The 70,906-nt window shown below is 33.3% G+C and overlaps 9 protein-coding genes across 14 annotated transcripts in view; 4 read left to right on the top strand and 5 right to left on the bottom strand.

Moving 5' to 3' along the window:
- LOC140963009 (GDP-mannose 3,5-epimerase) overlaps positions 1-3,264 on the top strand; it is a 14,973-nt gene extending 11,709 nt beyond the window's left edge. For both annotated transcript variants that reach the window (XM_073422218.1, XM_073422211.1), the window contains exons 2-7: positions 1-375; positions 813-906; positions 989-1,118; positions 1,222-1,354; positions 1,760-1,967; positions 2,967-3,264. The exon at positions 1-375 is cut by the window's left edge and continues 36 nt beyond it. In XM_073422218.1, coding sequence (XP_073278319.1) covers positions 1-375; positions 813-906; positions 989-1,118; positions 1,222-1,354; positions 1,760-1,967; positions 2,967-3,122 — 1,096 coding nt within the window. In that variant the 3' untranslated portion in view covers positions 3,123-3,264. The remainder of the gene's footprint in view (positions 376-812; positions 907-988; positions 1,119-1,221; positions 1,355-1,759; positions 1,968-2,966) is intronic.
- A 9,268-nt stretch (positions 3,265-12,532) lies between these two features.
- On the bottom strand, positions 12,533-14,893 carry LOC140962999 (uncharacterized). The gene is made up of 3 exons (XM_073422186.1): positions 13,968-14,893; positions 13,685-13,874; positions 12,533-13,462 (listed from the first exon to the last, which is right to left on the bottom strand). Exons 1-3 carry the CDS (start codon positions 14,367-14,369, stop codon positions 12,750-12,752), a joined length of 1,305 nt encoding a protein of 434 aa, XP_073278287.1. The 5' UTR covers positions 14,370-14,893; the 3' UTR covers positions 12,533-12,749.
- A 14,879-nt stretch (positions 14,894-29,772) lies between these two features.
- Positions 29,773-30,951, bottom strand: LOC140971866 (uncharacterized). The gene has a single exon (XM_073434399.1). The coding sequence runs from the start codon at positions 30,949-30,951 to the stop codon at positions 29,773-29,775; it is 1,179 nt and encodes a 392-aa protein (XP_073290500.1).
- A 1,256-nt stretch (positions 30,952-32,207) lies between these two features.
- On the top strand, positions 32,208-41,182 carry LOC140971865 (auxin-responsive protein IAA9-like). Its single transcript, XM_073434398.1, has 8 exons — positions 32,208-32,387; positions 33,063-33,692; positions 33,787-33,904; positions 37,803-37,906; positions 39,212-39,396; positions 39,467-39,608; positions 40,342-40,403; positions 40,875-41,182. The coding sequence occupies exons 2-8, from the start codon at positions 33,088-33,090 to the stop codon at positions 40,910-40,912; spliced, it is 1,254 nt and encodes a 417-aa protein (XP_073290499.1). The 5' UTR covers positions 32,208-32,387; positions 33,063-33,087; the 3' UTR covers positions 40,913-41,182.
- On the top strand, positions 34,788-38,150 carry LOC140962987 (protein LIKE EARLY STARVATION, chloroplastic). Of its 2 annotated transcripts, none has more exons than XM_073422172.1 (4): positions 34,788-35,529; positions 36,018-36,646; positions 36,787-36,974; positions 37,152-37,354. In XM_073422172.1, the coding sequence occupies exons 1-4, from the start codon at positions 35,004-35,006 to the stop codon at positions 37,207-37,209; spliced, it is 1,401 nt and encodes a 466-aa protein (XP_073278273.1). In that variant the 5' UTR covers positions 34,788-35,003; the 3' UTR covers positions 37,210-37,354. The 2 variants fall into 2 exon arrangements, with proteins under 2 accessions (XP_073278273.1, XP_073278264.1); XM_073422163.1 differs by lacking the exon at positions 37,152-37,354 and adding an exon at positions 37,404-38,150 and having other exon boundaries at positions 34,790-35,529.
- Positions 41,183-50,278: 9,096 nt separating the features above from the next.
- LOC140971864 (uncharacterized) lies at positions 50,279-53,923 on the bottom strand. Its single transcript, XM_073434397.1, has 5 exons — positions 52,236-53,923; positions 51,928-51,992; positions 51,562-51,711; positions 51,101-51,194; positions 50,279-50,909 (listed from the first exon to the last, which is right to left on the bottom strand). Exons 1-5 carry the CDS (start codon positions 53,921-53,923, stop codon positions 50,279-50,281), a joined length of 2,628 nt encoding a protein of 875 aa, XP_073290498.1.
- A 2,314-nt stretch (positions 53,924-56,237) lies between these two features.
- On the top strand, positions 56,238-61,049 carry LOC140971863 (uncharacterized). The gene is made up of 8 exons (XM_073434396.1): positions 56,238-56,358; positions 56,599-56,756; positions 56,983-57,063; positions 57,180-57,315; positions 59,608-59,925; positions 60,118-60,275; positions 60,536-60,613; positions 60,766-61,049. The coding sequence occupies exons 1-8, from the start codon at positions 56,283-56,285 to the stop codon at positions 60,904-60,906; spliced, it is 1,146 nt and encodes a 381-aa protein (XP_073290497.1). The 5' UTR covers positions 56,238-56,282; the 3' UTR covers positions 60,907-61,049.
- A 2,631-nt stretch (positions 61,050-63,680) lies between these two features.
- Positions 63,681-67,307, bottom strand: LOC140958737 (uncharacterized). 4 transcript variants are annotated; one of them, XM_073416320.1, is made up of 5 exons: positions 67,208-67,307; positions 67,052-67,111; positions 66,601-66,753; positions 66,107-66,223; positions 63,681-65,924 (listed from the first exon to the last, which is right to left on the bottom strand). In XM_073416320.1, exons 2-5 carry the CDS (start codon positions 67,092-67,094, stop codon positions 63,943-63,945), a joined length of 2,295 nt encoding a protein of 764 aa, XP_073272421.1. In that variant the 5' UTR covers positions 67,095-67,111; positions 67,208-67,307; the 3' UTR covers positions 63,681-63,942. The 4 variants fall into 4 exon arrangements, with proteins under 4 accessions (XP_073272421.1, XP_073272402.1, XP_073272410.1 ...); XM_073416301.1 differs by lacking the exon at positions 67,208-67,307 and having other exon boundaries at positions 67,052-67,179; XM_073416309.1 differs by lacking the exon at positions 67,208-67,307 and having other exon boundaries at positions 66,107-66,217; positions 67,052-67,179.
- Positions 67,308-68,663: 1,356 nt separating this feature from the next.
- Positions 68,664-70,906, bottom strand: part of LOC140962978 (ATP sulfurylase 1, chloroplastic-like) — a 2,699-nt gene continuing 456 nt past the window's right edge. The window contains exons 1-5 of the mRNA XM_073422151.1: positions 70,648-70,906; positions 69,778-70,183; positions 69,278-69,538; positions 69,062-69,148; positions 68,664-68,983 (exon numbers count right to left, since the gene is read on the bottom strand). The exon at positions 70,648-70,906 is cut by the window's right edge and continues 456 nt beyond it. Coding sequence (XP_073278252.1) covers positions 68,846-68,983; positions 69,062-69,148; positions 69,278-69,538; positions 69,778-70,183; positions 70,648-70,906 — 1,151 coding nt within the window. The 3' untranslated portion in view covers positions 68,664-68,845. The remainder of the gene's footprint in view (positions 68,984-69,061; positions 69,149-69,277; positions 69,539-69,777; positions 70,184-70,647) is intronic.

The following is a 70,906-nucleotide window of genomic DNA, read 5'->3' as shown; positions in this document are numbered from 1 at the left end:
CACATATGAAAATCTTGAGAGGGAGCCTTATTGGCCTTCAGAAAGTCTCCGAATTTCCATCACCGGAGCTGGCGGGTTCATTGCTTCGCATATCGCAAGACGTTTGAAAAATGAGGGTCATTATATTATAGCTTCAGATTGGAAGAAAAACGAACACATGACTGAGGACATGTTCTGCGATGAATTCCATCTTGTCGATCTGAGGGTGATGGATAACTGTCTGAAAGTTACCAAAGGAGTTGATCATGTATTTAATCTTGCTGCTGATATGGGAGGAATGGGATTCATTCAGTCAAATCACTCGGTTATCATGTACAATAATACGATGATCAGCTTTAATATGATCGAGGCCGCAAGGATCAATGGAGTTAAGAGGTCATAATTTTATGTTATCCTGCTTTTAAAACTGTGGATTTGATTTGCACATTGAATCTTGAATTTAATGCTCGACAATTGTGTAGAATTCTTCTTCCACGCATGATGCACACGGTTCACACTTGCTTTTCATCTTTTATAATTTAATTTTTAAAAGATTACATATACAGTAGTAAGTGTCAAGCATATGTTGGTAACTCAAATGAGTTCATCACAATTGAAGAAACAAGGGACATTGAATCTTAGTTCTTTTTTCCTGTTTCGGAACTTTGGATGCCATCCAATATTTTTCTTGCGTGGTAGAGGACTACGAAACGGACAATAACAATTTTTCTCATTATACCCGTCCATTGTTGGAGTTAAGTTCATCATTGAAATGTGGAAATATGACACATGTAGACAACAAAATCTGATTTTGATTATCTTCTTCGATGTAGGTTTTTCTACGCCTCTAGTGCATGCATATATCCAGAATTTAAGCAGCTGGATACCAACGTGAGCTTGAAGGAATCTGATGCCTGGCCTGCCGAGGTTTCTTCTCGTTCAAGTTATTTTATGTTATTATAGAAAATTTCCGTTGTACCAATGAGTTGTGTTTTTGCTTCCTTTTCAGCCACAAGATGCTTATGGGCTAGAGAAGCTTGCATCGGAGGAAATTTGTAAACACTACAACAAGGACTTCGGAATTGAGTGCCGCATAGGAAGGTTTCATAACATTTATGGTCCTTTTGGAACATGGAAAGGTTAAACTCATATGATTTTGTGATCAAGGGATTTTGATTTTTTCCTTCATAAATAAATAAATAAATATTGGCGAGTTGGTTTAACTTTTCACTATCACCACAGGTGGGAGGGAGAAAGCACCTGCTGCTTTCTGTAGGAAGGCCATTACATCTACTGATAAATTTGAGATGTGGGGTGATGGGCTACAAACTCGATCTTTTACGTTCATTGACGAATGTGTTGAGGGTGTTTTGAGGTAAGTTACAAATAAATAATGCCTATAAATGCGATCTTTTAGTTGCTATAAGAGCTTATTTCCATCTGAAGTTATCTGAGTTCAATGCTAACTTGTAGTGTAAGCATTGTAGGGTTTTACGCGTATTATTGTACGTAAGAATGGTCCTGCCGTCACTGCTGATGTTTGAATGATGGCTCTAATATTAGGACCAAGTATTTGAAAATATTGACCATTGGTCTCAAAATAGCTATACTCAGCGTTGTTTAGCTGATATGGATACAAAAACACTTGTTTCTGAAACAAATTTCGTGAAGCTTGCCTTTTAAAATGCTTTTCTCAAACAGAAGCAGAGCTAGTTTTATGTTTGAGTATGATCTGATAAACGTACTTACAATTCTGGAATGAACTGCTATATAACTGTAGATTGACTAAGTCCGACTTCCGGGAGCCAGTAAACATAGGAAGCGATGAGATGGTGAGCATGAATGAGATGGCTGAGATGGTCCTAAGCTTTGACAACAAGAAGCTTCCCATCCATCATATTCCAGGACCGGAGGGCGTCCGTGGTCGAAACTCGGACAACACTCTAATAAAGGAGAAGCTTGGTTGGGCTCCTTCTATGAAACTGAAGGTCCGTCCTTCAATCTTTCTCTATTTGATTTTACGAGAACATATACATTCTATTACGGCACAATCCACACTCCAAGAAATAAAACAGCATCATAACGATTCTATGGAAAAAAAACTCAGCTGGGCAACTGTATTCAATAGAAATGGTAAGATGTTTACAAGGATAATGACCAATCCTTCACTCGAAGAATGGCCCCTAGAGTAGTACTCCTCCCGGAATAAGGTTCTTTCTCCCCTAGTGTCTACTCGTGGTAGGTTTGAGACCTCCCCTCTTGCCCCCTTTCCGGATCCTCCTAGCGTAGTGGGTGGCTTTATAACTATTAGTGCTGTTTTGTACCTCATCTGCTCAGCCCGATCCTCTAGAATCTCCCAGGCCTATACCCTTAACACAATCATATCCTCTGCTACATTTGTTTTTATCTTTCATGGTACATTAATATGCATTCAAGCTATGGTCACCGTAGATATAAAATGAGTGCTTTGATATTAAAAGGACGCATGAGACCGGCAGATCCTCTATTACATTTCTTGTTACATGTCGCCATACGTCAGACACAGTACATCCAACTAATGTGACATGGAATACCTAGAGATCATGATGGACATTCCGTTGTTTGTGCATCCTTTTTCCTCAGTAAATCAGCTTTGATTGTACAAGAGAACATAAACCCATCAAATCCCTCGTTACATTTCTCGGTACAGCTTCTTGTAAGTTGTACACTTCTCTTTTGTTCGAACTAATGTGACATCTCACATATAACATATAACATATAACGTACCAGATGATCAAACTGACTTGCAAGTCGTTGCTTATGTCCCTTTTCGTTTTGTAAATTCACTTTGATGTAGCTAGTACACAAAAGCCTACCACATCCTCATTCACATTCTTGCATCCGATGTTGAATTAGACGTGTGGCATGCATCCTAACTAATTTAACAGTTGTATTTGAAATTCATGAGTTGTATTTTATGTCCTTTTTTACTGCAAATGTATATGTAGGATGGACTGAGAATCACGTATACGTGGATCAAAGAACAAATCGAGAAAGAAAAAGCCAAGGGCGTCGATTTGTCCACCTACGGTTCATCAAAAGTCGTTGGAACACAGGCTCCGGTTCAACTTGGTTCGCTTCGTGCTGCTGATGGCAAAGAATGAAGCATATATTGATTTCCCTGTATTTGCTTCTATATCTTTTGCAAATTCTTTTCGGTTACGTATATCACGTTTTATTATTTAGTGCTTTATGATCGTTGTCATTTGGACGGTGAAAACATAATAAAGTTTTATATTTCCTAAAGCGATGTTAGATAATCGAGGGTTGAACCTACGAATTCATGGAGTTGTTTTGGGACGAAACTTGAAACTTTGAAACTTTTACATAAATTTCTTGTTGGAACAATGACCAAATCACTCACTGCTGGATCCACCCTGAAATCATGCTTGCTACAACCACGGAAAAATTAGAGTCGAGTACGTACAGAAATGTGGCTCGATGCCCCTAGAGACTAGGGAGCATATATTCATAAGTATTAAATTTCAAGCTGGATTCGTAAAAATATCGAATTACTCGAGTTCGTATTCGAAAAACGCAAAAATGTTTGAAACAGAATTTTAAGATATTTGGACGAAATACCTTTAAAGAAAAAATATTAATATAAAGTTACCAAGTAATTTGCGAGTTATTCCAGTAAAAATAATCAAAACTCGAACTCGACTCGAGATCCCACCAATCAAGTTCGAGTAAAGTTTTGACTAAGTTGTTTAGGAGTAGGTTGACTTGTTTGTACTCTTACTCAGGTCATCAAGACAAAAACGACCGATAGATTGGATTGTCATCATAAAAGTTTGAGGTCGATCCCTACAATTGACATATCTCATGTAGGCCATTGTTGCCATATTATTGGGGTGGCAAGAAATTTGGTTTTGAAAGTTGATTAATGGATAGCCATTGGATTTTGGGATATTTTATTATTTAACATTGGTCGATCATTATTTTTTTTAAAAAAACCTTCTAAAATATATTTCAAATTACTTAGAGATGTTATATTTTTAAAAAAATGATTGATCAGGTTCGTTTTCCTCTGGATTTTTAAGTTAATAAATTTTGTACAAGATTATTATTTCATTTTCCAGGCTGGAATTCAAGGCCCATAAGTAAATTGGCCAACAGAAGAATTTTTGTCCACATATAAATTGCAAGGGGCCCAAATTTGTTTAAATAATTGATGAACTCACATGGGTGTGTATATAATCAAGTTTATTGGTCCCCCACATGTTTTTGCTAGGCCTTGGAACGTTTTTAAAATTAAAATTAAAATAATTGAACCCTTTCAAAAGTTGTATAAAAAAATAATCTAGGAATAGAAATATGTATTTTATTTATTCCAGTTAAATCTATTTTTTGCAACATGTCATTTTACCCAAGTTATGAGAATTATTATGTCCTTTAATTTACATTAAAATGACTCTTTGATAACACAATTTGTTGTTTCGAAAGTTAGGATGTGATTTTTTTTACGGATTTAGAAAAAATTATCGAAAACTTGTTACAATTGTACATTACAAAACATGAAGTGTAAATAGCAATGCTCTTTTATGAATATCCATGCTTAATAATATATTTGTCGACATTGATTTTTATTTATTAATGAAAATTTGTTAGAAGTGTTTCATCATAATTAGATTACCTATTTTTAATATAAAATAGAGATTTAATAGTTGTAACAATGTCTCTAATCTAAGTTATTGATCAATTATTGCACATGACATGCATAAGATTTTTAATTAACAACTTTACCTTATTAAATTTGTGCAACTTTCTTGATGCAAAAAGTATACAAATAATTGTGATCAAGAGTGTCAAATTGGTACATCTAAATGTCTTAACTTCATTTTTTGTAAGTACAATATAATGTTCCCTATTTGTTGCCAAACATTGGTTTGGTAAGAAAATATAATCTCTATAGTTAATATTAATTAGGCTTAGAAATTTAGATAATACACAAATAAATCTTGATATGGTGTTATCGAAATTCGAATATAATATATAAAATCTTGCAAATTCGATTGAGAATTAGATTTTAAAGTTTGATTCTTTAATATCTATACATATTATTTATTTATAAAATGTGAGGAGTTTGAACCTATAATCGTTTTTTGGTTGGTTAAAAGTAGTTGAAATTAAATATATTAATTAATTTTATTAAAAATATGCTTTGTTTTAACTAATTTTCTCAACCACACAACATATTGTTAACTTGTCTAGCGATCATTTAATAGTCAAACCTAAACTCTTTCATGTGTTTCTTTTATGATACATTCTTGTAGGATCGAGTTGTTGTTTTATCAAAAATTATAGTTGGTGGTGACGATGTAACTCAAATCTTTTTGTTAGAGCATTTAATGTTTGCAATCTTGATTTTGATGTTAACAAAACTTGTTATTGTGTTTTTAACGTATTTACTCAAATGTGAAATTATTAACACAAGAAGCAAACTAAAACTGAATTCTGTACAAACTAAATTTCTGGCAAGTTTCGATATTTTGATGATATCTCTCAATTGGATGATTCAAATGACAATCCACCAACTTGACTGATCAGAAAACGCAATTTGGAACAAGTCATATTTCACGTTAGTTGCACAAATTCAGATGTTATCAAGGTCTAACTGATCGCTGAATTACCAAACTGATTGCACAAAAACAGCGATCAGTTAGACCTTGATAACATCTGAATTTGTCCAACTGACGTGAAATACGACTTGTTCCAAATTGCGTTTTCTGATCAGTCAAGTTGGCGGATTGTCATTTGAATCATCCAATTAAGAGATATCATCAAAATACCAAAACTTGACAAAAATTCAGTTTGTACAAAATTCAGTTTTAGTTTGCTTTTGTGTTAATAACTTCACATTTGAGTAAATATGTAAAAACATAATAACAAGTTTTGTTAACATCAAAATCAAGATTGCAAACATTAAATGCTCCAAAAAAAGATTGAATTACAGAACTGATTGCACAAAAACAGCAATCAGTTGGGTATGAGCAGTTGCGGTATTTTGGTCATATCTCTCAGCTCGATTATTGGAATGAAACGATTCAGTATGCGTTGGAAAGATAAAACGATGATCTACAAATAATATTCGGAAGTCAAAGTCTGAATCGAAGCTTAATATGCTGATAAATGACGATAAATCTACTGGTTCTGTACAAACTGAAATCAGTTATTTCAGCACACCAACTGAACTGAACTGAACTGAACTAGCAGCTGACCAACTGAACTGAACCAGCTGCTGACCAACTGAAACTGAACCAGATCAGTACCAGTTGAACTAAACCAGCTGAAACTGAACCAGACCAGTTGAATTGTACCAGTTGACCACTCGAGAAAATGTTCAGCAAGGCGAATTTGACCGTTACAATTTCAGAAACAGTACAAAAACTTTCCAAACGATCATATTCTTTTGTCTAACGTATATATCATTGTTGGGGCTTATAATACAACATCTTGAAGATAGCTTTTGAAGAGGATTCAAAGCATGAGCAGTTAGCATGAAGAAATCAGCTAGTTGATTGCACAAGCCTTTGTGTGATGATACATTTGAGATGTACACTATAAAAGATAAATTTCTTACACACAATCACTCACACATATACAAGAGAGTTGAACTTCAATTATTAGTTGATTGAGTATTCACACAAAGACATAAAACAATGTGTTTGTAGTCTTTGCATATGAGACATTAAATAATATGCTGATTGTGAGGTGCTGCCTGCAACCTTGAGTGATAGGAGTTCTAGTTGGTTGCTGCCCTTCCGGAATGAGTTTGTACAAAGAGTTGTATAAATCAAAGTTTTCTAGTGAATCCTTCCCAAAGTAGAAGAAAGGGTGACGTAGAAGCATTTGAAGTCTCCGAACATCCATAAACAAATTCGTGTCTATTTGGTTATTGTTTTTACTTATTCAACTTGCATATATTTTAAATACTTTACAAAATATTTAATCGGTTTCTACGAAGGATTATTTCGAGTGTCTTCCGCTTGGTTTGAACACGAAACTCGATTTAATTCATAGGTGTTCAATATTTTAAGAACTGAGCTATTGTAGGTTCTTGAAATTTTAAAAAAATTATTGCACCCAACAAATCTATACTAGATTAAATATTATTTGATAGATAATATTGTTATACAAAAATCTCTCGATCTAACATAATAATATAGTTTCTTGAAATTTTAAAAAAGTTGATGATGAGATTATCAAAATCATGAAAATTGTTGTGAAATAGGTAGAGTATCCCAATACTTGTCCATGCCTTGTGGCTTAATTTATTGAGACATCATCAACTTATTCCCTAATGTGATTACCTAAAGATTCTTGCTTGAAGTTTGAAATAATCTTGAATTAAACTATGATAGTGACCTAAAAAAATACCATTGTATTAATGTGATTTACTCTATGTTTGTCCATTATTTTCTTCTTTTTTATCTTCTTTATCGATATTTACCGACAACAGAGACATAAGATATACTTTTTTATTTGTAATATATTTAATATTTTAATTTTCTTAATTGGTACATAATTGTGGTCGATTTTTTAAGTAATATTAAGAAAGACATATGGATAATGAGATATTTATGAAACCAACATTACTTGTGTTCTCAAATATGAGGAAACTAAAATTTTGATCTTATCCATTTTTTATTTGTCCAAAATATGTTGAAGTTACAGTCTCAGTATACAGGAAAACATATATAAATTATAATCTTGAGACCATAAAATTTTATGAATTTAAAGAGATAATAATTGATCGATAATTTGATAAATTATTATTTTAAAAAGTATTTCTTAATTCAAAAAATATATATTTAATTACTTAAAAGTCATTATATTTCACCAATGTAGTATGATATTCATTGAATTGATATATAAAAAATCACCATACATATATATTTATAAAAATAAGTTAGTGATATTAATTGTTTTTTATAATTAAATAATATTTATTGTATCAAATAAAAGTAACTGAATAAACAAAAATAACAATAAAAGTAAATTTCAAGAAAAATAGAAAAAATATAATCATAATTTACTAAATTGTCATAGTTATGTATGTGATTTTAGATAATTATTAATTTATGATATTGACGAGATCATAGTTTTATATAAATGTCTTTGAAAAATTACTATCTTATTAATTTATCAAAATTATAAATCAAGCACATTAGCCCAAGTTGGGGTCGACATAAAATATTATCTTAAAGAGATATCAATTTATCAGATATCAATTTATAGATGTATTTTATTGTAATAAGTTGGTTATTGTTTTTATTTTTCACTCAGCCACAAGATTTTCAAACATTAAAGAATACAAATTTACATTTTAAAATATATATAAATATATATATAAAAATTCGGCGTTTGAAGGAAAAAAAATCAAGCAAACGAGCATATATTATCAGGTTTAGATTATTGTCTTAATTTTTGGGCAATAAAATATTATCCTACTTAAAATTATAGATGAGGTAGGACAAAACAATTGTCATTTTGCAAAAAATGATAGCTGATGATAACTGTAAAAATTAAATATTTTAAATCATATAACAATTTAAGTACTACATTTCGATTTATCTGCCCAACAAATGCAATTATTGTATCTGATATTCTATCTTCTAATGATTACATTTTTTGAAATCAATGCGAATCAAACCCGTGATTTTGAGTCTGATATCAATTGTAGAACCAAACGTTTGTCTCTTTACCAAAAGTTATAGCTTGTAATAATGGAGCAACTCAAATATTTTAAACCGTACAACAGCTCAAACACCACTTTTCGATTGTTCTACCCAGTAAAAACAATTATTGCATCTAACTATTCATATTAATTCTTTAGTTCAAATACCATATTTTATACAACAAAAATATTATAACCCGGATACCTGGATTATCTAAAAAAACCATTACCACTATGAGTATCTTCTAAATATATTGTGATTAATTTAAATAAATTAAGATATTTTTAAAAAAAAAGTTACAATAAAAAATAAGCTTTTTTAAGATACTAAATATGACTTGTTTTTAGAAAAAATAGAAATAAAGCATGTTGAGATGCAATAATTATCTATGTTTGATAAAATGATCGAACCATAGTATTTTAACTGTTGTGTAGTTTAACTACTTGAGTTGCACCATTACCAGTAACTATAACTTGTGGTAAAGCGACAAACGTTCGGTCCTATAACTGGTTTCAGAGCCAATGTCATGAGTTCGATTCACATTGATTGAAAATAATGCAATTATTGGGATGGAGATTGTTGATGTGCAATATTTGTCTTTACTGGGTGGGTAGAGCAATCGAATAATGGAGCTTGTACTGATGCGCTGTTTAAAATAAAATCAAGTTATACCATTACAATCAACTATATGTTTTGATAAAATGACAAGCGTTCGATCCTATGATATTATTAAATTTTTGCCTAGCGTGTTTGTTACATCTATAGTTGGCATTTTGTAACCAAAAGGCTTAAAGGTAAAAATCAAATTGGAATAAACCAAGGAGAAATGGCTGAAATTGACTTCTAAAGTCCTAAAGTAGAGAATGTTATGATCCAAAATTTAAGACAATACAACGGATAAATACAAATGCTTTTCGTGAATGAACATGTTACTTGTAAAATTCATCCAATTAATTGGATAAAGGTGCAATAGTTAATAACTTTTTTAAAAAACTTTGAAAATGTTTTCTTGACATAGGATTTGATTTTAATTCGAAATATAAAGAAATCGGATTGAGTTGAATTAAATCATGTCAAACATTAAATTTAAAAAAAAATTTTGTTTCAAGTAACAAAAATGTCAATATGATTCGAATTGGACTTGAAATATGTATTCAAACCAAGTTTGAACCGAGACGTCCGATTTGCATGGATAAAAGTATCCATACGTTACCCCAAAAAATTATATATTTATAATGTCACATCATTAGTTGAGCTCAATTTTACATTATCTATTCATCCAAAAAATAAAATCAAATATATATTACAATTCACAATCTCCGGTATATTCTTCAAAATAATATTTTATGAGACGGTCTAACGAATCTTTATCTGTGATACGTGTCAATCTTACCAATGTTCACAATAAAAAGTAATATTCTTAGCATAAAAAATAATATTTTTCATGGATGACCCACATAAGAGATCTGTCGCACAAAATACGATCTGTGAGACCGTCTCACACAAGTTTTTGCCTTATATTAGAAAACTAGTTCTTAAAAAATAAAAATAAAAATTAAACCAAATATCCTCTTATTATTTTAAAAAAATATTATAAATTAATTTATGTATTTTTATTTATAGTTAGCCACACCCTTTCATTTCACTAATAAATTTTAAATATTAAAAGCTCAAGAGGAAAAAAATGAGATAGTAAGTAGAGGATAGCTTTCGTCAAGGTATAATTATTGTCGAATTTTGTACCAATTGCTTATATTATATGTCTTGAACAAGAAAATAGGGCCCACTTCAATTATTATTTTTAAATTTTAATTATGAAATAAATAGAGAAATTGACCCCACAACTTATAATTTAATTCTCATAACTTTGAGAATTGACCCTACAACATTAGTGTATGATGTAATATTCACAAAATAATGGATTAGTAAGACCCCATCTCAATGATTGTGATATTTATTTTTATAAAAAAAATAAAAATAAAAATTTTAAAAAATATTATTTTACAATAATATAATATAAGACAAAAACTTGTGTAAGACGGTCTCACGGGTTGTATTTTATGAGACAGATCTCTTATTTGGATCATCCATGAAAAGATATTACTTTTTATGCTAATAGTATTACTTTTTACTGTGAATATTGGTAGGCTTGATCTGTCTCACAGATAAAGATTCGTGAGACCGTATCACAAGAGACTTACTCCTAATACAATATATTAATGAATTTCAGTAGTAATAGGGAAATAAGATGTCGCATAAGTATGTAATACACCAAATAGTTGTAAAAGTGATTATAGTTTAATTCAGTCATTATTCTTTTATCAATTGAATCCTATTTAAAATTATAGCAAGTTTTTTTTATAAGATGATTTCACATATGGATTTTCATTCTATTTTTAAAATGAAAATTAATATTTTAAACATAAAATTTAATATTTTCATGAATCGAGTCGATTTGAATATCCGTTTCTCACATAATTTTTTTTTGCCTTAAAAAAACTAATATGTTTTTGGTATTGTTCTTTTTAGTTGTCATTTTCAAAAAGTCAAGCCTTGTAATCCTACAATAAAATACCAATACGCTATAGATTAAATAAATGGTATTTGAATAAATCTTATAGTGCAATCTTCCCAAAAAAAATATATAACATTATAGTGTTGATGAAATTTTTTTAACCAATTAGNTTTTAATTTAATAGTAAAAATATTTTTGGTTTTATAACATTTCAAGACGATATTTTTGGTAAAAAAAAATTAGAAATATCATTCAATTATACATTGTGATCGAATTAAAATTAAAATTAACGATGGTACTAATTTCAAGATAATTTTTAAAATCTAGGTATAAAAAAATGTTGCATCATACCTATTAAAAAAATAAACTTCACTAATTGCATGATGTGTCTCGGTGTAATTGCATTGTTTCCACCATCATCACTTACTCTACATACACATGCACAAAGATATTAATATCAATCCTTGATCACATAGCCAAAACTACAAATATCTTGTGGAGGAATAAAATATTTTGTTTTATTTTATTAATATAAAACCTATCAAAATGATATATCACATTATCTTTATGCAAAAAGATGATATGATTGCCAAACGTTTGGTTCTACAATTATTATCAGAGCTATTGTAAAGAGTGTGATTATTGATACATTGATTGTCGACGTGCAATAATTGTTTTTGCTTAATAGATCAATCAAAAAGTGATGATTGAGTTGTTGTATAATTTAAAATATTTGACTTGCATTTTTATCACCAACTATAATGATAAATAGTTGATCTTACAAAATAATAATCATAAATTGAATAATAAGACTGTCGTAATTAGATCATAAAAAGTAACCACCGATCATATTTTATGTAGTAGGATATAATACAAACAATACAAGACTTTGGAAATTTCAAAGCTGATAGCTTTATATTCTACGGTACAATCTGATTAGTTACAACTAATTTGTAAAGCAAGAGTTTTGTTATAATTGAGAAGATATCTTGTTGCTTACCAAACAAGGCCTAAACCGTTTAGTATTCCAAAAAAATTAAAAGAGAGATGAAATTGGCACACACCCAGAAAAAAAGAGAATACATCACGTTATTTTAATGATACCCCAGACTCCGTTGCCTCCTCCGCACGGCGCCCCAGATTCCACGAGCCCATCTGCCATTATCCCCCAATTCCACACGCCTATGTACATTTTCAACAATAATTTTTAACATGGATCAAGAAATGTGTGTAAATGATAAATAATAAATGCCAACTCATGTTTCCTACCAAGCCAACAATTAGAGATATCTATGTTTTCATCTATTGAAGGCTATGAATTTTTAAATTAAATTTCACAAGGTTGGTTTGAAATTATTTTACAAAATTAAAGAGAGTTTTTAGACTTTTTTTTTTGTTGGATTGGATTTTTACAGAATCCCTTCTATGTAAAAAAGAAAGGGAACCAAGAAAAAGCCTAAAAAAGGAACAAAGATACAAAAAGAAATCGTCAAAATTTGGAAACAGGAACAAAATTTCTTCCTTTCCTTGGCCACTTATTTGAGAAGAGAAGCTAATCCGGTCACGACCACCCTGTTCCCCCTCTCTAAGCTCTTCGGCCTCACTGCCGGCAGCTGCCACGCCACCGGTGGAATCACCTGCTTCACCGGCGATTTGGGTTCTTCAAAATTGGATTCCCCAAAAATCAAATTCAACTCTCCAACTTCACTGTCCAAGACCTCCATAACTTCCGGGTTTCGTGGTTTGTTGCTTGGGGGGATGTTATCTGATTTCAGCTGCCATGCCACCGGCAGAATCACCTGCCTCACCGGCGACTTGGGTTCTTCAACATTGGACTCCCCAAAAATCAAATCCAATTCCCCAACTTCACTGTCCAAGACCTCCATAACTTCCGGGTTTCGTGGTCCGGTTCCGGGTCCACGTGGTTCGTTGCTTGAGGGGTTGTCATCTGATTTCATCCTCTGGGTGGTGCGAGTGTGAGGGCTAAGCCATTTGCATTTGACGTACTCGGCTTTGCGCCACGGAGCGATGTGCATACCTTTCTTCTTCAAGCTCTGACGCGCCGCTTCAGAGGCGAGTGAAATGATCGGAAGAAGCCGATCGGATTTTCCGACGAATATGTACGGCAGACACTGCAGAATCGCCTTGTAGCTGCTTGTGGATCGGGCGATTTCGAACTCCGATCGGAAATCTACATCGATCAGTATTCTCTCGCCTTCGATTATCACATCAATGTACTCGTATTCTCCTATAAACACAACAAAATTAAGCCCATAAATTTATTGAAGCTAACATCACTCTTAATATAATTCAAGAAAAGCCACAAAACATGGTATCTAATTCACTGGCAGAAGGAAATCAAACTTTTTTAATTCCAAGAAATCATAAGATAACAGTAACATAAAAAAAAAAAGTTCTACCAGACCATCGGTAATGGTACTTTTTGTAAAGTCGAGTAGAGAGGTTTTACCTGCTGGGATGGACGAAGCTTTTTCCCATTTGGATTTACAAACAGAGGCGTCGTAAGCAAGAGCTATCAGACCATCGGTAACGAGTTTCCTCAAATCGTCTTTGCTTTTACAACCTTTGTTCTTTTCAACGACTTTAGAAGTGTCTGCCAATAGATTTCTCTCCGCCATAGTCGCACAAGGAATCAAACTCTACGGTTAAACAGCACCGAGAGACCAAAATAAGATGAAATCCAATAATATTTGAACAGATAAATCGATAAAATACAGAAGGCCACACCATACCTTGAGAGAGTCGGAGGGATCGCTGAAAGATGAATTAGCCGTGGCCGAATCAGAGAAGAAATCAAATTCGTCGTCGGAGCTGTCGTTACTGTTACCATTAAAACAATTGCAGCGGTTACGGCCACATTTCACGGCAGAAGCAGCGGAAGTCAGGTGTTTTTCGTTGTTATCTTCCATGAAATTCTGAACCATTTTATCCAAACAAACCGAGCTCGGCTCAAACTCAGCAGCTGCCGTTCCGATTGCAGGCTTGTTATCAGCCGCCGAAATCTTCAAAACACCATTGAACGGTCGGTCAAAAAACCGCTTCAGCCGAGATTTCAACACCGGCGCCTTGACGACGCCATATCGGATCGGCGATTCTCCGCAATCCATAGGCTGGATTCTCATCGGAAAAGGCATTTTCCTGGAATCTAATTATACTCCTTGTTCTGTCAGTCGAGTTAAATTCTCTGAGCTCCTACAAATCTACAGTAATCGCTTCAGCAGTCACAATCAAAACTCTCTGAAAAAACTTGGCCAAAATTACTTGAAAAAATTCACAGCCAGTACTGAGAACTGCACCAGAAAGTACCTAAAAATTAATGTTTTCGAACTCCACCTCCCTATCCATCAATTCTACCCCCACATCAACAGTACCGCATCCGATAGCCATAATTTCCGCACAAATATCGACAAAAAACACACAAAAAATAATAATGCTAATAACAAAACCAAAAAAGGGAACAAATCCTCCGCCTTTTCGTTACGGTTTATCGTGGAACGCGTGACGGTGGTGAAACGAAACACGAACGAAGCAATCGTCGGGAGAAGCTTCGGAACATTCCGCCGGCATATTGATTCTCCGGCGAAATTTTTGGTTCTTATCTGTTTTTATTCAAATGGAAATGAATATTTCTCTTCCTCTGTGATTTTACTCTCTGAGCTGAATGAGTGGGGTTTCTATTTATACAAGAGCGGAGGCTTGCTGACTAAGATTGGACGCCACGTGGCATCATCTCCCGAAGCGAGGAGCACCCTGAAACTTGGGTTATTATCAGAAGCGGCAGCACTGTAAGTCCTCAATTTTTCAGTCGGTCTATTGTTATTTATATACTAGTTAATCTGTACACGCGATATGGGTATGTATAGTTTTTTTTATCATTATCGATGAACTAAATTGAAATTTAACAAATTATGAAAAGACTAAATTGATATTTGAATTGTTGAAATAAAAATAAAAGTGTGTGTTGAAATTTTAAAAAAATTAAAAAACAAAAGTATAATATTAGTATCATATAAAAGTAAAGTTAGAAGAAAAAGTTGATGTCTTTCTCAGGTGGTTATCATGATGTCCTCAATTTTAATTTTAATAAAATAGAATAGATAATAAGTATTATTTTTTTATTATAATTATATTTACTTGTTGATCAAACATATTGGGATATATATTTAATTTGATTCTAAATTAACTAACTTGGTAGTTCCAAATTGGTGATTTTATGTTTATTTTTCGATTAAAAAAAGTCAATGATCATTCCATATTAAGATATATCACAAACAAAATATTTAGTTGTGATGTCTCAAGAAAAATTAACAGTAAAATAGATTCACTAACAAGGTTTAGAGACTCTTCCACTCTATGTTCAAGTATTTTGGATCAGAGTAGCTTTCTTATGCAATAATCTTATGAACTCATATATATGAGACGAATCGATCTGACTTACACATACATTAAAAAATAATATTTTTAAAAAAAATAGTACGTTAACCCAAAACAATATGTTACACAATATTTATTCATAACATACCTGACAAAAAAGTGACACTTTTTACCGTGAAAAATAATATTTTAAAAATAAAAATAATAATTTTCTCGTCGATCAAATAATTTTCACTAATATCAGTATATATCACATGATATTTCATCGTAATAAACTAAAGATAAAGTGAGTTATTCAATAGGGGAGGGTAATAGAAATCTTGCAAACGAGATAAAATAGGGATTTTACAATAAAGTGCTATATGTTATCCATAATATTGGTATTCAAAATTACGAATGCTGCAACATTTAGGAACAATATTGTTTTTGACAAAAATATGTGTGAGATGGTTTCACATGTCGTATTTTGTAATACAGATCTCTTATTTGGGTATTCCATGAAAAAATATTATTTTTTATGTTAAGAGTATTACTTTTATGCTGAATATCGATAAAATTGACATGTTTTATAGTTAAAAATTCGTGAGACTGTCTCACAAAAAACCTAGTGAATTTTTTTTTATGGGTTAAGTAGGGATGGTCCACTTTCACTTTCTTGATTGCAAAAATGTCTCTCTCGCATCTTGCATACTTCCAATTCAATAAAAAATAAAGGGCCTCAACTACTTTCCTAGGCCGTGTTTGCATACACTATTTATTTTTCTTTCTTCTTTGTGGTTGAAATTTGATAGGGGTATATTAGTCATTGCATCAATATAATGTCACACTTTTTTCTTTTTTTGGTTTTTCCCCAAACGAAATTAGATTGATTTATAAATTTATAATATAATAAAAACAATACATCTGGAGAAACAATCATAAATTAGAGATGAATATTGTAAGTGAGAGTAAGTCTCTTGTGAGATGGTCTCACGAATCATTATCTGACGGATCAATCCTATCGATATTCACAATAAAAAGTAATACTCTTAGCATAGAAAGTAATATTTTTACTGGATGACCCAAATAAGATACCTGTCTCACAAAATACGATCCGTGAAACTGTCTCACACAAATTTTTGCCTGCAACTAAAAAGCAACATCAGTCGATTATTTTATGTTTATTTTGTCATATTATTTATCCATCTATTAATCATATATCTTACATCAATCAAATCATTGAATTTAAATTTCAACATTATCCTTAATAAATAGTATTACTAATATTTTGTAATATTAAAAAGACAAAATAATAATTTATCATCTTATATCAAATACTATGTTTATTTATTTATTTATTTATTATATTAATTATCTTATTTTTACTTTTTACAATAATATTTTTTAAGATTATTATAAATAAAAATTTAAGACTTTCATTATTATTATTATTATTATTATTATTATTATTATTATTATTATTATTTTGGAAGAGTGGGATGGTGGGGGGTAATCGTGGGCATATAGAATAGCGATTGGGCTTCGCCGCATATAGGCTTTAAAGTGGGTACAAACAAAAAGGAGTGGTCAATTTTCTGAAAAGCCCTGTCTAATCGTAGACTCGTTAGGGCAATTATTACCTAAATGGTCCTTTTCTTCTTTTAATTTACCACAATGCACACGCAAAATGATCAAGTTTTTATATTTAATCAACTTTTTTTTAAAATAAAATTTTTTTTATTTTCTGACCTATAAAAAGTTGATATATTATCTTAAATAAATCCACATCACGATATCAAACATTATCCACAATCTATTAATTGGTCTAATTTTGACTTTAGTTTTATATCTAAGTCTTCAAATTTAAGTAGTTCTCAAAGCACATAGAGTAGATTGGAGATCAAGCGCTTATCATTATGCTAAAAGTTATAGCTGTTAGCCAAAGTACAATTTTATTTCTTTAAATTTGTGGCAGCGCATACACCTACTTGGATGCTAATGGATCGGGCTGTTAGGCCTATGAGTTCGGGGAGGTGCGTGTCTATCTGTTGGTTCTGTCTCATATCCCTTAGAGATCAATGTTACTCTTTCTCTACCGTCGGTCCTGTCCCCAACAGAGACAGTATTACCCGTTAAGATCTTGTGTCATTCTTTTACGGTTCACTTAGCCAACCAGATCAAGTGACACAACGTCAGCAGCTTGACGCATGAGAACTTCCCAGGAGGTCACTCNTATATTGGTTTGGATCAAAGTATTGTTCGAGCTATTTAAACTCGATCCAATTCCGATCTCCTGTAAATTTGAATCGAGTTTTGATCGATTTACTAATCAGGTCGTACAATCGTTCGATAGAAGCAATCAATCGAGCATCTTATATAGGCTAGCATTAAAATTGCGAGCCCACCATGAACCTATGAGCAAAACGAGTTGATTTGTTCACAATTTCCACAGAGTACCTGAGTAGTATGTGATCTTTATTATCAATTAATGCACATACTTTATACAAAGTCATTAATGAAAAAATGAATGAAATAGCAAAAGTTTTAAGGGTGTGTTTCGATTTATATATTTGAAATAACAAAACTTACAAGGGTGTGTTTTGGTCTATATATTTGAAATCACACATTTCATATACATTTTACTTGTTCGCATTATTTAATTTTGGAAAATAGTTGATTTAGTCCTTAAGTTGTCGTATTTTTCAGTTTTTATCATCTCATTTGTCAAAATTTGGTTTTTGTTAGTTTTTATTCTTATTTCATCGAGGTGCTCACTTGATGTCAGATATGTCAACAATCAAATATTTTTTTGTGTTGTGTCAGTATTTTTCGGTGTCATGTCAGCTTTACAGCGAAACAAAGCTTGAATTCGATTAAAAAACAAAGTTATATAACTAAGACCCGACGTTGGTAAGTTAAATAGCAAAAACATAAAACATGACAACACATTTCACAATTTTCCTTTAATTTAAAGACAAAAATTTGTGTGAGACGGTCTCACAGATCGTATTTTGTGATACGGATATCTTATTTGGGGTCATTCATGAAAAAGTATTACTTTTTATGCTAAGAATATTATTTTTTATTGTGAATATCGGTAGGGTTGATCCGTCTCATAGTTAAAGATTCGTGAGACCGTCTCACAAGAGACTTACTCTAATTTAAATGTGTATTTGGTGTATTTGTATTGAGTTATTTAAAATCATGTATATCAAATTCATTCGATTTGTTTTGATAAATTGTATCACGTAAATATCAAATCGACCTTATATTAGTTTGAAAAAAATTGTAAAATCCATTTTTTAAAATCAAGTAGCCTTCCCTATATTAAATCCACAACCTAATTTTATTTGACCAAGTAATAATTAAATACATGACAAAGTAGTATATATGAGGTCCCAAGTTCATTGAAATACATATGGGATCTTTAGTATGTGATAAATTCATAATGGTCAATCAATTAATTATCTGATAAGAATTTGAAATTATGAATTTATTGACCAATTTTACAAACTCGACTTTGGTAATTTAATCACAATTTCCTTCAAACTTCATAATTTTGATTTTTAATCGGTATATGTTAATATTGGAATTTAGACGTAACTCAACCCTAAGAGTTAGCTCAAAAGAGGAGGATTGTCCAAGTCCATATATATGCAACTATCAGGGATTTTGTTTTTTGTTTTTATATAAAATATGGTCGAAATACAAATTTTGAATGTCAACATGATGTTTAATAAAATGCTTTTTTACACTAACGAGTTTTAAAAAGAAGATAAATATAATAATTATTTGAAGACACATATGTATATTTGAAATTTAAAAATTTTAATTACGATTTATTTTAAAATTTCAAAAAGAAAATATTCGGAGTGAAATTTTTGTAAATGTATTAGTATAATTATGAATTTCTGAATTGAATTAAGTTGAGCTGACCTCCAAACAAACTTCAGTGTTTTTACGCTTGATTTCAAGATTTTTCACAAAAACAATTATGAAATTGGTGTGATTAAATTGATTTCTTTTTAATATTTAATAAAAAATACTTGATTTAAATATTTTTCCCAATAAAATTATGTAATGATGTTATTTAATATTTTTTTAATTTTTATTTCTGATGGAATCCTAAATGTAATGTTGGTACCAAACAATATGTTAGAAGTGTGTTTGAATAATGCTATAGGTACAACCAATATATCGTTACAGCGATATTTTCAACCATTATATCGCGAGATTTTACTGTTATATCGCGAGATTTTGTATTCAATAAATAGTGAGATTTTGACAAATTGAATTTTTGCATTGAATTTTTTATGTTGTACAAATATAGATGTATATGTGCATGACTAAGTGTGTTTATGGCATTTTCTTTGAAATGATGTGTTCAAATGATTGAGTCTCCTCAGTATCCATTATTGTTTTATCTTTTTCTTTTAGGCTTTTTTGGGAACATGGCCTCTTTATTAGGCTTAATTAAGAATGCTTTCTCCTTTTTGTGACTTTGGTAAAGTTAATCAACAAGTACAATATTACAAATTCAATTTACACAACTTTCAAGTTCGTTTTGGGTTATTTTTTCCTTCTTCTTCTTCAATGGCTAACATTTTGTTGGAAGAATTATTGTTTTAAGGTTAGAAGTATTACAATGGATTTTCGGCTCGAGTTCGGGCCCGTACTTGCGAACAAGCTCGAAAGATCGAGCTCATTTCGATAAAATCGTCGAACTCGAGATTTGATAAAAAATTAGAATGTACCAACATATAGAAAATTAGAATATACTGATTTATGATATTGGAATCGACAACAAGGACCCCTTCCTCCAACTGTCGTACTTCATCCGAATGTACTAATATATGATATTTGAGTATCAACTGATTTAAATTTTATATAAAAGATAAGATTTTGAGTATAAAATTATAACTTTATTAATATCAACATTTGTTTCACATGTTTGGGTACTCGAAAATCATATATTAGTATCAGATCTGAAATAACTGGTATTCAAATATCATATATTAATATCATATTTTTCAATGTTTTGTATCAATTTTCATCAAAAAATACAAATGTGTCATTAATACAAATTTTTTTATATATGTTTGAGTACTAAAAAAATCATATATTAATACCATATTTTCAATGTTTTGTATCGATTTTCGTTTGAAAAAAGAAATGTGATCTCAAGAAATGCACATTTTACCGAAATACAAACAAATAATCTCGTTTATGTTCATTTCTTACTATAATAATTTTGGCAAAAACTTGTGTGAGACGGTCTCACATGAGATCCACTCTAATATTTTTCATCGTTTTCATATATTTAACAGTAGTTTTAATTTATTTATTTTTTCTATCACTTTCCACAAATACTTTATTGCCATATTATATTACACGATCAGATAGAGCATTTTTAAAACTTTAAACTGTTTAATTAAATAATTTATGATATGATTTGATTTGATCTCTATGATGACAGCTCGATTTTTCCCCAAAACAAAAATAGACATACTATTTCTTTCCTAAAAGATATTTCTCATAAACTATTCTCACAATAGTTAAAACTTCACAAAACAAATCCTGGCCCATCCCCGAGACTCAAATTTCATCCACTTTTTTTTTTATTTTTCTTTTTATGTGAGAAGATTTTGTCCATATTTATAATAATAAACAATATTTTTGATATAAAAAAATAATAATTTTTATACGTGAATAAAATAAGAGATCCGTTTCACAAAAAATTTAAAGTTAATTTTAAATCCATTCATCCTGAGCATATATTACATTTGAATTAAAACTCTCATATATTTTAATATAACTTATTCATCTAATAGATCTCATATATTTTTTATTTTGAATTCGGATAATCAATTCGATTTATTGTATTAAAATATAAGCGAAATGTTAGTTACTCCAGATATAGCATAAACGAACAAAACCGTCGTTCAATAAAATTTGAATTTCAAACCAAGAATAAATATGCAATTGCTATTAATAAATTCAACGTCAATTTTTGTGAAAATTCATTATTACAATTGAAGCAGTAGGTTTTGTTTATAAGGTTAGATGAAGCATCAAAATCCAACTTGACAATTTTTGTTTTTGAAAAATCCAACTTGACAATTTTGATGCAACTGTTATCTGCACATCTCATCATATTCATCAATCAAGGGGACCCTTTATATTATTAGGCACCAATAATTTTTATTTTTCATCACAAATTTAAGACTTATTCAAGAAAAATGAGATTATAGTTTTTTTATGATTTTTTTTTTTTGGGGTTCATGGCTAGCATAAATTCTAACACCATCTTATACAATAATACATGTAAATTTGACTTTTGATTGATAATCAAACTATAGAATTAAGACGAGTTGAGTTTAGAACAAGTTTTTATATTCAGAATTCGATAACTAAATTTATGTCAGCATCTATATACTTTGTGAATGAAACTGTTTGGTTAAATTTGTATGAGTGAGAGAAATACTGAGATGAGTGACCATATGAGAAGCTCTCGTGCGTCAAGCGGACGTTACGCTGTATGGTTGGTTGGTTGGGTGAGTCGTAAAAGAGAAACATTAAATCTTAATGGGTAAGGGCGATATTTGTACTTGAGAACATCATTATTGACAATGAAAAGATAAGACTGATTTTTATCTAAGATGATATGAGATAACACCAGCGAGGCTTACACCTCGACCCATTGGCATCAAGTAGGTTCAACCTCTACGGTCCAGCCGTCGCTTAGTATTAGATAACGTACTGTCACGAATAAAAAAAATAAAGTGCACATTGACTAACAAATATTATTTTAAACCGTAAATCAACTTAAACACTGTTATTTGATTGATCTCACAGTAGAGACAATTATAACACTCGATATAAATAATATTTTGTTGATTTTTTCTCCAAAAGGAAAAAACAATGCATCACAATTTGCAATTGATATGATGTCTGTATATTGTCCATAGCATAAAATATAAAAATTAAACCTAAAAATACAAATACAAATTTGCTTTCATACTAAGAGTTGTTTTACCTCGTAGTTGTCTATGCTCTGTGGAAACATAGTAAATTCCCCGAGAGAACATATTATAGTAAGTTAACCTTAACACATACTATTTTATCTTTCGCAATAAATATCTGACTCATAAATTAGTAAATTTACAACTGAAACCAGTCAAATTAAAAATAAATTTGTGAGAAATTTGGAATATTTAATTCGGCAGTGGATCATGAATTAATATTATATTCACAGAATATAAATAAATGGGTTTGTTTGCAAGCACCGATTGTAACAAAGTTGGTATTCGAAATAAAAAAAATCCTATATAAATTAAATTAATTAAAAGATAGTGATATATGGTGACATAAAGGAGTTTGATAATAATAATAGATAAGGAACATCTATGAAATGATGGCTACGTTTTGTTGTTTTTTATCCAATATATTTTTATATAATAATTTCTAACTTTTTAGATTATGGTGGTTTATTTAATTAGTAGGTCGTTTGTGATAAGATCTCATTAATTTTTATCAATTAAACGGGTCAATTATGTTTATATTTATAATAATAAGTAATATTTTTGTCATAAAAAATAATAAATTTTCATATGTGACTGAAATAAGAAATTCATATAACAAAATTGACTCGTTTGACTGTTTCACGAAATTTTTTGTGTTATTTAATCCTGGTTTTTGTTTACGGTATTTTTGGGAAAATTATAGTTTAATTTAGCCCTCTAGTTTTATTGAAGTTGACTATACATTTTAACATTTTGATTCATAATCTTATGGAATTATATCTTCAGCATTCTACAAATTAATTGTGTCGAGCTTAATTCGAACAAAATTATTTAGATTTTTTAGATTTGAAAATCTTGATAATTAAATATAAAATTGACTAAATTTTTACTTTTGTAGAGACGTCAATCATATTATTTTCACAATATTTTAATATTTGTATTTTGAAACGAGGTTTAGGTCACTCAATGCACCAAATAACCATCATACTATGAATTACAATATATATATTTTTAAAAACTTTAAAAATAAAATTTGGCTATATATAATTAGTTAAACCGATCGATGGAAGGGTTCTGGGTACTGTTCGGGTAGAACATGACATCAAATCGCAAAAAAATAAATTATTTAATTTTTTTTAGGACAAATGCATTCATTTGTAACACCACATGCATATATATACATATATAAGATCGAGATGTGAGCGGTTGTCGCTCTACACTTGATATCAGAACGATGTCATTAGTTCGAGTCCCTTGAAAAACATTTTTTTTTATATTTCTTGGAGATTCACTACAACAAAAATGGCTTTTCGTAGCGCGCAAATTCGCTTTTCGCAGCGCACATGGCACGCTGCAAAGTTGAAAGCTGTTGAAAGTTCAAGATTATCTTATGCACGCCGTTAATACAAACTATTATTCGCGGGTTGATAGTCATAGCATAACCGTCGCTAATTAGCGACGGTTTTAAAATTCCGTCGCTAATATTAGCGACGGATTTTATTTTAATTCCGTCGCTACTTAGCGACGGAATATTTTAAAAGACTGTCGCTATATTGCGACGGTGTTTCAAAAATCCCGTCGCTAATTAGCGACCGAATTAAAATAAAATCCGTCGCTAATCTTGTTATTACAATAAAAAAATTACCCTTATAATTTAATAAATCTTAAAAAAACGTACACTATAATAACAATATTCATCTTAACTAACACTTAAAAATTTACAAAAAATTGAAACAAAAAAACGTACCTTAAATCGAAATTTAAAAAAAAATTGAAACAAAAAAACGTACATTAAATCGAAATTTAAATTGCTTGAGAGAGAAAAATTTTAAGTGTTATGAAGTGTTGTGGTAAAATATGGTTCGACTGGTGGTATTTGAAGATAATTTGAGACGGTTTTGGTTTTACCGTCGCGTTTAGCAACGGTTTTGTATTAAACCGTCGCTAATGGCGACAATTATTAATTTGTCGCTAATAGCGAAATACTTATACCATAGAGACAATTATAATATAACCGTCGCTAATTTGAATTTTGCGACGGTTGTATGAAACTGTCGCTAATGTTAGCAACGGTTTGACTACAACCGTCGCTAATATAGCGACGGTTAGAAAAAATCCGTCGCTAATATAAATATTGCGTCGATTTTCAAAAAATCGTCGCTAAATATTAACGGCGCACATTTTCATGCACGCTGTCGTTTATATAATTTTTTAACGGCACATATAAACGCACGCCGCGGATATTACAGCGTGCGTTTTAAGCACGCCGTTAATACTGTCAAGTGCAATAATATCAACAGCGCACATATGAGTGCACGCCGTTAAAAGTAATATTCACAGCGTGCTTTTAATGCACGCTGTTGATGACGTGCTGCGAAGAATCATTTTTCTTGTAGTGATTGTTGGGTTAAATGTATATGTGTCAGAGTACTATTGAGATGATTGATAAGTTATCATGTGTCAAGCAATTGACGTTGCGTTATTTGTTAATCTGATTGGCCACGTAAATCGTAAAAGAAGGACATGAGATCTTAAAGGGTAATATTGATATCTACTAGAGATATAGTCATTGGAAGGAAATGATAAAAGTGATATAAGACAACATCATTAGTAAGACACGTTCATGAGCTAATAGTCCGACCTCTTGGTACGCAAATAGTTGCACCCTCATGTCAATTTATTGATTGGCATGAGGATTTGTTATGCCATAAATATATAAAAAAAATAAACTTACACTTTAATTAGCAGTTATAACTTTTGGACTTAATAATATATTATATCGTCATATCCCCTCGTACCGAGAAATGAGATGTTACCTTTAGAGGACAACCTTAAAAGTATATCTAAGGATGTACATTTATCAATTTATGTGAGTCTATTGATTTTTCAGTGGATCTCATATATATTATTAAATATCAATCTCTATATACATAATTGTGGTAAATTTTCCAGAAGACCATAACCATAATCAGACATTTCTTGTATTCTTGGCTGAGTTGTTTTTAAACTTTTCTTTTGTAATAATTTTTTGGGGAGTTCTTAGTTTTGAATCCCATATTATATGTTATTTTAATTTATTATTTTAAATAAACCAAATGGAAGCTCTTAAATAATATATTCAAGTTTTTTTTTTATTAAATGCTACATTAATGAATGCCAAAATTTTAGAATTAGGAGAGTGACCTTAATTTTCTACATTTGGAAAGTGTAGCCTCGGTCTATTCGCCACTTATGATAAACATATTTTGATTTTATTTTTGAAAAAAAAAAGGGATCTATTTCAATTGCATGTTGATAGATTTATATTTCAATGTAAGCAAAGAACTATAAATCCAATATCTGTCATGAAAAGTTATCGGTGCCAAGCCTCAAAGATTCAAACAAGGTAAAACCAATGAATTTTATAAATTCGATATAGCCATTGAATGCAAAGATGGCTACAGTACACTGTACAACAAGGGCATCAGCAGAATGCACCAACACTAGATAGTCTCGAGAAAATCAATGATATTCATCGATGTTATTCATGCTCTGTGTAGGAAGTTCGCATAACACACTCCAATTGCTTGGGAGGTAATTTGTAAAGCCTTGTGAAGATGGTGGAATGTGTTTAAAGAACTTAAAAGCATGGAACATGGCACTCTTAGGGAAGACACTCTGGAAGATTCATCTTAAGAAGGATAGCTTGTAGATTCGATGGGTTAACCACATTTATAGCGGATTTGGCCGGATGTCTGGTTCTGGGGGTGGAAGAAAGATCATTCACCATTGATCAAACAAATCATGTCCATTCGGGATGAGATAGTTCGAGGATGTGGCTCGATGGATGTTGCTGTTGTCTGTCTAAATAACTGGAATAGCGTGAGGGAGTGACTACACATGAAGAAGCTCATAGGATCGTCGACTGCAGTTTTAAAGGCGTTTAGGACAACTTACCGTGTCAACTCAACATTGTCACGCATGAGAGTTGTTGCATTATCAGCGACAGTTTATCACATATAGAACTTGAGGAACCGACTAATGTTTGAAAGTGATTCACCAATCGTGAATGACATTGTGAAGAAGATCAAGATCCATACACTCAGATGCATGCCTTATTGAAGCTCGTATTATTGATATATTGTTGTAGTTGTTGTTATTGTTGGTTGGTTCTTAGTTTTTTAACTATTGTTGTCTGTTTGATTTATCCCGGGGATGCTCATAATAGTTGTATACTAACTCTTTTTACCTTTTAATGAAACAAATTTCATTAAAAAATAAAAGTGAAAATCAGTTATAATCGTTTTAAAAATATTGATATAAAAAGACAGAAATTCCCAAAAAAATGAGTGCTTGAGAACACAAGGAAAATCTTATTAGTGTCGTCCGTCGTCGGAATGTACAGACACTCACGAATCACCATGAATACCAATTAGAGAAGCATTCAAATATATGGTCTTGACTCATTGCCATATGTGCTCAACCAAAGAGAACATCATAGCATGACATGAATATCTACCAGATCATCAAGGATCAATATGCTCACCCTGCAACAATTTTGTTGCCACACTCAGACTCAACTGGTTCGACTCAAAACTCGAAAGAATAACAGTTGTAAGAGCTAGAGTTGATCATGAGGCTTTTCATTTGTTGATCGATAGTGGAACAACAAGATTGTCATCTAGATTATCCGTAGTGGGTCAGTTATGACTCGTTGTCTTGATGGACCGAGTATTCTATGGGTAATAATTGAGAGTGCGAATTAAGTTAGAGTGAATTTGTACAACATACATGTATAAATCAAAGTCATCTAATGAAACTTTCCGAAGCTGGAGGAAGGGGATACATAATAGAGGGATTTGATCGTTAACTTCCAGAAACAAGCTTATTTGTTCATTTATTTACTTTTACAAAATTAATTCTGACACACACACACCTTTTGTCTCTTTTCATGCTTTGTTATGAGTTTGACCAAAAAAAAATTTGTAATGGTTTGAGTTATTTTCACAATTTAACTTTAAGTCACTCGACTGATCAGTTTAGATCATAAATAGTTTCATGGTTTGCTAACTCAACTTTTTAGCACTTATAAGGAAGTCTTAAACTGATCTAACACATTTGATATTGGGAATGTCCAATTCTATTTAATTGAATTGGAGCAAGGTAAGAAGATGATATATTTTGAGCATGTAATGCCAAGAATTATTGTGTATTTATGCTTTCATACCCATTTCAATTGTTTTTTCACAAACATCTTCATAAACAAGGTTTCATGTCATATCAAAAATAGTACCAAAAAAATTTCGTGCGAAAGGGGGTGGGTTTAAAAACTTAATATATTCTCAAATATTGTCAATACAATTATTATTTTTGATTGTAATTATCTAAAAATATGTGACTTTAGATATATTCGGATTATAAGAGGAATTAATGGTTGTGAAAAATATCAAAGTTATTATAAGAAAATATCGATATTTTCATTATACCGAACAATTCATAGAGTATGATATTAATATAGAAATTGTCGGTACTGTATCAGTATAGAATTTTGAAAATTTTGGTATTTCGATATATATCGAAATAATATTTATAAATTTAAAAATATATAATACATTTAACTAATGAAATTATAAATAAAATAATAAAACTAAGATCAAAGACTCAAAGTAACTAATTTTTAAAATATAATACAATTTTTATCTAAAGTTAACGTAACCATATTGTATTGTAATGATTTTTTTAGCAAACATATGATTTTCGGTATGAATTAACAATATAATATCAATATCATATAAATATTTAGGTATACCGTAAATATTCGGTATAATGCAAACACCAGCCCAATCTGCAAGTCCAAATCAATCTACGACTCTAAGTCGTTACCTTTTCAAGAATCTATAATTGAGAGGAAAATAAATTTCAATTATTGAATCATAGACCAAAATTTGCTATAAGATGGTTTTCAACAAATTTAATGATTGACAGACCAAAAAAAAAAAAAAACCACATCATTTCAATTACCGAGCAACAAATTACTTTTTATTGAGAATTTTGTAGAAAATAGAATAAGGCAAAAACTTGTGAGACGGTCTCCCGGGTCGTATTTTGTGAGACGAATCTCTTATTTGGGTCATCCTTGAAAAAGTATTACTTTTTATGTTAAGAGTATTACTTTTTATTGTGAATATCGATAGGGTTGACCCGTCTCACGGATAAAAGTTCGTGAGACCATCTCACAAGAGACCTACTCATGAAATAAAACCACTAAATATATACTTTCAATTTTAGAACTTCAAACCTTATAATATACAACAAAGAATGAGTCAGACAAATGGTATAAAAATTGTTTTTGCGTGTGCCAACATGCTAGTTTTTATTAAAATATAAATAAAAATATATAAATTACATTTAATATTTATTAAATAATATTATATAATATTTTTAAATATGTATAATTATTGGATCGAAATAATATGCTTCGGTCAATTTGCAAAAAAGCCTGATCAATCAATCAACAATATTCATGGGCCTGAGCCCAGGACTAAACAAATCATCTGACTTGGTGGGCCAGGATCAGGCCCCTGAAGCAACTTGATCCAGGCCCAGCATCTGACTTCGCACGACATTCAACCACCAATTATTGGTATAAACCAGAACACGTCACCTTTACATGTCATTTTGTTCAAACGACATTAGAGCATCCGCATTGGTGGGTGTCATCCACCACCTCATCAAAAATCGTAAGTTCCACATGCAACATACACATTACATTAACACGTCTATTCTCTCACATTCATTTTAACATTCGCACTCATTATTTGTAGATCCCGCTGTCCACTCATTCATCTTACTCTTACTTTAAATTAAATATATTCACTTTCAAATTTTTTAAGAAATTTGAATTATTATTATTTTATATTAATAATAATATGTTTTTATATATTTAATACGTAAAATCATTTAATTTTATGAGTGTCATTTATTTAAAATTAAAAAATTATTATAAACCTAAAATAAAACGGTACAACATAAAATAAAAAATAAAAATTGCATAAAAATATTAGAAAATAAATTAAACTTAAGAGAAGATGCAAAATACTAATTGATCGGAGAGTTACATTAACGAAAATGAAAATTATAACAAATGAAAATTACAATAATCGAAAATTACAATAACTGAAAATTAAATATTCCATCTCTCCCTAATCTCTTGACATAGACGTTCGTGGATGATAAGTTGCTCATATGTCATTTGCGAAGTATCCTTCGAAAGGATTGCATATTCCTTTAGTTGAACTTTGGTCATAGCCACTTTTGCTTTCATCTCCTCTACTTCGAGTTGTTTTTGTTTCATTTCAACTTCAACTTTTTTCATGCTTGTATATTCAGTAAACTTTGCAAACATATTGTCCAAGTTTGTTGTCATACACTCCATGTCCGATCTCGTTTTACCTTTTCCCTTTCTTTTTGCTGCCTTCTGACCCATTGGACGTTTTTCTTCTTCGATTAGGTCTACATGTAGACTCGCATCTTGGTTGGATGAGGTGTTGCTTGCTCCCGACTCCGAGGTCCTTGCCTTCTTCGTGCTAACAAGGTGATCAACGGATTGTGGAGTAAACATTGGACGCTCTTTTACGATCCTACACACATGCTCAAGATTAAATGCGATGCCGTTATTTTCCGCACGATATTTTTCATACGCAAGTCGTAGTATATCCTCATCACTGTGGCCACTACGATATGCACTATAAATACTATTGTAATTTGCATTGATGCGATATACTTTTTTTTGGATGGTATTGTGCCAGTGTGATCGTATGACACTTGCACTTCTATTGGGTGTACCTGTGGGACGATTGTCATTGTAGTAGCTTGCAACACGTCCCCAGAAAGCTTCCGCCTTTTGATCATTGCCGATAATTGGGTCATCGCTGATAGTGACAAACGATCTCGCTAAGACCTCGTCTTCAATCTTTCTCCAGGTTGATCGTTTTTTTCTACCATCAGCGCCAGAATCCACATTCTCCAAATTTACGACTTCAATTGGGGATTCACGGTCGGACAATTGAGTCTCTGGGACGAAAGTCGGAGTGGCCGGTTCATTTTCCGTCGGAGAAATAAATGGCATACTGGTTGCATGTGGATTAGATGGATAGTTTGGTGGATATGGATTATATGGATAATTTGATGGATATGAATTGTAAGGATAATTTGGTGGATATGGATTATGTGGATAATTTGGTGGGTATGAAAAATATGGATATTTTGGTGGAATTTCCGAATTTTGGGAAGAAGTATTTTCTTCCGGCTTTTTTGGATAACTCACGAAATTTCTAAAAAACCCTCGGTAATTTTCATCCATTTCGGAACAAAGTAGGATTTAAGAAATTTTTGAAAAAAAAATGAATTTGAAATGAGGAAAATAGAAGAGAGAAGATTTTTGGAGTGAAAAATAATATGTTTTGATGTTTGAAATAATTTGTGTAGTGTGTGAATATTTATAGATGAATACATTATTTTTTATTAAACTAGCCGTTAATTATTCATTAACACAATTTTTTAATTTTAAAAACAAAAACAACCGTTAGTTTTTAATTTAACTTTATTTTTTAATTTATTTTATTTTTCGAATTTTTTTTAAAACATACAAATTTGAAATTTAAATCAATATTCATCATGTGTGTGGGGCCCGCGTTTAGCGACGGTTTTTTAAAATCCGTCGCAAATAGCGACGGTGTTTAAACTCTGTCGCCAATAGCGACGGTGTATCACAAACCGTCGCTAATTATCGAATTTTTTTTTTGAAAAAGACTGACACAGGGGCGTTTATACGTATGAACGCCATAACGCTCACTCATATTGGAGAGTGGGTGTTAAAGGGGTGTTAATGTGAGTACCCTTAGGATTTCTAACATTCCGATTGTTTTTTTAACTATTACAAAATCATTATTTTCTACAAAAGAAAAGGTAAACCATAGAAATAATCAATGATAGATAGTTCTCGTGGGCAGTAGCGGAGCCAGAAATATGGCTTTGCCCGAGCTAGAATTTTAAACTCTAAAATCTTTTAATATTTTAAATTGATCTACCCAGANCCGTCTCACAAAATACGACCTGTGAGATCGTCTCATACAAATTTTTGTCTTAAGTAGGTTCGAGTTCATGTTCCTCTAAATAAAAAGAAAATGTTTAGCCACTTCACTCAAATGGTGATGGTGACGTATACAACTCCAATTTTGATAACAGAACAACCAAAACAATTTTTAGTTTTCACAATTTAATTGTGAAACATAATTGTGAAACATCATCCTAGACTTGTTTGAGTTTTAAAAATTTAATTAAGCTAATAATTATTTGTGAACCATATAATTATTTATATAGAGCATCTGTTATTTACAAATATGAAGGGCATATTCGCCATTTGGGTCTCTGCCAGAGAGTTTTAAAAGAGATCCAGTAACAACAACAGGTAATTATATCTCCATGAGCATCTTCAACGGCCACGATCCACTTGCTCGAATCTCTCCCAGCCGTCGATGATCCCTTTCCCACTCTCACACAAAATCCCCTTTATGCCCCCACCCTGTCGGATTGCAATTTTTTTACTCGTATTACATACATATACATATATTCTTCTCTCTAGCTTTTGTTTCTAACTTCCTCTTCTTCGGATGGAGGGTACTTGAAAAATCCTCTCTGTTTTGCGTTTCCTGCTTTTCTCTACATTTCGTCCGAGTTCTGAATCCGCATCTTCTTTAAGCTTCTGCTGTTACTGCTCGATTCGTGTATAATTTGCAGGTACGAGCTACTATTCTCGCGGACAAGTGGAAATGCCTTTTTTTTTTCGAATTTGTTGTTTTTTGGCTTGGTGGTACTAAAATTGAGCTGAGATCTTTAGTTTGTTTGTAGCATTTGTTGTCTTTTGACTATATGATAGTGTGACGTGTGTCGTAGATCTTGTGCTTCTGTATGAGCACTGATTGAAGGTTGGAAGAGTGAGATTTTGGGTTATGGCTGTGGAGGTTGTGGGGAAGTTGCCAAATATGACTCTGTCGTTTGATTTTATGTTTTTTTCCCATTTTTGTGTGGCGGTAATCAGTATTCATCTGCTTGTTTATGGAGGAATTTGATTGATTGTCTCTGTTCGAAAAAACTTTTCTCTGGTAGTGATTTGATGTTTTGATTTTTTAAATTTTTTTAGGAGAATTGGAGTATCTGTTTTGACTATCCGAAATTATGTTTAGTTTTGCCTTTTTCTTCATTTTAGGGTTGCAGATTTCATGATAAACCTTTCCGTTTTGTGTGAATATTTCCTTACTTGTCCCTAGTAGAAATAAAGATTTTCACGACAAAGTTTTCCTTTCAAGAGTTACTCTTATATTTGGGTAAGTTAATGTTATTGTTCCATGAATATGTTTGCGTAAATCAGTTTAAGACTACTGTTAGTTTTCTCAATGAACCTCTATTTTGCAGATTGTAGGATATTGTATTGCACTTGATGTCTCCACCACTGTTGGGTATTGAGGGGAAAAGTCAATGTAATGTTTCTTTGATGGCATCTTCAGCATCTACAGATTGCATCACCCAGAATGAATTGGGGTTGAAAGAACGCAATTACATGGGTCTGTCTGATTGTTCTTCAGTTGATAGCTCTGCGTTCTCAAGAATACCTGAAGAAAACAAGAACAAGTTGAATCTGAAAGCGACTGAATTGCGGCTTGGTCTTCCTGGATGCCAATCGCCAGAGAGAGATCTAGGTTTTACCCCGTTGAGTTCCGGGAATCTTGACGAGAAGCAACTGTTTCCGCTGGCTCCATCAAAGGAAGGAATCTGTTTGGTATCGCAAAAGACGGTCACTTCCGGCAACAAAAGAGGATTCTCAGATACTGTAGATGGATTTAATGAAGGGAATTGGACGTTGAATGGGTCGGTTTCTGATCCTGAACAAGCAAACTTGGCTGGCAATGCTGGGATAAATGTTATGCTTTCCAACAGGTCATCTGGAACCCAACCATCCATTAAGACAGAGGTGCCTGCGAAGAAGTCACAGGAATGCAAGGACAAGATGAATGGATCTAACGCCAGTAGTGTACCTGCAGCTAAGTGCGTGTTTTAAGCTCGTTAAATGGCAATAGATGAGTATTGTAATCAAGTTATTCTGGGACCTACGACTTTTGTATTGTTCATTGTTTTGCAGGGCACAGGTTGTTGGTTGGCCTCCTATCAGATCCTACAGAAAGAATACTCTGGCCACAAACACAAAGAACAACGATGAAGTTGATGGTAAACCTGGTCCTGGTGCTCTTTTTGTGAAGGTCAGTNTTCCAAAATTATACAAAATTTACATATAAATTTTTTTAAAAAAAATCGGGCCACTCTGACTAAAGCTCGGGTGTACAAGCATGTGGCTCCGCCCGTGCTCGTGGGCAAAATAATACAGGAACAATCACGGGTGCAAGAGAGCTAAGATACTTGTGAGTGGCTCGGTCAAAACTCGAGTCAAATTTGAGTTTTAATTGTTTCAACTTCATTAGCTCGAGAGCTAGGCGAGTAATTATGTATGAGTTGGGATGATGAAATTATGTTACATGAAAAGATTCAATTTTATTTTTCAAGATCGAGGACAAGGACGAGTTCGATCTCTGTTATGTTATAAATATTTTCGAGCACAAGATCAAGTGCAAGTCGTGTTCGAGCTTACAAAATTTGAAACAATATATACATAAACAAAAGTTCGTATACTTGAGAATTTGTAGGTTTCTGGATATTTTCACTCGTTCCACAAGTGATTCTATCACGAGTACTCATTCTAAGAGGTTATAATAAACTAGAAAAAGTTTTAAATCATCATTAGAACTAAAACTTTGTTTAATTGATTTTGAATTTATAAGATCAAACACTAATCTCTCATGGTCGACAACTTTGGTGTGTTGAGAAAGTGAAATCTCGCTTTAATTTTTTTTGTGAGACACATCAATTTTGTGATATAGATATTCTATGTAGGTTATCTATAAAAAATATTACTTTTTTATATCAAAAATATTATCTTCTATTGTAAATATAAACATAATTGACATATTTCACAAATAAAAATTTATAAAATCACAAATAAAATCCATAAAATCATCAAACAAAAAACTACTTTTAAAAAAAAAAATAAATATATAATATACACAAACAAATTTCTCTATAATTTCCACCTAAAAGCGCTAAATACCTCGTGCCCACAGTTGATTCAAGAATCTTCTCCTATGGGAGCACATGTATTTCTGATAAATTTTTTAACTTTTTTGGGGACAGCATCGCTGCGTTCCTTCAATTCTACGGAAATCTTCGCATTTTCCCGAAGAATTTTGGATATAAACTGGCTTCAGTCGATCAAATTCTGCGTGTGCTCCTCCGAAAACCTCCGAAATGGCTACCCATTTCAAACTAGCTCACCCACGCGCCGCCTTAATCGTCTCTTCCCCACTACTCTACCGTCGCAGACTCAGCGACCCTTTTCTGATCTTCACCAAAGATGTACATTTTCTGTCCAGTAATATACTAAAAGACAAGAACAGCACTGTGAGGATTTCGAGAATCGGTGCTGCAGATGGGGGAGGAGACTCGTATCTGGAGATGTGGAAGAAAGCGATGGAGCGAGAGAGGAAGTCCGCGGAGTTCGAAAGGATGGCGGAGAATACTTCCGATGATAGTGGGCAGGGGACAGAGGAAAGTGATGAAGAATTGGAGAGGAGGAACAATGAGTTCAAGAAGCTTCTAGAATTTTCTGTCGAGGAAAGAGATAAGATTCAGAGGATTCAGGTGATTGATCGGGCGGCGGCTGCAATTGCCGCTGCCAGAGCTCTGGTTAAGGATAATGCTCAGCCGCAGGTGGAGGATTCCGGTGATGTGGAAGTTCAGAGAGGCGGTGAAAATGGCGAGGATCCGCAAGAAGGTTTTTTTTTTTTTTTTTTTTTTTTTTAAAACATGGTTCTTGATCATTATTTCTTTGTCCATAAACCTCAAGATTTAATTAAATATTTTTTTTTATGAATTACATCTATGGGCGATATTTAGACATGTATTGCTTCATTTTGTTTGAAATTTATTTCATTTATGGTGCATAACTGTAGCATGAGATATTGAATCTCCAAATGATGACACAATAGCCATACTGACTGGTGACTGTTCTCTGTTGGTGATCAGCGTCTGATAGAATGTGCTTTCTCAGTTAACCTTACAGCATAAAACAAGAAGTCCGAAACACAGGATAAAAATACTTTGAGCATGATCATCATCATGTATTCAACAGGATAGTTTGAAAAATTACCTCGGTCGGACATTCTCTTTGTATTCGAGGCTGTGTTCGTCATGATATGTGGAACGCTATTTTCATCTCATATTATTGAATCGTGCTTAATCATAGAGTACAAACTTGACCAGGGATACAAAATGGAAGCTCTTTGGCGTCACAATCCAGAAGCATAGATGTTGGTACGCCTGGTCCAAGTTTCTGGACCTGGGAACCTCCTCCAGATGATGATGGTTCGTTTAGTCCAAAGCTTGCTGGCCAAACATCTCCATCTCCTGCACGATTCTTCCCAGTGTTAGAGAAAGAACGATCATCTGATACTTTCTCCATCCCTTTTCAGACCACAATTCCTCAAACTAAATATAGCCCTTTTCTTCCCCCACTCCAGTCATCCTTGGAGATCGAAAAATCGGAATTTACACCTCATTTGGAAGAACAGAATGACATCGAGGTTCAATTTTCAGCACAAGCGGCTGAAGCAGCTCAGGCTCTTAATGAAGCGAACCAAGCATCTTCGCAAGGGGTTGTTCCTGATGGATCAAAATGGTGGAAGGAGACGGGAATAGAACAGCGGCCTGATGGGGTCCTCTGTAAATGGACTCTGATTCGAGGCGTCAGTTCTGATAAGGCTGTTGAATGGGAGAACAAATATTGGGAAGCCTCAGACGAGTTTGGCTATAAGGAACTTGGTTCGGAGAAATCTGGACGTGATGCTGCTGGAAATGTTTGGCGTGAATATTGGAGGGAAACAATGAGTCAGGTTATTACTTTATCACAATTTTTCTTTGGTTTTCTATTTCCATGGGGTGAAAGTTTGAATATCTCAACTTTTAAATCACGGTTCGATACATCATAAAGTTGGCATGTTTTCTTTGAATTTAAGTGACTCATGTTTTGCAGAATGAGGGGATTGTATATCTTGAAAAAACCGCAGAAAAGTGGGGGAAGAACAATCATGGGAGCGAGTGGCAAGAAAAATGGTGGGAGCGTTATGGTGCTGGCAAAGCTGAGAAGTGGGCTGACAAGTGGTGCAGCATCGATCCTTACACTCCCTTAGATGCTGGACATGCTCATGTTTGGCATGAGAGGTACGAAATTGTTTAATTGTATTTGGTGGCGAATTTAAGAATTCACCAAGTATAGGAAATTAATCAAGGGAAGAAGATGATATGTGTTGAGTAAAGAAACTTCCATTTGAAATATAATTATAGATTTGTAACTCTCGACCCCTAATCGTCTTCACACACGAGCACTTCTTATCATAGGTTGAGCCTGCTAGTTCCTGAATGGCGGAGTCAACGAACAAAGGTCAAACAGACGTGAATGGATCAATCCCATGACATTTATCATACCACTTGAATCTAAAATCATATTTTTTTAAAGGCTTACTGCTACAGCTACAGCTACAGCTACAGCTACAGCTACTGTTACATTGATTTGATGTTCGGTTACATTTCACAACTTTTTTTTATTCTTTCTTTGCTATATTGTTCGTACCCTATGCTCTCTCGCTGTAGGTGGGGTGAGACATATGATGGTCTAGGAGGAGGCATAAAATACACAGACAAATGGGCTGAGCGTTTTGAGGGAGATGGCTGGTCAAAATGGGGCGATAAATGGGACGAGAACTTTGATCTCAACAGCCATGGGGTTAAGCAAGGGGAAACATGGTGGGAAGGAAAGTATGGAGATCGTTGGAACAGAACATGGGGCGAAGGACACAACGGCTCCGGATGGGTACACAAGTATGGGAAGAGCAGCAGTGGGGAGCACTGGGATACTCACGTCCAGCAAGAGACTTGGTATGAAAGGTACCCACATTATGGTTTCTATCATTGCTTTGAGAACTCGGTTCCCCTACGTGATGTCAAGAAACCATCCGAATGGTCCTAAAAGCTTCGTTTCTTCACGCATAGGGGCGGACCCAAAAGGCGAACTTGTCTAAATTCCTGGGTTCACCTCTTAAGTATATGCATACTAATGTCAAGAAATCATCCGAATGGTCGAAAAAGTTTCGTCGGTGAAGGGTCTCTTTATCTACATGTATTATGTTACATCTTTGGTTGGCCATATGAGAGGGCTTCTAATATCTTTCACTTTTCAAGTTACGTTTAATACTGGTTTTATTTTATGCTACAACTATGTGATAATTTATTAAACCATATGTTTCAACTTCCAGTTGATAATTATTTTTCAGAATATCAGAATGTCAAATATATTATGAAATTTCAATTCAAATTTAGAGTCAAATGTAACTTCGATTTGTCGCAGACGGGTCGAAGCTCTGCTTTTGAATTGAATTTGTAAATGACCAAAGATATTTCCAAGAAATTGCATTTTGAATCTTGAAAATTTGAACTCTTGAGATTTCCAAATTTAAACGATCAATGTGTATGGTGCTCATGTGCATGTTTTGTGTGTACTTTTGATTTTTTATTTTATTCTTTTGTATATGTACTCTTATTATTTAAAAATGAAAAATCAAATCTAAATTATTATGATTTTTAACTAAGGTTCGAATTTGGCTCGGATTAAGTATATCCGAGTTCAATTCGAACTCGAAATTTTTTTAGCTCGAGGTCGGCTCGAAAGTAAGTTGCTCAAAATCTTCGAACATATTTCCGAGCTATTCGAATTATTGTTCGGATAGTAAGGTCGAGATGGTTCGAAAGGTCAAAACGTTTTAAAGCTCGAAATGTATATATATTTAATATATAATTATATTATAATAATAAATATTAATGTTCGCGAAAATCGAACAAAATGATTTTGACTTGAGTTCGATTCGAACAAAGTCGAGTTCAATAAATTCGAATATGGGTAAAATATTTATCGAACCAATTCGAAAAATTCACTAACTGACTCGCTTCATTTATAGTCCTAGTACTAACGATACAGAAACTGCACCACTCTTAGCTTACTGACCATACGGCTGTGGTGGATGTCTCCTCGGCTAACAAGTTAAAGGATATCTGACTTGAGCGTTGAAAGGGTAAACATTCATTTAATTTTTTTTTATTTGAGCTATTACTCTGATGTATTGTTTGACTACTAATATCTGACTTGAGCGTTGAAAGGATGCGTCAGAGCTCATCTCTGGCCTTTTTCTAAGGAGTTTGTGCTTTCAAGTCGTCTAGTAGTAGGTCAGTCGTGTTTTATCGTTTGCAGGAGCTCATCTCATTCATACAATCACCAGAAAATACATATTTAGTGAACATCGATCCATATTGTTAATTGTAAAAAGGTAAAGAGACCATTTGATTATTTTACTGAGTACATAAGTCTCTTAACAAAAAAGAAGAAGCTATTTTGGATATTCCAATAGTGAACAAGGTTATTCCAAAAAATGGACAACCCAAGTTTTCAACTCGATAATGGCCATTTTTATATTACACACACACACACACACACACNGTGCTCCTTATCTGAGGAAGGTGGATCTGAGAATGTACTCCACATATGCTGAACTTTCTACCGCGCTTGAGAAAATGTTCAGTTGTTTTACCTTAGGTAAGCCTTTCTTCAATTTAGATTATAATTCCAGCATGTGCAAGATTATGTGACGCTGTTCTGGCTTCAGGACAATGTGGACCTCAGGGAGCTCCAAACAAGGAAATATTGAGTGAGAACAAGATGAGGGATCTTTTGCACGGACCTGATTATGTGCTGACTTACGAGGATAAGGATGGTGATTGGATGCTTGTTGGAGATGTCCCTTGGAAGTAAATTTTCTACTGTTCCTTCTTTGAGTCTATGGTTATTGCTGCTGCTTACCATATATAATTTCTTTAAAACAAATAATGAAGCTACATCCACTCAAAGTTATCTAGTTTCGAGACGAAGTTTCATTAGATGAATCTGCACACTTAATATAAATATATTTATTTGTGGTGTCAAATATGTGCCACAATTGAAGGTTTAACTTAGTAGCAAAGTAAAGTAAGAAAACATTTCGCTGATTATCGCGTCGCCAGCACTAAAAATATATGAATTTTCTCGATTTAATTTGTTTTTTTTTTGGCAATGTCAGTCAAGGTCGGAATTGATCAACTTTTCATTCTTGAGTATTCGACATTTTTTAATTTGGTTTATGATCCAGTCTGCAACTTACTCATTCCTTGTAAGCAGTTATTTATATTTAATTTCTGAATTAGTTCATAAGAAAATAAATAATTTAGAGTTTAGTGCATGCGGCTGGTAAACATCAGTAATTTCTTGTGTTTTTTTGTCAGCGTACGTCTCTAATTATTTATTTTTCAAACTCGTGAAGTTTTGCACAATTGGATGGTTGACATTTATCTGCATTGTTTTCCTCGGAATTTCACGAGTTTCTGAATATGCTACTCGGAATTGTGTGAAACTGAGTTAATGGAACATGAGAAATTGGTTATTATTGATGTTATTTTGTATATCTTCCATAACTTGTCACGTGACTGAGCAGTGGTTCTGTTCTAGGATGTTCATTGACTCATGCCGGAGGCTCAAAATTATGAAAGGCACTGATGCTATTGGATTAGGTTAGCCATTTTATTATAAGATTTGGATTTCGTTTATCCCCATATATGAGCTTTTATCACTGCATGAACTTCTTAATTTTTAAAAGCATATTATATGTTGTGTGATCAGAAATTCTTTGGAGAGCCTCTCGGTTATTTATTCAGTTTATGATTTATGATTGTCTTTTTAAAACCATACGAACATTTGGACTCTATAGATGGTTTAAAACTCAATAATCTATTCTCGTAATCTTCATTTCATATATGCATTGGGGATGTTTAATTGCCAAGTTGCATGAGGATGAGAATGTAATGTTCAAACTGGAATACTTGAAATACAAACATGGATACACGACAAACTTGGACCTACAAATATAAATAACATAGTAAATAAACAAGGAAAGAAACCCATGGAACAATTGAACTCGAACCTTTCTGTTGTATCGTTGGACTTTTTTTTAAGTTTCTTGTAACATCTCTCTTTGTTTACAGCTCCCAGGGCCGCTGAAAAATTAAAGAACCGAAACTAACTTTCCGCTCTGGGAGATGGCTCTGTGGTCGGCATGGTCAATAGTGGATGATCCAGAGTCTAAATGAAAGCTGAAAAACGAAATGGGGAAATGAAAGATTTGTTAAAATGTCGTGTGATTCGGCCGTAAATTATGCTTTAGATGTCTTCTGGTTTGTTGAAACGACTGGTTTTGAGATTCTTAGTTGGCCATATAGTTATACTGAAATGTTTGTTGTGATGTACTTGTATTGTTGAATGCGTGTGATTTAATTAGATATATTTTGTGTCACTCTCAACTGTTGGTTGCTATGCAAGTTGTGTCTGTGTTTTCTTATTCGTTTTAGAATGTTACCTTGATTTCACCGGTAATTTATGGCGTACCTTATGGAAAAAAAAACCCTCTTATCTCCTCGAGTGTTTTAATCTAATGTTCTGTTTTTGGCTTTTAATCTTGTGATTAGTGCCATGCACGATCATCCAAGTTCCCCACCAATTAATAATTTGCTGTTTATTGAAATTTTTCTCTTTGAAATGTGGGTTCTGCATATTGCATTGTTTTCTCCGGCTAATCATGTCCTTTCTCTAATAGAGGAATCCGTTCTGGCATCTTTAACAAATTTCAATTTTTGATACATATTTCACATATTATATCTTCGTAGAACATAAATTAGATTGTGATAATATGATGTAATGTTGGGGTGGGTTTCGGTTTGCAGCTAAGCAAGCTACTTGATTTCTTTATAATTATTAGACCGATTGAGTTTGATTAATGCTAGAAGCATTTCTTTCCACGAATTGGGTAAACATATGAAAACGATGATTGCCCAATTTAGTACGATTATCTTTAGCTGTCCAACAGCTGTTTCTTAGGCATGAAAAAGTTATCAAAACCCGAAAATCGGTTATACAATTTTTTATATATATACATTGCGATGGAGTAACTTGAACCAAGCACGGTTTTCTCTTAATAAGAGAGGTAATGTCATCTAGTGAAAGAGAGGATTTTGGCAAGCGTATGCAGATTCTTTTGGCAAGTGGATAAAATTATCGGAGATGGGCAAATTAGCTAGTCAATTTAGTTTTAAATTTTTGGTTCTAAACTTCAATACTCAACAATGTGCTTTTCATATTTATGTCTTACAGAGCTCTGATTCTGGACAAGAATGATATGATATTAATTCTTTCTTCACGTTGCATTGATTCTCTTCAACTACTACTATTAATAAGCTATATGTCAAGTTTCCTTGCAAATTTGGTTGGTCGATAACCACCACAAAAAAAATACAAATTTTAATTTCATAAAGAAAATTGAATTTGGCCCATCTTTGACCGCCATTTTAATATGTATTAGACACGAATGCTTGGACATGGAAGGTTATTCATTCAATAAATAATCGAATATCATAAATAAATAAAAATTTCACCAAATTACAGATCTAAAGACCCCTTTGAATTTATATACATATGAAAACTCTTCTTGAAGTACACTTTTCTTGAATATATATACACACTCAACACACATATACACACACTGTTTCTCTTTAAAAAAAATCCTGTTCTTGTGTTGAGAAGCCCATATACGCGTCTCCTTGAGCACCCCATTTTAGGCGAAAGACTTGTAGGTCTACATCTCTATTAATGTTCGATCACTGGTAGGGAATTTGATCGAGACTTGACACTGTTAGCACATGGGGCGAATGCATCTCTTCACCTAACTGTGTCATTGAGCACTAATTTTATGCACGAATATCATTCACCTATAGTTTGAGCCCCTCGTTGAATAGTACCATGGATTGGAAGTCTGAACTCTTCTTATTCACGAGCCGAGAAGTCGTCACGTATGGATGGAACGAAACTCGCTTCACAAGAATCAGTTTCCATTATATAAAAGATTTACACCGATATGCCTAGCTAGTATGGAATGATACACAAAGTAAAACAGAAGATTTCAAATAAAAAGTGATACATACATAATTCAACGAGATATGAATAATATTTATTTTTGATGAAATTTTACAATATTCAAAACTTGGTTTCGATCACATAAGAAAATGACAACAGCTTACCTTGAACTACCATTACAAAACATCATCATTCAAGTTTGTGCAAATGAAATAATTAAGTCACATAGTTTCTGGACTTTAGATAGACATCATCTCTCCAGTGAACTATTACCATCTCTTTCATTCATCCTGCCTTCTTGAATGCCCACCAAATTATGCTGTCGCCCTGATTTTTATCCTTTTATGGTTAAATTAAATTAACCTTGATTAGGGGAATGGACCCCCTCTACATAATGATGATTAGCGTTGTGCTCTTTTTTTTTTAAAAAAAAAAACCTTAATTGTTTTTTTAGATTGATTATAGTTTTAGCTTTGTAACTTTGTCGCGTTTGATTACAAATTTACCCTTTTGGATTGTTGTTTTGTCCAGTTAAAATCTATTATGAATTGCTTTCAGAAATAATTTTCAAGTATGACCAATATGAAAGTAGTTTTGATTAATACAGATTAATCAATTATGGGGAAAAAAATTTCTTAGTCTTTGTATCATTTTTAGATTTTGTTTTTTAGCCATTATATGCGAATCACATAGCCATTAAATGCGAATCAAGATATTAATCATTTTGTTTTACGCTTCTGCACCCGCATATGGCTGCATTATATCAACATGGGGCCAAAAATCTACAAGTAGACGCCATTTGAAACTAATTTTGGATTAGAGTAAACTAAAAAAGGTGAAATGGTAATCATCATACACTAATAAGTGTAATTTGTGCACTTAAATTATTCTTATAATTCGTATAGATTATTAGTTTTTCTTGGGGCAGAATTATGCGTTTTTGTTAATTATGCGTTTTTGTTATTTTTGGTGTGATTGCAGGAATCTAGGTAAGACTACTACATGGGCGTANATATGTGTGTGTGTGTGTGTGTGTGTGTGTGTGTGTGTGTGTATGTAAGTTTTTGGAAGAATAGAGCTGATTGTCAAATTAGCCCTTGCGAGAGTTGCTTGGAAATTTGAGTATGTTTTCCAAATCTTTTCCATGTCTCTCATTCCTCTTATAAATTCACCAGACAAAGAAAACCCCATTTCTTAGAAACTTTGTATTAATAAAACTTTGAAAAATACAGTGTTGTCATAAAAATTCTTGATTATTAATGCTCAAACGACAAAGTTAGAATATAATATTTAAAATAAAATGAAATTAAGTGCAAAAGATTCATACTCAATCTTTTCTATTTTTTTTAATTATAATAAGTTTGAATTTGAAGTCACTTAGGACATCCATCCATATTCATGAGTGTTATAACACATGTCAGTATGTTAATTTCATTTTCAAAAAGCATGTATGTATCTATTATATTAACATCTACTTCCCATATATTTATATTTATTTTAACAGTAATGCTCATTATTTACGAGTCTCATTATCCACTCATATATATTTATTTTTATTTTTATTTTTAATAAATACATTAATAATTTTATTTACAATCTTTAAGTGATTTTTATTTTTAAGTATATTTATTACTCAAATTATTTTTTCTCGAGTATAAATTTAAAATGAAAGAGATATCTCATAAAATTAAAAACAACATAACTTCTTAAAAAATTTATGATATTTTTTAAAAAATAAAATGACAATTTTAAATTTAAAAAATAAATGCATTAAATAATGAAGAGGAAGAGATCAACCACACCCACCCAATGTAGATGCTCTTACAAATTACAATTTCCATTTATGGTAGAAAACCTCGTGCAACTCTCCATGCCGGATCGGTTTGGGACGTCGAAATTTGGATGGAAAATTTCGAACAAAGTAAAAATGAACAAACAAATTGATCAAGATTGAGAAGAGAAAAGTTTTGAACTTCAAAAAATTTTGTTAGGATTTTTTGTCCGACAGATATCAATAAATAATGAAAATATCAGAATATGATGTAAAATAGTGAATTTGTGTTTAATCAGAATTAAATGTTGTGCCAGATGTTACAACATCTCGGACAACATGCAGCGGAAATTAAAGTTTGTAACACAAATTTGCTTTAAATAAATACGATGGACAAGATTGAATATGCACAAGTATAAATACTTGTGCGGTGCCTTATGGCAAAAATTAATCACTAGAAAACCACACTGTTTACAAAAACCTATCACTAGTGATTATAACAAAAATCAATTTTCTCAACAAGTTGAGAAAATAAAGCTTTCTAAAACAACCAACAATATTAAAATGTGAATAAGAAAGCAAAAGAAACGCCAACGAAAACTAGAGTTTCAGAAACACTCTTCGGCCAACTTCGTCACGGATGTTGTCTGAAGATGTTCCCAACACTCAAGGCAATACTTGCTATCGGCAGTCTTCAGGGCAACAGTAACGTTGAAAGTGTTCTTCTCTAAGGTTCAGAACGTGCAACGTGCATGTATATTGTTGAGAAAGAACGGCCAACCCTACAAAGTCCTTGGTCTTCCTTTTTATAGATGAGACCCTTATCTCATAAGGAAATCTGTTAAACAAGGGAAGATAAGAGTTTGATTAGAAATAAACTCTATTTAAACATTGATATCATATCTCATCAAATCATTAACAAAAATATAATATCTCAATAAATCAATAATATGCTTAAATATATTTGTACAATTATCTCATTATCTTAAGAAAGGCAAAATCTCATAATACTTCCATACTCAATTTAAATCAATAAGAAAGATATAATTAGGGAAATATTTTAATTCTATAATTCTAACAAACTCGACAATATTATTTCCCTTCAATCTCCCCTTTTTTGCTTTTCTTGGACAAAATGAGATCAATTCTATTTATCCTTGTTAGCTCCAATTAACTCCCCCTGAATTCAAGAATGTTAGTCTCCCCCTGAATAAGATACTGTTAGCAGAAGTGTTGTTAGTAATGTTGGCAACATTCAGAGCAACACCTGCACAAAACAAACTTACTCAAAGAGTAAAAGTATAAGAGGCTCGTCACAACTAACAAAAACGCAAAACACTAACACTAGAGCAGAAACATTGAAAACAAAAAAAAAAATAACCCTCATTCATCATTCTCATCATCATCACTGTCATCCTCTTCGTCATTACTGTCATCCTTAGTTCCAGATGGACCAGCATTATCATCTCCCCCTTTTTGTCCATGAAAGACGCCTACTGCCAACAGAACCTCGATGGTAGTAGCCAAATTCTCATAGTAAGCCAAATCGGCCTTGTCCTGGGCAATCTTTTTGCGGGCATGATCAAGATGAGCCTGAGCACCAGCAACTGGAATCTTCAAATACCCCGATGTGGGTGGAGAATCGGTGATATGTGAAGGAGGTCCAGCATCAGGGGGTGATGTATCAGAGGTGGAATGCAGAGAAGGACCAGCAGTAGACGGTACGGTGGTAGTGGCATTCCAAGGAAGATCAACCTTCCTCTTTCCGTGTAGAAGAGCAGGAGCAATCTTCAAAAGTACGCTTTCCGTTGTAGAAGGTTCACCAACGTCCTTAACGAACCCCTGAGACACCAGAATTCCATAAATGAGAGATGGAAAAGGGAGTCTGGACGATTTCAATCCCCCGTTGGCATACTGCAGAACCGTGTTGCACACCAGGCACCCAAAATTGAAGGCTGAGTTCCTAATAGCAAAGAGAGTCAGGGCCTGAGCCTTGGTGACAACAGTGGTGTTGGAGGTCGGAGTCCAATTGTGGATGACAATCTTGTGCAGCACTGAATATAGTGATGTGAGTGTAGCAGCTGAGACCTTATGGGGATGGAGGGGAAACTTGCTGACCATTCCACCAGTGAGAACAGAAATCACTTCATCTAAATCAGGAGGAGAACCTTCAGCAACAGCAGGTGTACCATAGTGTGTATTAATGACATCGGAGGTGAATTTGTACAACCTGTTTCGCACAAAAACTTGTCCAAATTTTGCCGATCGCGGATCGCCAACACTCGAAGACAGATTATCATAGAATTCGAGGACGACCTTATGACAGTACGGAAGAAGAGACGAGGTTGTGGAAAACAAACCTCGAGATCTCAGAAACTCGATTAAATTGTACCGGGAAAAAGCTTCCAAATCCACATTGCGTTCCGCAACAAATTCTCGAGTTGCATAGAGAGGCCAATTGGAGAATGCCGTCTCAGAGTAAAACATGTTGTTGTAACTGGTGGCCAGATCATAAGCAGAAAGATCAATGTTGTCCTCAGTGGCCGCAGCATCTGAGTCGACAGCCATTGGGTCAGGAGTATTTGGTTTGCTTGCACCACCAGAAACCGTTCCCTCAGCAGATTTAGTAGTAGACTGGCTTGATGCAGTAGGACTCTTAGAAATTCGGGGAGCAGTAGAGGCAAATGAGGCTTTACCTTTCTGAGTTTTCAAGTTGGCCATAAATTGGGCCAACGAAATTTCATCCTCACTTTCTTCAAAAGGATTCTGCGAGAGTTGTGTGGGGGGAGGAGCAGTATCAGAAAGAGCATCAACATCCTGGTCCGAGGAAGACGATGAAAGGATAACAGCAACCCGAGGTGCAGGTTTTTTACGACCAACCAATTCGTAGTCACCATCAGCAGAGTCATCTCCCGAAGTTTCTGCAGGATCAATCAACGAAGGGCGAGTGGAAGGTTGGCCCTTGTAACGAAATCTCTTCCCGGGAGTAAGATCAGGGTTGTAGCCGGCCTGCCTTTTTTGAGCGTCTTTTTGGAGGAGAGGGTGGATTGAAAACCCTGATGATAGGTGGATTATCAACGTCTAGGGCATTCCCAGCCTCACCAGGTGCAATAATCTCCAGGGGTTCCGGCGTAAGAGCAGCAGGGATGATTTGTAAGTTGGAACCTGTGGGTGTTGCATCGGATGTTGCCGGAGAAGGGGCAACATCCTCTGTGTGACCCATTTCACTGCGGATATCGTGAGGATCAAAACCCTTTCCTGCCATTGTTTAGATTGTGAGAAAAATTTGCCCAAAACAAAGAATAGAAGAGGAATTTGCGAGCAAGAAAATTCGAGAAAAAATTAGGCAAGTAATGACAATTTAGGCTATGTAAATCAAACGGATAAGCATAAGCCTACATTGCAACGGTAACATGCCATATCAGTAATTGACTCAGTCCAACGGTAAAAAAAACTACGGGATTTAAGCGTTGCTATCTTCAAAAATTATCTCGACAATTATGTGCAATTACGTTTCAAAATAAGTCCAGAAATAAAACCCATATCGAATTTTAGCTCCATTTAACATTAAAGAGCACATGATTTCGATTGCCTGTAAAAATATGGATTTGAATAGAATTTTTTTTTTGTTGTTGTTTTCATACGAATATCCTTATGACATGACAAAATTCACAATTTAATGTTTATGCATGACTTATGGATGCCTAATAACAGAATGTAACATAAATAGAAACATGAGAACAAATATGAGATATGTGTACAGATGAGGTGTTGTCACAAATGTTGGCAACATCTTCTGACCACACCTACAATTCCAGAAACAATGTTCAGTTTTGCTTCACACTAACTTATAACCTTTCTGAACATAGAAGTGGCAGCTCCCACACTAGAAGAACAGTCTTCAATGGACTCTTCTAGATAGCTTTTTCCATTTCCTTCTATTTCTGTGTTAACATTTAGAAGGGGTAGCTCCCGCACTAAGAGTCCAGCCTTCATTGGGCTACTTTAGGCAGCTTTTTCCATCTTTCCTTCTAACCACAGACCAAAAGATCTTAAGGCACAATTTTTCAGATTCTTCTTGGATTACTTGTCACATTGATTAAGGTCAAATAATCACTCTTCTTTTGTGACTAAATTCAGATGTAAAGGTGTGAAGTTTCAAGAGATAACTCAGAATTGTAAGTGCGTCAAAAAATTATGCTACACAGTTTCAACACACCATATCACAGTATGAATGTAATGCAGTATGTCTAGGTCCTAAAAATGCAAATGCATGGTAGATGTTGTCGGAGATGTTGTAACATCTGGGACAACATCCAAGAATGATTACATTGCACACATGCTGAGAGATTTCCTAAGGTTGAATAATCTCTCAAAGTCTAATGCTTTAGTGAATATGTCTGCCAGTTGGTTATTTGTATCAACAAACTCCATTCGTATCAATCCCTTTTCTACAAGATCTCGAATAAAATGATGTCTTATGTCAATGTGCTTTGTTCGAGAGTGTTGTACTGGATTTATTGAAATGTTAATCGCACTTGAGTTGTCACAGTACATAACCAAAGGGTCACTCTTAAATCCATAATCTTCTATCATTTGATTCATCCACAAAAGTTGAGTGCAACTACTTCCAGCTGCCACATATTCAGATTCAGCGGTTGAAAGTGACACACAGTTCTGTTTTCTACTATGCCATGAGATCAAGTTATTTTCTAGATAAAAACATCCTCCAGAAGTACTCTTTCTATCGTCTATATCCCCAGCCCAATCAGCATCTGAGAACCCTACTAGATTAGAGTTGGTTTCGCGTGTATACCATAATCATAATTCAATAGTTCCGGCTATGTATCGTAAGATACGTTTTACGGCTTTTAAGTGAGAAATCTTAGGATTAGATTGATATCTAGCACACAAACAAACACTAAACATTAAGTCAGGTCGGCTAGAAGTCAAGTACAAGAGACTTCCTATGATGCTGCGAGATAGGGTGTTGTCAACATTTTCGGCAGCATCGTCTTTGGATAAGTTTTCATTTGAGCCCATAGGTGTCTTCATGTGCTTGGTGTTCTCATTAGCAAATTGCTTTATCAGATTTTTGGCGTACTTACTTTGGCACAAAAAGATGTCATCATGCAATTGTTTAATGTGCAAACCAAGAAAGTAACTCAACTCACCAACCATGCTCATTTCAAAGGTAGAAGACATACACTCAACAAAATCATTAGCATGCTTTTGAGACGAAGAACCAAAGATTATATCATCAACATAGATTTGACAAATAAGGATCTCACATTTGGATTTTTGAATAAACAGAGTCTTATCTACCTCACATCGTTTGAAACCGATTTCGAGTAGGTATTCAGTCAGTCTGCCATATCAAGCATGAGGTGCTTGCTTCAAGCCATAGAGAGCCTTTTTCAACTTGGACACATGATCAAGATTATGTGGATCCTCGAATCCTTTAGGCTGTCTAACATATACTTTTTCACACAAGATACCATTCAAAAATGCACTTTTAACATCCATTTGAAACAATTTGATTTTCATAACGCATGCAATGGCTAGCAAAAGTCGGATTGACTCAATGCAGGCAACAGGTGCAAATGTCTCATCAAAATCAACCCCTTCAACCTGAGTGTATCCTTGAGCAACCAACCTTGCTTTGTTTCGAATGATGTTTCCTGACTCATCGGTTTTATTTTTAAAAATCCATTATGTACCAATTATATTGCCATTATCAGGGGGTGGAACTAAAGTCCAAACATCATTTCGAACAAACTCTTCAAGCTCATCATGCATAGCATTGATCCAGAACTCATCTTTTAGTGCATCATCGACATTTTTAGGTTCAAGTTGAGATACAAAGCATGAAAATCTAACCTTTGAGTAGATGGTACTCATGCACACTAGTCCAACCATTTTTCTATAGTCATCTTTGTCTTTCTTTCGGGTTCGAACTTCTTCATGCATCCCTCCAATTATTTGAGATGCTGGATGATTCTTTTGGATTTTGCTTGGAATACACGATTCATCATCCATTGCCTCATCATCGCTGTGAGCATCTTCTTGCGATTTGGTGACTTCAGTGTCACATGTTGTGCCAGATGTGGCAACATCTGGGGCAACATCTGCATTTTCCAGTATGATTGGAACTTCCAGTAGGTCTTCCACATCATCTTCAGCAGTTTTCTTCTTGAGGTCTGCACAATCATCAAAAACAACATTAATAGATTCCACAATAGTCCTAGTTCTTAAGTTAAGCATACGATAAGCACGACTATCAGTGGCATATCTCAAAAATAAACACTTATCACTCTTTGAATCAAACTTAGCAAGTTGATCCCTGTCATTCAAAGTGTAACACACACAACCAAAAACATGAAAATATTTAAGATTAGGCTTCTTTCCCATGATTATTTCATAAGAAGTCATGGTTGAACCACTTCTTAAATACACCCTATTTGAAATATGACAAGCCGTATTTAGGGCCTCTGCCCAAAAACGCTTTGAAATACTCTTCGAAGCTAGCATCACCCTTGCCATTTCTTGCAACGTCCTGTTTTTGCGTTCGGCAATGCCATTTTGCTGTGGGGTTTTTGGTGCTGAAAATTCATGTGAAATTCCTTTCCTGTCACAAAAAGATGAGAATGAAGAGTTTTCAAATTCTTTACCATGATCAGTCCTGATCCTTCTCACCTTCAAGTTGTGGAAGTTGGTGATTCTTTTGATCAAAGTTTTGAATACATTGAAAGTATCTGATTTCTCTCTAATAAATCTAACCCATGAAAAACGTGAGAAATCATCAACACACACAAAGGAATATTTCTTACCTCAGAGGCTTTCAACTTCCATAGGACCCATAAGGTCCATATGTAGTAACTCCAAACAGCGTGTTGTTCCAGATGTTGGCAACACTGGATGCGACATGCGAATCTGTTTACCTTGTTGACAATCTCCGCACACATATGGTATACCAGATGAAAGATTTGGCATACCTCGTACAGCATCGTACTTAATCAAAATTTTCAAGGTTTTGAAGTTTGCATGACCGAGTTTTTGATGCCAAAGGTCGAGTTCAGTAATTTGTGCATGTTTGCATGAACGTTCTTCACCTATTTGATAGCAATTCTCCGAAGACCTTGTACCTGTCATTATGCACATGTTAGTTTCATCAAAAACTTCACAAGTATGTTTATCGAACTTCACATGCAAATTATCATCACACAATTGGGTTATGCTTATCAAATTTGAATTTAATCCTTCAACATGAAGCACATTGTGGAGCTTTGGTGGTCCTTCAACATTCAAGGTTCCCTTTCCAACAATTTTTCCTTTAGCTCCCCCTTCATAGGTTACTCTACCACATTTTTGTTCAACATAATCGATGAGATATTCTCGTGATCCCGTCATGTGGCGTGAGCTTCCACTATCAAAATACCAATAACCTGCAGTGTTAGTTTTTAAAGAAGTATAGACAACTTTACAGTGAGTCTTTACCTTTGGTACCCAAATTTGTCTTACTGTAGGTCGATGGTGGGAGGTGTTTCGGGAAATGTTGGACAGCATTTGGGGCAACATCCGACACGACTTTCGATTCATGCAGTCATCCCTGAGTTTAAAACAGTAGGGCCTGATATGTCCGCGCTTAAAACAGTAATGACATACATACCTGCGTTTTCTTTTCTTAGGAACGGGTGCAGCATGTTGTCTTTTCGGAGGATCACTTTTGATTGAGAGCGTGGGTTGAGGCTGTGTTGATGTATCAGCTTTTCCTTTCACAAAAACAGTTGAATTTGAGGATTCACCAATTTCGAACACACTGTCTTTGAAACCTAAGCCTTTCTTGTCATCTCTTCCCATCAAAAGTATGGAATCAAGCTTGGATGTGCTTGAATTGAATTTGGACAAAGTCTCAGTTGCCTTTTGAAGTTCGTCCTTGGTTTTACCTAGTTCCAAATCCTTTTTGCTCAGGATTACTTCAAGTTTGGCAACCACGGCTTTTAGATCGATGTTCTCCTTCATGAGACTTGAGTTCAACTTGTTTCTTTTGGTCCAATCTTCAAACAACTCTTCATAAAGTTTTTGTATACTCTCAAGAGTGATATCTTCATCATCAACTTCCAATTCATCATCTACATTCGAATTTTCAGAAGCTGTAGATTGTAAACAGACTGATTTTTCGCAGATGTTGCGGACAGATGTGGCAACACCTAGGGCAACACCTGAAGGGTTCACTTGCAGCCAGTGTTTTTCTGTCAATAATGCAGTCAAGGAGGTTTGATTATCGTCATCAGCGTATTTCTCATCCACATCAGATTCTTCATCGCTTAGGGAAACATTGTAGCCTTTCTTTTTCCGCAATCTGTTGGCACATTCATTGGCATAGTGACCAAACCCCTTACATTCTCTACACTGCACTGAATCATACTTCTTTGAGTCAGATTTCTCTCTGCCTTCATTCCTCGGTTGAGAATGTTGTTTGCCAGGAAGTCTTTGTGGTCTTTTAGGTGTAAGAAGACTTGGAAATTTTGAGGGTTGTACATCATTCTTCTTATCTCTAATTCTTTTCAAATAATCTCCGAATTTTTTTGTGATAAAGGAGATAGAGTCCTCACAAAGGTCTGATTCATTGACTTCTTGGGATATTTGAATTAGGTCATTGTAGTTGTTGTTTGAAGCTTGGAATGCAATTGTTTTCCCTTTATCCTTCTTCTGCATGTCTAAGTTCATCTCAAAAGTCCGAAGTGAACTGATAAGGTCTTCCAAAGCCATTTGCGTCGTATCTTTGGCTTCATCTATCGCACAGATTTTTATGTTGAATCTTTCAGGCAAAGAACGGAGAACCTTACTAACTAGTCGTTCATTAAAGATGGGATCTCCAAGACTGAACGCCTCATTAGCAATTTCTCGTAGGCGACGATCATATTCCAATATGTTCTCAGATTCTTCCATCCTCATTATCTCGAATTTGGAAGAAAGCATTCTCAATCTGGTTCGTCGCACACTTTCGGAACCTTCACAGTGTCTTTGAAGGGTATCCCATGCGCTTTTAGCAGAAGTACAATTTGTGATTAAATTGAACATGTTTGTGTCAACTGACGTAAATATAGCATTCAAGGCCTTTGAGTTATAGTTCGAACTTTGCACTTCATCAGCAGTCCAGTCAGTTTCGGGTTTTATTAGGCTGTCACCATCTTGATCTGTCATGCTTGGTGAAGTCCATCCATTGATGACACGCTGCCATGCCCTTTCATCTAAGGATTTTATGTAGTATCTCATTTTGACCTTCCATAGGCTGTAATTGGTTCTATCTAGGACTGGTGGTCGAAGCGCTGCATTAGCAAGTGATGTATCCATTGATTATTTATTCTGTCGATACAAAACAAAAACCAGAATCAGCACTTAGTATGTCAAGTGAAAGCTCTGATACCACTTGTTAGGATTTTTTGTCCGACAGATATCAACAAATAATGAAAATATCATAATAGGATGTAAAATAGTGAATTTGTGTTTAATCAGAATTAAATGTTGTGCCAGATGTTACAACATCTCGGACAACATGCAGCGGAAATTAAAGTTTGTAACACAAATTTGCTTTAAATAAATACGATGGACAAGATTGAATATGCACAAGTATAAATACTTGTGCGGTGCCTTATGGCAAAAATTAATCACTAGAAAACCACACTGTTTACAAAAACCTATCACTAGTGATTATAACAAAAATCAATTTTCTCAACAAGTTGAGAAAATAAAGCTTTCTAAAACAACCAACAATATTAAAATGTGAATAAGAAAGCAAAAGAAACGCCAACGAAAACTAGAGTTTCAGAAACACTCTTCGGCCAACTTCGTCACGGATGTTGTCTGAAGATGTTCCCAACACTCAAGGCAACACTTGCTATCGGCAGTCTTCAGGGCAACAGTAACGTTGAAAGTGTTCTTCTCTAAGGTTCAGAACGTGCAACGTGCATGTATATTGTTGAGAAAGAACGGTCAACCCTACAAAGTCCTTGGTCTTCCTTTTTATAGATGAGACCCTTATCTCATAAGGAAATCTGTTAAACAAGGGAAGATAAGAGTTTGTTTAGAAATAAACTCTATTTAAACATTGATATCATATCTCATCAAATCATTAACAAAAATATAATATCTCAATAAATTAACAATATGCTTAAATATATTTGTACAATTATCTCATTATCTTAAGAAAGGCAAAATCTCATAATATTTTCATACTCAATTTAAATCAATAAGGAAAGATATAATTAGAGAAATATTTTAATTCTATAATTCTAACAAACTCGACAATATTATTTCCCTTCAAATATGATTTTGCATTAAGACTTTGCTAACTTTATAAGTAATTGGATTATCTAATCATACATAAATTTTACATTGAAATATATATTACAAAAAACCTACGACCTTATCTTTCGAAAATTGCACTGACTAAACTCAAATATGTGCCCGTAGTTTGTAAATTACACACATCAGGTGGGCCCTAACTGTGTCTAATTGTCTCTTAAAATAAAATATCAAATTGTACGGAGAGGAATAAGGACCATTTAATTTGTAGCCTCCACGAATTTTTCGAAATTTAGTCTAGAAGAACTTAAGAGTAACATCAATGGGTTGATATATATATATATATATATGTGTGTGTGTGTGTGTGTGTGTGTGTGTGTGTGTGTCGTAACAAAAAACTTTAGCAATTAAATATTTTATATATTATTAAAAGCTTAGCTTTTAAATTTTTTTTCCTTGAAGACCCTGCATATATAAAGAATTTTCATACACAAAACCTAATTGTCTAATTTTGAATTGTTTGCCCTAACTAATTAACTAAGTTATATTTATAAATTATTAAGAAGTATATTTTATATTGAATTATATTATTTTATCTAAAAATTAATTTTTTTTACCTAATTATATTAAATATATGGTAGTTATATTAATCTAACTGCCATTTTTAGCGTGAAAAATAGTGGACCGAGGTTTTTAGAGAAAAAATAAAAGTAAAATAAAATATTCTTATCATTAATTTTATTATCGTGTAGATAAATAAACGTTAGCATGAAATTATTTTTCAATTTTATAAAAACAAATTATAATTTCATATGCAAATACTTCTCCTTAATTACCGTTGTAATGTAATTAACATGTTAGTAATTAATTTTGCATGTTTTTGAAAAATTACAAAAATCGTTCAATAAAGTTGACCAATTTTCGGTTTTTACAAGTGAGCAACGTTCGATGTCATATCAACAGTACCACTAAAAAATCATTCGATTACTAGAAGTGTATCTAATCAGGGGTAGAGCCACATGCTTTTTTACCCGGGCTAAAATTTTTTTTAAAAAAAATGTATATGTAAATTCTTAATAATTTTGGAATAATATGTTATTAGTTCGGGTACATCAATTTAAAATATTAAAAGATTTTAGAGTTTAAAATTTCAGCTCGGACAGAGCCATATTTCTGGCGGAATCTGGCTCCGCCACTGTATCTAATAGTATCTATTCTACTGTATTCTATTACTTGTAAATTTTTCTGAAATTTCCATCAAAACCCCACATAGGATTGAACTTCCTAGCTAGCTATATATATCATACCATAAGCTGCGTTCTTTCTTCTCTCTCTCTCACACATACATATATACATTCTTCCATCGAAACTTTGTTCAAAGAAATCAATATTTAAGCAAATATATATAATGGAAAGCATAGTGAATCATCAAGAACTGATGGTGCTATATGAAGTCTTCAAATTATTCGACAAAAACGGAGACGGTTAGATTAATTTTTTGATTTTTCCCACTTTTTTTTAGTCCACTTTCTGGTTTTTTTTTTCTTTGTAAGGTTTTGGTTAGTCATCTCCAAAAAATTGACAACTAACCCTAGTAAATATTTACTGCAAACTAGTAATTGTTGGGAGTATAATTATATATATGGGCTAATATGGAGTCAATTTTATGTAGCTGCAGGCAACATAACAAAAAAGATTGACGAATTTTCGCGATGAAATTGCAGGCAGTATTACCAAAGAAGAGTTGGGATCAGTGCTAAGGTCTTTCTATCAAAACCTTACGGAAGAAGAACTGCAGGATATGATTCATGAAGTAGATACTGATGGAAATGGGACGATTGAGTTTCCGGAATTCGTCGATCTCATGGCCAAGAAAATGAAGGTATAATATTCCTTTTGTTGTCGGAAAGTTCACATAAAGCTTGTCCGGAAGACATGTTTTCTGGTGAAAATATGCACATAATTTTCATCTCTCGTACGTTTTATCATCAGTTAGATATTACATGCGATATTCCTTTTTTTTATATATATATATAAAAACTTAAATATTACTAATTAATAAAACATTTTCACCATAAGAATCAAGGCCTGGTGAATTATTTTTCCAGGAAACTGATGCAGATGATGACCTGAGAGAGGCTTTCAACTTGTTCGACCAAGATCAAAACGGATACATCTCAGCCGACGAGGTAATCCCATAATTAACAAACTCGTCGGCATAATCGATCAATAACACATCTTCTGATTTAAGACAAGGATATTATATATACTAAATTACAATTTTGTAATCCAATCATGTATGCAGCTTCAACAAGTGATGCTACGATTTGGAGAAGCTTTGACAGATGAAGAAATCGTCGAGATGATACGGGAAGCCGATTTGGACGGGGATGGACAGGTTAGCTATGATGAATTTGTGAAGATGATGATGCCCATTGTATAAATTATACACACAGACACGTACAAAAATTAACTTATTTAATATGGTTGTAATCATTGATTACAGTTAGTTTACCATTGTATTCTTTCAAGTTTAATAAGTTAATCAAAGAATATATATAATTGTACAGTAACACAAGTGGGCTTCGTTTTATAATTTGTTATATATTGATCCCTGATTTGTTTCCCCTTTAGTTTTAATTATAAAGTGTAATTACTATATTATAGGGAAAATTAATTTAATATTTTTTTTCTTTGATTCTTTTCCCATTTTGTTCGTTAAATATTGTCAAAATTAAGACTGAAATTTGATTACTTAAATGATCAAAATGACAAAGATTCAAGCAAAACAAATGACACAAATTGGAGCATAGTTTCCAACTCTTTTCCAAGTCAGTCAATACCATTCAAAAAATTAACGAAGAAAATCCCTTTTCTTGGAAACTCTTATATTAAGAAAAAAATTCAATGTTGTACGAAAAAAATATTAATTTGTGTTCTAATAATAAGGTTTGAATCGACTAATTTTCAAAATCAAAGGAAATAACAGAACTTCTAGCCACATACAATTTCCGGTGTGGTAGAACATCTTCCGGAGAGTTAATTTTTGCCGGATTCGTTAGGACCTCAAAATTCGGGTAGAACGTGAAACATGTTTTAAAAAAAAAGGTTTCGAAATACATAAAAATGAAAATGGAGAAAGAGAAGCGATATAATTTGTCTAATTTTGTCATTTTTTCTTCAAAATCCTCTTTACCAATTATACAGATTCATAAATTAATATTGATTAATTAAGTTTTGATCAATTGATATTTATAATTTAAAATGTTTGAGAAAATTCGTTTATGAAATTCAAATTTATTTTTTTATTCACTAAATATTATATGTATTCGATTGTACATCTTACTATATAAGTATAATTTTTTTTTTTGAATAAATAAAATAATGACTACTGTAAAATTTATTAGAAAAATGTTAACAAGCCGTTACTTTTATAATAAAAAAATACAAGAAAAATATATTTTCATAAGTTCTTATTTAGTTTTTTAGAAAAATTTATTTTAATATAATGGAATCATATTATTTATGTAAATTTTAATTTTCATTAATCAAGTTATCATGTTAACTATTGTTTTAAACATATTTCTACGAATACTTTCTATTTGAAAATCAAGCTAATCAAGAGAAATTCGGGCGAAATTTCCCCGAAATGTGATAGATCGGGTTTTTAGCACAAAAGTTGCAGAATGAGATTTATTCGGGAAAAAAAATAATAATAAAACCACTGGTTTATTAATTAAATTCATATAAAAACGTACACGTACATGTCGTTTGTGTAATTTTAACATGCTGCATAATAATTATCGTATGTCGGTTGAGTGACTATGCTACATCTAGAGAGTCAAAGGAGGGCCGACTGGTGTGGTCGTCTCTCTTTGATTTTTTATTTTTATAGAGTAAGGTGTTAGATATAATTATTTTACTTCATTTTCATCTTCTTAAAATTTGCATTTGCTCTCTTAAAAATTTTAATATTTTTTTTCTCCTCTTAACTTTATTTTTCTGGCTCTGTCCCGAGCTAGAACCTAGTAATACTCTTCTTATATTTTATTTTTAATTCGGATAATCATTTAAACATATCATATTAAAACATAAAGAGAATACTACTCCAGCTGCAACATATAAAGACTGACTCTTGTACGTCCAAGACTACTAATATATTTAAGGTATATGAAATACCAGATTGTTGAATATAAGTATGATTAAGTAATTAATTGATTTAATCAAATTATAGTAGCAAAACTCTATATTTAGCGAAAATAAGAATGAAAATTGAAAAGTTACCTAGAAAAACTTCTTGAACTTCAGATATATATATATATGGCAACATTAATTATAATCATTATAATTAGAATCAGAGAATTGGAAGCTATCACTTGACAATTTCAAGGATTATAATTATAATAATTGATAACGATATAATTCAAATTTTTTAAAAAATAGTTGGACCGATATAATTGAATAAGAAATATAGAGTTTTTACCCAAACTACATCATTTATCTGTTAATTTGTGTGAATCTGGATCACACATCATTCAACAATATGACAACATATTGGTCCCACATTGTATACTTCATTATTAATTTTTATGTAATTGATACCTAGATCTAAAAATAATATTCTTGGTATAAAATGTAAAATTTATTTGTGAGTTGAGTTGAGTCGGAGATACGTCTGATAAAACTGACATCTCAGATGGTCTAATGAGAGTTTTTCTATGCGTGTGAAGCAGGTGACGCGGATCTATACCTGTTTAGTTCAGTCAATATTTTTAATATAATTCATAAACTTTGTGAAATTTCCATGTGTATTTACTCTCGCAAAGGAGTAGTTTTCCAACAAAGCCCCACACGTAGAATTGACCTAGCTAGCTTCCTCTCTTCATATCTCAACTTAGCTCGCATATATCACCTGATCTCTTTCTGTTTCCACACACTCAATAAAAGTCTCTCTTTTTTTATGAGCATAATGGAAAATAGCTGGCTGATTCCTCAAGAACTGATAGCTGAGCTCCATGAAGCCTTCAAATTGTTTGATACAGATGGGAATGGTTAGATTAATTTTAGTCTTTTTTTTTTTTATCGAAATTTTAGTTTAATCATATTTTCAGTTTGATTCTCCAAAAAATATGCAACCCTTATTAATATTTTCTTTAAACTAGTTGTATGAGGAACAATATATATGGCTAATATGTAGAAGAGACAATATAACATCTGACAAAACTTTGGTGATTAAATTTCAGGTAGCATAACCGTGGAAGAATTGGGATCAGTTCTGAATCGTTTATGTCAAAACCCTACCGTCGAAGAACTGCAGGATATGATAAGAGAAGTTGATTCCGATGGAAATGGGACCATCGAATTTCCGGAATTCGTCAAACATATGACCGAGAAAATGAATGTATGATCAACAGAATCTCTGGTTGACAGTAGTTTATTTCGAATTATAAGCGAGTAATTATTTTGTGAACTATAACTTTGGTGATCTCTCTTATATCATGGAGTATATTACATGAAATATTCTTTCTTCTTCTTCGATTTTCTTCTTCTTCTTAATTCTTCTTCTTCTTTTTTTAGTTTATATATTATTAAATGACTTTTAGTTTACCAAACCTTTTGGTCTCCTATATAAAAATTCAGGCTGCTGAATTCATTTTCCAGGAAACTGATGCAGATCACATGAGAGAAGCCTTCGAATTGTTTGACGAAGACCAAGACGGATACATCTCAGCCGACGAGGTTAGCGGCACATAAGAATATACTTGATATATGTCTCACTAAATTATAATATAGTGTCTGAAATTAGATTTTTTGGTATCTTTTTATTGATTCTTGATTTAAGACAAGAACATTAGGGTAAACTTTGTAATTAAATCAATATATATTTGCAGCTTCGACAAGTGATGATACGTTTTGAAGAAGCTTTCATAACAGATGAAGACATTGATCAGTTGATCAAACAAGCCGATTTGGATGGGGATGGACAGATTAATTACGAAGAATTCGTGAAGATGATGATGGGCGCCATTTGATATAAATATCATATATTATATACGTTTGTACAGTTGTATATATAACATAAAAAAAAATTAGACTACATGGTTAGTTTAATTTACTAGCTATTGTATTGTTTTAAGTCTAAAGTAATGAAAAAGAAAATAATGGTACAGATGAATTCACGAGTATTTTTAGTTTGATTTCGATCTAAAAAACAATATCGCTTCTTTTTTCTTTTCTTTTTTTGAGCAGTTGGAGAGGTTTGTTACAATTGTGTTTCGAACCAATACCCTCGTCCCAAACTTAGAACTTGAATGTCTGACAAACTATAAGTCATCAGCAACAGTATCATAGTTTTAGTCTATAAGCTGATTTACAAGTTTCCTTCTTATATTATGTTTCTTAGCTAAGTTTTTTTTTTATGGTCAATGCATGCAAATTGTTCATTTTATATATCATATTTTAAGATTTGCCCTTTCTCGGTGGTAAAGGTGATATATTATTTGCCTATTTGGTAGTCATGATAAGTTAAAAAAATATGTTTTATTAAGAAGGATTTATGCAATTTGTATCCATTGAACTAATTTCCATTTGAAAGAATCAAGCAATTATATAAGAGTAAGTCTCTTGTGAGACGGTCTCACGAATCTTTATCTGTGAGACGGGTCAACCCTACCGACATTCACAATAAAAAGTAATACTCTTAGCATAAAAATTAATACTTTTTCATTGATGACCAAAATAAGATATCTGTTTCACAAAATACGACTCGTGAGACCGTCTCACACAAATTTTTGCCATTATATAATGGAAAGTAGAGTGAATCAACAAAAACTGATTGTGCTGCATGAAGCCTTCAAATTATTTGACAAAATGGAGATGCTTAGGTAGATTAAATTTGAGTAAAGAATTATTTGACAAAAATGGAGATGCTTAGGTAGATTAACTTTAAGTCTTTACTCATCTTCAAATTTCACCCACATTTTTTCTAAGTCCATTTTCTTCTTTTTTCCATTGTAGGGTTTTGATCTAATCGTATTTCCAGCATATTATACAAACCTTATTAATCTTTGCTTCAAACTATAGCTAGTTGTTGTAGGGAATAACAAACATATACACATATATATATACAGATATATATATATATATATATAGGAAAGTGATGCAGATGATGAGCTGAGAGAAGCCTTCAAATTGTTCGACAAAGACCAAAACGGGCACATCTCCGCCGACGAGGTAATCCCGTAACGAACCGGTCGGTATACCCGAGAGATAGACCACCCCAAAGGCTGGGGTGAGATCTGGTCCAAGGTTGTTTTTTCTAATATGTATATATTTAGTATATTTAATTTAATTTTTTTATATATGTAATAAAAAATTATTTAACTTAATACGTGCTAAAAACTTATTATTATTAAGTATTAGTTTTTGGTTTTTTGAGTGTAGCCCGTAAAAAAAATTATTAGACTAAATTAGAAACTTGCTCAAAAACTAAAAAAATAGAGTTTTTGTCCAAAGCCCGGTAAATGGTAGTAAATTATATAACAAATGAGTAAATATAATATAAAAGGTTGTAAAAATAAAGTACGAATGAGATTTTTTTTTGAATTTTTCAAAAATAAAATACGAAAGTGTTATTGGCTTAAAAAACTTTGTTAGATGAGTTTGTTTGTTGATTTCCTGAAAAATATAATATTAAGTATTTATAAAACATCGACATTCAACTTATAACGTAGATTTGGTCAATTATATTATTGATTTTATATCTAAAACATTCATCCGTAAATTATAATTTTTCACTTTTTATTTTCTTAACTTTGTTCACTCAAATCACTTTTCGAACAATAGAGTTATTACAAAATCGTGTTATAATAATTTTTGGTGTTTTAGCGAAAGAATAAAACGAATAGCTTTCCTCATTTAAAAAAATACAAAAAATATTGTGTAGCATATATACCACAGTGAATTTTCGCACCTAGCCAAAATCATTTTTTTCCCAGACTACGTCTCTGTGTGTACTCAATAACACGTCTTCTATATAACATTTCACATTTATATAGTCTTCGAGATCAGATTTTTTTGCGTCTTTTATTGAAACAATTTTGTAATCCAATGTACGTAGCTTCAACAAGTGATGCGTCGAGATGATACGGGAAGCCGATTTGAACGGGGATGGACTGGTTAACTAAGAAGAGTTTGTGAAGATGACGAAGACCATTGTATAAATTAATACAAACACACACACACACACACACACACAAAATTATTTTTGTTTATTTATTAATATGGTTGTTATCATCTACTATAGGGATTGCTTATTTTACTATTGTATTATTTGAAGTCTAATTAATTAAAAATATATATAGAATTGTTAGGCTATCTATCAAATCAAGCAATATTATACTTATTTTTATAGAGAACATTGTAATATTAGATTCTTTGTGATTTTGATATTTTATATTATTAAAATTTAGTTTTAATTTTTATTTTACAAATTTAGTCTTTTTTTGGACTATTACTCCCGCAAAAAATGGAATAAAATATTATATTTTTGTACTTAACAAGTGTATCTTCAACAAGACTATATATTATATAGTTAGTTATTTTCATGATATAAATCATGGATTCGAGTCAAAATAAATTTATGTATGAGAATAAAAGTTCGACCAGCGGGTTCTCATGTAATAAAAAAAATAAAAGTTAGAAAAGAAAGTAGATGTAAATATCAAATTAATGAACTAGTAAAGAAACTGAAGTGAACAAGAACGATTGTATACATAAAAAAAGATAGCCATGTTTTACAATCCAATCCACCTGAATCTCTTCATTTCCTCAAGCATTCCAGAACATAAGAGAATGGACACACACACAAAAAAGAAGAAGAAATTAAATGAGGTTTGGGATCCAAGGATCAATCACAGAATTGAATTTCTGAGAAAGATTTCCTCTCAAAAAGTATACTAAAAAAAACTTGCGAAAAATAAATTAAAATAAGTGAAAGAAACACCATATAACAATGGAATCCAAGAAAGAAGGTAATGAAGAAACTTATCTTAAGCTTGAAACTATAATCAGCTCAATGCTGATGAAGTGCAACAAATGCAGGTTGTGAAGAGGGAAGATCTCGGTTTCCGTTTGCCGTTCCGTTTCGCAGAAATCCCATCACAATCCTCTGTTGACAATGTGCTTTTTAAGCCATTCTCTTGATCTTTATCAACAGCAAGATTTTCTGGTTTTTCTTCCTTTAATAAGTTGAGAAATGGAAACTTTGAAACATCAGAAGTGCTTCTTTCCATTCTTATAGTCTTTTCTTGCACTTCCGCTGCTTCGTGATGCAATGGACTTAAGTAGCCGGAGCAGCTGGAAAAACGTCTCGGTGCTGTATTGTCTTGATATAGGAGTGGAGTTTTATCTGATTCCTCGAACCTGGAATCGAAGGGATGCCCAAAATCAAAGCTCGGCGACTTTCTTAGCTCAAGTTGATTGATAGGGTGGTTTGGATTTGATTCTGTGGTCAACTTTTCTATCGCTTGGCCCTCTTTGTATTCAGGAACTTGTGGTGTAGAGGTTTCGTTGTTAAAATACTGCTGGGCAAGTATTCGTTTAGAATCGGGCTCTGCTTTAGGCTTACACTCGGACTTGGACACGAGCTCAGACTCGTTCGATTTTTTGATTTCAAAAGAAGATTCAGATTTTGATCTACATTTTTCCAAGGTCCTATCTGGCCCAATCGGAACTTGCAGTGTCGACTTTTCAATGTCAGGATGCTGCTCGGAGAACACATGTCTAGGCTCAATCTCGGGCTCAGGCTTGCTCACTTTCTTGATTGTTAATGAAGATTCACACGTTGATCTACATTGTTCCTGAGTTTTTTCTCCTCCGTTCAGTTCTGGAACTTGTATTGTGGATGTTTGGTTGGTAGCATTTTGCTCGGGAAGCGAATGCACTGTCTCTGGCTCGTCCATTTTCTTGATTTCTGATAAAAATTTGGATTTTAATTTACACCTTTCCACAATATAATCTCCTCCGTTAGGCTCTATAACTTGTACCGGTGGCGTTTTGTCGATAGAATATTGCTTGGGAAACGCATATCCAGGTTCAAGCTCACGCTTAGGCTCAGGTACTAGCACAGGTTCACCCACTTTCTTGATCTCCAATGAAGAATCAGATTTTGCTCTAAATTTCTCTATGGTACTTTCTACTCCATTCGATTGAAGGACTTGTAGAGTAGTTGTTGCGTTGTTAGAATATTGCACAGGAAACAGATTTGCGGGCTCCGGCTCCGGCTCCGGCTCCGGCTCCGGCTCCGGCTCGCGCTCTAGCTCATTCACTTTCTTGACTTCCAATGAAGATCCTACATTTGAGCTGCATTCTTCTGTAGTAGTTTCATCTTCACGATCCTTACATAAAGCAGATGACTTATTCCCTAGTGTACCGATTTCTTCGATCGTCGTCTCATCTGTCAACCTCTCCTCTTCTAGACTCTCGTCCACTCGAACTGAACCTTTCGTTTCAACCAATCCAATTTCCTTCCCCATCTGATCAACGTCATTAGTACCTTGAACTTCTTCCTCAGCCCGAGTTTTATCGACATGGAATATATTCGCCCCATTACTCAATTTGTTCGCTGTTAGCCTCTCTTGAAGAACAAAATTCTCATCCTTTAGTTCACATTCCAATGCTGATGTATCTTTCGGAACGGTTCGAAGATCATGTGCAGCATTGAGGGAACTGCCCATCTCAACTTTAGGACGATCCTCGACTCCTTTTTCATTTCTGATGCCATTTTCAGTGTTCTCAATGTTACTTGATAGATCACGATTTTCTTGATGAGTACTCATTTCTATTGACTCCCCTTCGAAGGAAGGCGTTTCCGTCTCGACTAAGGCATCTTCTCTGTTTGCAACAACACGGTCATCGATGCTAAAATCGACACTTGAGACACGATTTTGCACTAGTTTAGTCTCACATTTCTCCTCACAATGGCTTAAAGTTCTCAGCTCTAGAGAACTTGTAGTAATGTTAACATCTTCCAGAGATACATTACTCAAATCTGTGTCATTGGATTGGTAATTAGGATGACAAGATTAGATAAGTCAGGACATTCACTCATTTCAAAATTTTCTTTTATAAAATTGCTAAATTTTAATATATATCACTTTGACCCTATAACTCAAAATCTTGATTCTGAATCTGATAAAAATCTTGAGTCTGACTCTGATAAATGGAACTAACCTGCTGATAATTGATTATGGTCTTCAATGACTTCCTCATCTTTACTTCTGCAATTTGGTAATCCATTTGTCTCAGTTTCACAATCCTCACTGGGGTAGCAATCTATTGCTTCTGAAACTTGTAAATAAACTTGTTTAAATTACATTACACCAAAAACCAATGACACCAGCGTCAAAATAAAGGGAAGATGTATCGAGTTCTACACCTAAGTTGCAATCTCCTTCCCAAATTATTAAAACAAAAACAAAAAAAAAAAAACTAATGAAACATCAAAATGATCCGACTAACAAGTCTATCGATACAATAACCACAAGGAGTGCAATTGTTAGGTGGAAGAAATATGAGGAGCCTAGTTTGTTTCAAATTTCCCGGACACTGATTCATTTCTCAAAAAGCCTCTGTTATAAACTACCAAAGAAATCGATACTATCACAAAACACAGCAAATTAATGAACATACAAATTCAACAAAAAAAAAGAGTTCGATTTACTGACCTTTTTCATCATAAGCCACACTTTCCATGGGAGGGTTTTCTTGAACTTCAGCGTCACAAGAATCTGATTCTGTAGCCTTTGCATCAAGATTTTGTTGAGTTTTTATCTCATTTTCTTGTTCCAAGTAATCTGGACAACTAACTTGCTCTTTCTCTATGAAATACAGATAAAAACACATATCAAAGAACTTACCAAAATAGCAACAAGAAAACAGATATACTAAATATAAGTTTCACCTTCAACATATACACATAGAGAATCGACTAAATACACTCACTCGCTTGCGCTCAACTAACTATAATTCGAAATGTGCGTCTTGTATAATTTTTTCCTCAAACTAAACGATAAGAATCACATGACCCTACTATATATCAACAGAGATACAAAGCTCACATGAATAATCTACAATCTTAGCCTAAAAACGTCCCCGACGATAAATTCGAAACCATACCTACTATCCCTGATGTATTTTGATTTCCCATCTCTATTAGCATGTTAAGTCCTTCAAGTCCTGCAATAGAAGCAGAACCAAGCATGTACACTTCACAAATTCAAAGTCATGAGCTTAGCAATATATAAATATATATGAAATAATTCAATACCATACCATATAATCAATAACTTTGCAAGAGAACAGCTTTAATGCAAGTAACATTTGCCAGAGTGTTGTGTTTGCTTAAAGAACAATTCTTTAGGCTTAAATGTCCACCAATATCACCTACAATAAGTTTCATCGAATCCCTTTTTAAATTGTCACAAAAATTGTTTATATTATATTAGAATTTATTCATATCATAATGTTTTGCAGGCCCATTACAACTGTAGCAAGAAAATATTTTAATTTAAATGTGTTTTATCTAAAGTCGTGGCTTCATCACATTACAACTTTCAAGAGCTTGGCTAGGAAATTTATGTGTATATTTCATGTAGGAGTTGGAGAATATCAATTTTAAAAGACTTTAATTCTAAGGAAAAAAAAGTGTTTTAGCATTTTAAATTACTTTATATAATTTTTTTGTTGTGTTTTTATAATTATCGTATCGAACTAATTACTTCAATTGTACATTTTAATTATTAATTAATTTGTTATTAAAAAAATTTATTCATTAATTTTGAATGATCTAGATTCCTTCATGAGAAGCCTATTCAAGAAATTAAAAATGTCTAATAAAAAATAATCTAATCACCGGCCTAGTGAATGAAATGATTGTAAGGGATTTTTTAATGTTTATTTTTGGAATTAATTTAGGGGAAATATTTCTCCTTTTTCGAAGCCCAACCAAAGGTGGAGCCAAAAATTATGACCTCCATAAGGGTTTGGAAATTGTGGGACTATTCACAAGTTTTCTTGATTTTAAAGCCTAATTCCAAGCAAAAGTTTAGCCTTAAAATCATTAGACTTGTCCCCAAATTTTATATATATCAAGAAGTGGTTGGTGTGTTGGATAATTGTTATGACAAAAACTTGTGTGAGACGGTCTCATGAGTCGTATTTTGTGAGACAAATCTCTTATTTGGGTCATCCATGAAAAAGTATTACTTTTTATGCTAAGAGTATTACTTTTTATTGTGAATATCGATAGGATTGACCCGTCTCACATATAAAGATTCGTGAGACCGTCTCACAAGAGACCTACTCAATTGTTAATATGTGATGAGTATCAGAAAATTTTTAAATATATATATGTGTGTGTGTGTATTATTTTAAAAAATCATTTTCACCCTAATTTTGTTTTTTGATGTATTGAATTTCTATTGTAAAAAGTTATGTTAGCTATTTTCGAAAAAATTAGTGAAACTGTCATCAAAATAACTAGTAGTATCCAATGAGAAATCGGTGGGATTCAATGTATCAACCAATGGTTTCATAATCGATTCGTTGATCGAACCGGTCCACTTTAAACCGAAGTTAAACCAATAGGTTTATACAATAAAGATAAAATCATAATTTGAAGTAAGATTTTACCAAATCAATTGGAAATTAATTACGTGTATACTCTAATTATATATAGTATAAATACAAGACACCAATAAGGAAGCTCAAGCTAGAATAATTACGTAAATGAACTCGAATCACCAATACGATAAAGAATGCAATGACTTGTGTTACGAGGGCAAAACTCGAGTTATACATTACACAAAGTGAATTTCAATAAATGCGCAAATCTCCATTCCTATCTAGAGTTAACTATTGAGATTTTGGTTGAACTTGAACTTGCTTTGAAAAAAGAAGCGAAAACAAAAATCAAGCTGGTACGGGTTGAGGGAGACTGTCACTCTCTGTTGGAGCCAAACTCTCGTAATATTCGACCAAAACTTTCCAGCCACCTGGGCACATAAAACCATCCGGCGGGTTTTCCCTGTTCTTTGCTAGCGTCCGCATCTGAAGCAAAACGATATATCAGACATGGAAGTAAGGCAAATCCAGCAGAAAACATATACGTCGTGGGGCAGATAATACCTTGGTGCCAGAAATGAAGAGAAAATCTTGAGCCCTTGATGGTTCAAAGAATGCCATTTTACTTTGAGTCTTGTCATATGCAGCAACCTGCAAAATTTCCAATTCCCTTTAAATAAGAACTCATGTCACCCAAGTTTCAAATATTTATCTTCCACCATTTCATCACTGAAAGGACAAGAATCCCGAAAATGATAATTAGGAGCATTTTTCATATACCTTGAATGGCAAAATGTTTAACCTCTCCAATCCAGGAGCCATGCTCAATACTTTCTTGCCATGATCAGGATCGTATAAATCTCTTTTCTCGAGTGGATGGCCCATTCCAGCTGGATCTCGACCCACTATGTAGAAGTTTGCGCCTGCATTAATCCGAGCCTTGGCGTGCCATTGAACCTCAGTTGGGCCAGCATAGTGCATTGGCGATGGGAAAATAGACACAACCGTAGTCTCTGGATCAAGAACACCATCTTCAAGCACCTACATAAACAAGAAGTTCGTTTCATTTGCAATCACTATAAGGCTAAACATCTTCAAGCACCTACACAAACAAATTTTTAGTTTGAAAAATGCCGACACTTATAGGTGGCTAGACGTACAAGAGATAAACTATAGCTGTAGTTAGTGCAGCAGCAATATATGTCCTAACAACCAATTTGACACTGACTCTAGACGGACAAAAAACTCGCCATATTTTGGTGTTATCTCACAACACTAACCTTTTCATGCTGCCTCATTCGCCAATCAAGTGGGACATCATCTGCTTTCGTATACCCTCCCAATGGATGAAGCAAAAGGACAGGATTCTTAAACCCCATCTCAAGAAGGCGGCGTCTAGTGTCAGTCATCAATAGAGCATGACCATTGTGCACTGGATTTCTAAGCTGAAAAGCAAAAACCGCATCGGCATTACGCCTCTCAAATTCTTCTCGTAGCTGTGCTGGGGAGAGGCGGAAGCGATCAAGGCCATCATTGTACTTGACGGGATTTAAAACCTCCAGATCACCACCAATGAGCCAGTTCCCAGCGCGTGTAATTGTTTCCTCAACATAGGGGAGACCGGGAGCAGTCGTTCCCCATGTTCGTGCAATTCTTTCTTCTTTATTGTGCTTGTAAATCTCAATGCTACAGAAACAAATTCAACGTGTTCAGCATCATTTCCACGAGCAAGAAAAGCACGGCAGATAAAATGAAAGCCTTCTCGTAAAGACAGGGGATCAGTGCAAGAAACAGAGTCAAAACTATATTTCTATGTACAGAGCAATAATTTTTTATCTTTGAAAAGCATATCATAACAACTAAACAAGAATTTTATTCAAAAATTTAATCCCAAAAGATGAAAGATGCAGCTGGAAAAGTCTAATGTTTAACAGTTTAACACATTAGCATTATATCATATCTTAGAAAAACTTCATGGATGCAAGATAAATAAAGAGAAATGGTGATATGAAAATTTCAAAGAAGCAGTCAACTCAAATAAGTCAAATCAACGACAACAAAGTAATAAACTATTAAAAATTACCATAAGCCAAATCCACGTATATTTAATGAATTCGACCACAAAAAATAGCAACAGATCAGCCCCTTACTCGTTCAAAATAGCGACAATTTCATCCTTCTCATCCACAAGCGCCACGCTGGTGGACGACCCGACCCGGCTCTTCTGCCCGTCGTCAATGGCGAGCACGATCGGCACCGACATGTTGACGAACGACCCGTTTTCGAGCCGGAGCGAGTTGAAATGAAGGGCTTGGAGGAACTCCGACTCTCTCATGAATCCCTTCAACGGGCTCGCCCAGCCTTCGCTCAGCACGTGAACCCATTGGAGGTCGATCTTCGAGAGCCTGA

Source organism: Primulina huaijiensis, chromosome 2 (genome assembly GCF_012295235.1).
Source record: "Primulina huaijiensis isolate GDHJ02 chromosome 2, ASM1229523v2, whole genome shotgun sequence".
Lineage (NCBI taxonomy): Eukaryota > Viridiplantae > Streptophyta > Magnoliopsida > Lamiales > Gesneriaceae > Primulina > Primulina huaijiensis.
This window is presented reverse-complemented; position numbering and strand designations above follow the sequence as displayed.

Bases quoted from the DNA above. Each gene is read 5' to 3' on its own strand.
- LOC140962999 (XM_073422186.1), bottom strand. From the start codon at position 14,369: ATGCCTTTTCCGATGAGAATCCAGCCTATGGATTGCGGAGAATCGCCG. The intron at 13,875-13,967 runs GTATGGTGTGGC...GTTTAACCGTAG, and splicing joins ATCCCTCCGACTCTCTCAAG to AGTTTGATTCCTTGTGCGAC. The intron at 13,463-13,684 runs GTAAAACCTCTC...TTGTGTTTATAG, and splicing joins AGCTTCGTCCATCCCAGCAG to GAGAATACGAGTACATTGAT.
- LOC140971866 (XM_073434399.1), bottom strand. From the start codon at position 30,951: ATGGATGAAAATTACCGAGGGTTTTTTAGAAATTTCGTGAGTTATCCA.
- LOC140962987 (XM_073422163.1), top strand. From the start codon at position 35,004: ATGGCTACCCATTTCAAACTAGCTCACCCACGCGCCGCCTTAATCGTC. The intron at 36,647-36,786 runs GTTATTACTTTA...CATGTTTTGCAG, and splicing joins GGAGGGAAACAATGAGTCAG to AATGAGGGGATTGTATATCT. The intron at 36,975-37,403 runs GTACGAAATTGT...CTCTCGCTGTAG, and splicing joins GCTCATGTTTGGCATGAGAG to GTGGGGTGAGACATATGATG.
- LOC140971864 (XM_073434397.1), bottom strand. From the start codon at position 53,923: ATGGATACATCACTTGCTAATGCAGCGCTTCGACCACCAGTCCTAGAT. The intron at 51,712-51,927 runs GTAGAGTAACCT...GCATAATGACAG, and splicing joins TTATGTTGAACAAAAATGTG to GTACAAGGTCTTCGGAGAAT. The intron at 51,195-51,561 runs GTATGCCAAATC...TTTTTGTGACAG, and splicing joins TAAGTACGATGCTGTACGAG to GAAAGGAATTTCACATGAAT.
- LOC140971863 (XM_073434396.1), top strand. From the start codon at position 56,283: ATGGAAAGCATAGTGAATCATCAAGAACTGATGGTGCTATATGAAGTC. The intron at 56,359-56,598 runs GTTAGATTAATT...ATGAAATTGCAG, and splicing joins ATTCGACAAAAACGGAGACG to GCAGTATTACCAAAGAAGAG. The intron at 59,926-60,117 runs GTTAGATTAATT...ATTAAATTTCAG, and splicing joins GTTTGATACAGATGGGAATG to GTAGCATAACCGTGGAAGAA.
- LOC140958737 (XM_073416301.1), bottom strand. From the start codon at position 67,136: ATGCTTGGTTCTGCTTCTATTGCAGGACTTGAAGGACTTAACATGCTA. The intron at 66,754-67,051 runs GTATGGTTTCGA...TGTATTTCATAG, and splicing joins AAATACATCAGGGATAGTAG to AGAAAGAGCAAGTTAGTTGT. The intron at 65,925-66,106 runs GTTAGTTCCATT...CCAATGACACAG, and splicing joins CCATAATCAATTATCAGCAG to ATTTGAGTAATGTATCTCTG.